At 39.7% G+C, this 72,089-nt stretch overlaps 6 protein-coding genes across 7 annotated transcripts; all 6 read left to right on the forward strand.

Moving 5' to 3' along the window:
- Positions 1 to 5,897: 5,897 nt before the first annotated feature.
- On the forward strand, positions 5,898 to 6,836 carry LOC311171127 (olfactory receptor 5B3-like; the record flags this gene model as incomplete). Its single annotated transcript, XM_084233758.1, has 1 exon — positions 5,898 to 6,836. The coding sequence occupies one exon, from the start codon at positions 5,898 to 5,900 to the stop codon at positions 6,834 to 6,836; it is 939 nt and encodes a 312-aa protein (XP_084089884.1).
- An 11,726-nt stretch (positions 6,837 to 18,562) lies between these two features.
- On the forward strand, positions 18,563 to 19,501 carry LOC311171107 (olfactory receptor 5B3-like; the record flags this gene model as incomplete). The annotated part of the gene is made up of 1 exon (XM_084233716.1): positions 18,563 to 19,501. The coding sequence occupies one exon, from the start codon at positions 18,563 to 18,565 to the stop codon at positions 19,499 to 19,501; it is 939 nt and encodes a 312-aa protein (XP_084089842.1).
- A 15,821-nt stretch (positions 19,502 to 35,322) lies between these two features.
- Positions 35,323 to 37,110, forward strand: LOC311171558 (olfactory receptor 5B3-like; the record flags this gene model as incomplete). Of its 2 annotated transcripts, none has more annotated exons than XM_084234520.1 (2): positions 35,323 to 35,537; positions 36,341 to 37,110. In XM_084234520.1, 2 exons carry the CDS (start codon positions 35,369 to 35,371, stop codon positions 37,108 to 37,110), a joined length of 939 nt encoding a protein of 312 aa, XP_084090646.1. The 2 variants fall into 2 exon arrangements, with proteins under 2 accessions (XP_084090646.1, XP_084090645.1); XM_084234519.1 differs by having other exon boundaries at positions 35,369 to 35,443; positions 36,247 to 37,110.
- An 8,969-nt stretch (positions 37,111 to 46,079) lies between these two features.
- LOC311171298 (olfactory receptor 5B3-like) lies at positions 46,080 to 47,012 on the forward strand (the record flags this gene model as incomplete). The annotated part of the gene is made up of 1 exon (XM_084234027.1): positions 46,080 to 47,012. One exon carries the CDS (start codon positions 46,080 to 46,082, stop codon positions 47,010 to 47,012), a length of 933 nt encoding a protein of 310 aa, XP_084090153.1.
- Positions 47,013 to 59,021: 12,009 nt separating this feature from the next.
- LOC311171098 (olfactory receptor 5B3-like) lies at positions 59,022 to 59,965 on the forward strand (the record flags this gene model as incomplete). Its single annotated transcript, XM_084233704.1, has 1 exon — positions 59,022 to 59,965. Exon 1 carries the CDS (start codon positions 59,027 to 59,029, stop codon positions 59,963 to 59,965), a length of 939 nt encoding a protein of 312 aa, XP_084089830.1. The 5' UTR covers positions 59,022 to 59,026.
- A 9,015-nt stretch (positions 59,966 to 68,980) lies between these two features.
- Positions 68,981 to 69,919, forward strand: LOC311170995 (olfactory receptor 5B3-like; the record flags this gene model as incomplete). Its single annotated transcript, XM_084233530.1, has 1 exon — positions 68,981 to 69,919. One exon carries the CDS (start codon positions 68,981 to 68,983, stop codon positions 69,917 to 69,919), a length of 939 nt encoding a protein of 312 aa, XP_084089656.1.
- Between the last annotated feature and the right edge of the window lie 2,170 nt (positions 69,920 to 72,089).

The following is a 72,089-nucleotide window of genomic DNA, read 5'->3' on the forward strand; positions in this document are numbered from 1 at the left end:
AAGGAGAGGAATAGAGAGCATTCAGAACAGCAGAGGAAGAGGGGTAAAAACAAGGAATGGTGGTGATGGTTCATGAGTAATATGGTGGTTTGAGAACTATGGTGACTACAATGACGTAAGGAAAAAGTTTTCATTAACAGTTATTTTTTTAAATAAAGAACCTAGTGCTGCAAAGATGTGAAGGTTTAAATTAGAATATGTTTGCTGTTGGGAATGTAAAGTTTAGAGACAGAGTTATAAATTTAGGTATATTTACCACAGTTTCAAAAACGACTCCCTGATGTTAAACCAAATGAAATAAAAACTTATGTTTGCAAGAAAATTTTAGCCAGGCTTTTATATCAGCTTTGTTTATAATCACAAGACTAGAAACAACATAAAAGGTTCTCAACAGAGGTAAGAAGAAAATATAAACATAACATTCACAATAAGGACTACTACTTTGCAATTTAAAATTCCACTATAATCAGTCCATTATCATCAGTGTTTTGTACAAAAATTTTCTTCCAGTGGGGTATCTCTTTGTTTTGGTTATTGTTTCTTTGCTGTGTAGAAGCTCTTTAATTTGATGTAGTCCCAGCTGTTTATCTTTGCCTTCACTATCACTGCTTTGGGTGATGTGTCTATAAAGATGTCTTTGATGTGCATGTCATGTAGTGTTTCACCTATATTTTCTTCTATGTATTTTATGGTTTCAGGTCTATGTCTAGTTCACTAATCTATTTTGAGTTGGTTTTAGTGCATGGTGTGAGGTAGTGGTCAAGTTTCATTCTTTTGCATGTAGCGACCCAGTTTTCCCAGCACCATTCACTGAACAAACTTTCTTTGCTCCAGTGCATATTCTTAGCTCCTTTGTCAAACATTACTTGAACATAAATCTGTGGGTTTATTTCTGGGTTTTCTTTTCGGTTCCATTGGTCTGTGTGTCTGGTCTGGTTCCAATGCCTACGAAGAGTTGACGAGACTCAACAGAAACAAAGAAAATAATCCAGTCCAAAAATACGCAGAAGAGCTAAAAAGAAACTTCTCCAAAGCGGAAATACAAATGGCCACCAGGCATATGAAGAAACATTCAACATCACTTGCAATCAGGGAAATGCCAATCAAAACTACAATGAGATACCATCTCACACCAGTGAAAGTGGCACATATTAAAAACACTAGCAACAACAAATGTTGGCGAGGATGTAGTGAAAAAGGAACTCTCTTGCACTGCTGATTGCAGTGCAACCTGGTCCAACCACTATGGAAAGCTGTGTGGAGATTCCTCAATCTAATGATGATAGAGCTTCCATATGATCCAGCTACTCAACTCCTAGGTATTTACCCAAAGGACACAGAAACATTAATTCCAAAGAGCACCTGAACCCCTATTTTTATAGCAGCCCTATTTACAATAGCTAAGCTTTGGAAACAACCCAAATGCCCAAAAATAGATGACTGGATCAAGAAGATGTGGTACATATACACCATGGAATATTACTCAGCGTTCAAAAAAGATAAACACATGCAATTTGCAGCAACATGGATGGAGCTGGAAGGGATCATGCTCAGCAAAATAAGCCAGAAAGAAAAAGAAAAATACCAGATGGTCTTACTTATAGCAGGAATCAAGAAAACCTAAATAAGGGATGAGGAAAAAGGAATAACTACAAGAAAGAAAAAATTAAAATCAACAAACAACTATGAACCAGACACACATATCGGGGGACAGGGAAAGGAGGGGTTCAGTTCAAAATAAGAGGGTTGCAATTGTATAGGGAATATAAAAATAAAATTAAAATAAAATAAAATAAAATTCCACTATAGATACAGGTGACAATGTGCATGGACTTAAGCTGAATTGTGTTTATGTGAAAAATGCCAGATTCATGTGCTATGGATTCTAAGACTCTAATGAAGGACATTCTTACAAAGGCAAAATTATATGAAATAAGTAGGTCAGTAATTATGGCAGCACTGACTCCAAAGAAGCTGAGGACCAAAACCTTTGGAAATACATTAAGACATGAGCATACTAATCTCTGCAACTGATTAATTAAAAAAGAAAATAATCTGAAAGAACAATGCAAACAGGTCTTTACAACATAAAATTATGTGATGTGGTTACCACAGGCAGTTTAATTATTGCATCATTTGGAAAGTAGAGTGAGGAGCCTCAGGTGCCCACATAGGGGACGTCCCCTGAGAACTTCATGTCTTTATAATCCACTCTGAGTCCCCAACCACAGACCTGCAGTGACTTTGGTAGCCTTGTTTACGATGGCCAGACTTTGGTCCAGCCCCTTTGAACATCATGTGTTCATCTGAATGCTGATGGTTTGCACATGCAGACCTTCCTCGGAACTCTGGATTTCCTACGAACTTGCAGCCATGGCCAAGGAAACACGACAAGGTAAAAATGATCCTGAATAATTGAAATGAAAACCCCTAAATGTTTAAGTTGTTTTACATACATTGGTTTGTGATTTGCAATTACATTCCCGTGGCCTGCAGGAAAGAGGTAATATTATTATGGCTATTTTATCAATAAGAGGAAAACAAGTGACCCGTCCAAAACCACAAGAGAACACATGGTAGATTCAGGACTTGAACCCATGTTAATGATTTTTTTCTCCATCCTTCCCTGCTCTAGAGACCTTGGAACCTGCGCCACTACTGCACAGAGCTTCTCCAACACAGTCTGTGCGTTATTCCCTGGCTGGATTTTTATTACACTCTCCGGGATTGAGTGTCCTTTGCTTTCCAGCGGAAGGTAAGCTTCTATATTCAATATGCTTTTAATGAAAGCTATAATTAAGCAAAAGTCATGGGGAAACTACTGTGATTTGTTGCACACACATATAGATATTTACAACAATTTCATTGAAATCTGAGGTGAAACTGGGGAGTGTCAAAACTTCCACTAACACAAACTTAGATGATGCTAGGGGACCCCACTGCTCCCTACAAAGGATGAGTAGAGTGGGGGGAATGTGATGCTGTGATTAGACAAAATTTCATCTAATCCACTACAAATCAGCATTGGCAATAAAAATAAAAAAAAACAGGATTGTGAAATGACTTGTTGAGGCTGCAAAAGGAACCAAAGTGAAATAGCAAAATTCAAATTTATTTCAACATTTTCTGCAGAATGGCATCCTTACTGTTTCTGTCTTATCCGCACATGTTGACAGTGTGTAATGAAACATTCAACTTTTGATTTGGTCAAAATAACTCTGACTTGAATCTTCTGCTACCTGTGTGATTGTAGACATGACAAAGTTAAACAAATTCTCAGTCTTTGATGGTGAAACCAAAATAAGAACGTCATCCATGACACCCAGACTTACAGGCACATATACATGCAAAGCTCTTTGCATTGTTTATTGCACATGTATGTGTTAACAGGGCTTGTGTATTTTTGCAAAGGCAAAGTGCTTTGGGCTAGACATCTGAAGTGAAGTCGCTGTGGCAGAGGATAAGGAATCACAGACAGCATCTGAGGCTGCCCTTTCAAAGGCAGCTGAGTCAAATTAGATAAACTAAAATACACGCCCTACAATAAAATATTTAACAACATAATATTTAGCTTAAAAGAAAATATGTAGGTTGGGGCCTCCCCTGTGGCGCAGTGGTTGAGTGCTGGGTTGCGAAGCTGCCAACAGCTGGTTCTGTTCCCGGCTGCTCCTCAGCCACTGGAGGAAAGTCCTACATGGCATGCAGACCTCCCCTGCCGCCCACTTCTCCCCTCAGCAGTGAACTTCGGTCCTTCTGCCTGCTCTGCCCCCCGCCCTCCCGCGCGTCTCACTTTACCCAGTGCTTGTATAAATAAAAAAAAAAATCTTTAAAAAAAATAGGTAAGTGAAAGGCAAGCTACAAACTACACTTTCATCCTCCATCTCAGTGATTCAAATATGGGAGACAGTGATGAAAACAGAATGAGTGTAAGAAAGGAGACTCCAAGGCATGGAAACTGACCATAGATCTCAGCATCTGGAAGTGATGGAGGAATTCAAGGGGAGAGATGGAGGTGGAGCACAATGGACTATGGTGGAGGATCATGATCATCCCGTGGTTCCAGAACCACCGGGACCACAACTGAGCAGGGATGCGCTATTGTGGGGGAAAAAAATGAACAAGGATGTAAAATAATGCAGTTCAGTTAAGAAAAACAAGGAGACTTAGAACTGATTAAAATATGGATTCCAAGGAGTAAGTTAAGAAAGGAGTACTATATAAAAGGGAAAACACCAGTGGTGCAGGGGACAAGAGTTCAGGAAGGTGTTGAACATCTGGTGCCCCTGGAGTGTGAGAAGAGGCAGATTAAAGAGGGAGGCTGCAGAACTTCAAAGCTCACACATGCCTGATGCCCCCTGTGTTTCCCGAAGCAACACAGAGGCCATCCTTCAGGTTAATAATACTTTCTGGCTCTACCCTTTGGCTACACACTCGATATGTTACTCATGTTTACACATCATCTCATTTAATACTCACAGTAGTGCCTTGAGTTAGGTCTCCTTTCTATCTTCTTTTTGTAGACAGATAAAACTAGGATGGAGGGCTTAGGATAGTGTAATTGTTCCAGGCAGTAAATGGGGGAGCTGATAAGCAGCTGTTCCATGAACACAAGTTCCAGCCCAGCGCTGAGTCCTCCCTCAGAAGCTCTCCACTGCAGACACACACATGCCCTCCCTACACCAGGCAGCCCACCACGTCCTGTGCACAGAAGCCTTAGTTACTTCACTGTGGATCCCCAAACACTAAGTTTTGCACAGTGGACATGATGAGTAATCGTAAAAGAGTTTTGTCTAATTTAATTGAAATGTAGGAAAGAGGATGAGACTTGGGAAACAATTAACTCTCAAGTCTCATTTTAAACATATTAAAGAATTAAACAGGTGAAGTGATCCACAGCGATTCCTTATTCACCAGCCTGGAATTCTAGAAAATTTATACATGAAATTCTGTATTGAAGTTCACATATTAGGTTCGGAAAGTTTGAGATACACACCCTTGCTATAATGAAACAAATAATGAGGTATATTAATATTAGATTTCCTAAATGTATCCACAGTTAACTCTCTATTCCTTTATTTGTTCTTGCTTTAGGACATCTGATTTCTGAACAACCCCCATGGTGAACACCACAGAAGTGACCGAGTTCATCCTCCTAGGACTGACCAAAGTCACAAATCTCAGAGTCCCACTTGTAATGGTCTTCACTCTTACATATGTCATAAATGTCATCGGGTAACTGTGGATGATCCTGTTGATTCTTTTGGACTCTCATCTCCAAACGCCCATGTACTTCTACTCAGTAACCTGTCTCTGATGAAGTTCTGTCACTCTACAGCTGTCATCCCTACAGTCATGCTTGGGTTGTTCATAGGAATTTAATCTAATTAATTCAAATTTAGGAAAGAGCACCAGACTTGGGATACACTCTACCCAGGAACAAAATTTGGCTTCCCAATGACTATATGTGGAACCATGAATAAATGACTCATTCTCTTGTGCCTGGCTATGTAAGGAAAATAATGACTACCCAGCCTGAGAAAAGGTTGAGAGGAACCAGTGAACACAGCTATAGAGTCCAAAGTTTGTCTAAGCAAAGCTGAGATCTCATTGTAAATTCCAGAATTCACAGTGAGACTTTTTCACTAAAATTCAATGTCTCAGTTTAAGAATGAAAAACTGGTGAGGTGATCCATGGCAAATCCTTCTTCATCAAGTTAGAATACTAGATATTTATACATGAAATTATGCATTGATGGTCATGTTTTAGGTACAGAGAGTCTGGAGACACATACTCTTGCTATTATGATATAATGACCTGGCATGTAAGCATTTAAGTTTCATTGCAATTTTGACAACTTACTCTCTGTTCCTTTATATCTGATTTCTAAACAGCTTCCATGGAGAACACCACAGAAGTGACCCAGTTCATCCTCCTAGGACTGACTGAATCCACAAAACTACGCATTCCACTTGTAATGATCTTCATTCTTATATATTCTGTAAATGCCATCGGGAACCTGGGGATGATCCTGTTGATTTTGTTGGACTCTCGCCTCCACAAGCCCATGTACTTCTTCCTCAGTAACCTGTCTCTGATGGACTTCTGTTACTCTACAGCTGTCACTCCAACGGTCATAGCTGGGTTGTTCATAGGAGACGTGGTCATCTCCTACAATGCATGTGCTGCTCAGATGTTCATTTTTGCAGCCTTTGCCTCTGGGGAACTTTTCCTCTTGGCTGCAATGGCCTATGACCGCTATGCAGCTGTGTGCAAACCCCTGCATTACACCACCATCATGCCCACTAGTGTGTGTGTAGCTCTTGCTACATTCTGCTTCGCTAGTGGTTTCCTGAATGCCTGCATCCATGTTGGGGAAACATTCAGTCTCACGTTCTGCAGCAACAATAAGGTCCATCACTTCTTCTGTGATATTCCACCAGTCATGTCTCTCTCTTGCTCTGATAAGCATGTTGCTGAGATGGTTCTTGTTTATGTAGACATTTTCGTTGTATGTTCTCCTCTTTTAGTTATCTTTGTATCCTACATGTTCATTTTTATCGCAATCTATAGGATGCCCTCTACTGCAGGCTATCAGAAGGCTCTGTCCACCTGTGCTTCTCACCTCACTGCTATCACCATCTTCTTTGGGCCGATCATCTTTATGTACTTACAGCCCAGCTCCAGCCATTCCATGGACAAAGACAAAATGTCGTCTGTGTTTTATACCATGGTAATCCCCATGCTGAACCCCATAGTCTACAGCCTGAGGAACAAGGAGGTCAAGAATGCATTCAAGAAGTTGGGTGAGAAGACAAAATTGTCTCTTGGATTTTGACTTTAACATTGTGTGGGGCATAATTAGCTTTCATGCCTCTCCATCATCTTCATGTACTGACTTATAATTTACAATACACCTAAGTCCTGAAGTGACACCCTCACCATTTCTAAAGGCTTTTGTCTAGAATGAGGAAAATTGACAACAATGCACGTCTAACAGAATGGCACAAACTAAGGGGAAGCACAAAATGTGTGTTTCTACACTTGAAAAATACATATTGAGGATATTTGCCTTATTCCCTTGTTCTGCATGTATTTTCTCTGCCATGGGCACTACAACCAAAAGGGCACATCAAATTAGCAGGAGATAAATGAGAGTATTATTTTTAACAGAACTGATTGAACTATTGAATTGGGATATTGATATATAAATTATATCACTTGTGTTTAATTGAAAAATAATCTGGGACTCCTAATTTAGGTAGAAAGGGATACACTCATTGTACTCTGTGTTAATTTCATTGGCATAATTTACTGAGAGACTATAGACTTAATATCATGCATGAATCACAAATTCTGATTTCTTGAGTCATTTTGTGAGCTTATATTTTCTCATTATACCTTTCAAAAGGAAAGTAGCCACAACAAATACAAGGAAGAAAAGTACAAGTATTTTCAATTTCTTCCTAGATGACTCCTAATTTGCACACATTGAAAAAATGCAGTGAAACACTAACAATATGTTTAAAGTCTACAAGTGCTTCGATGGTTAACCTTGCTTATAAAACTTAATTTAGTAAAGTTTCATTGTATCTTTTCACTCCTCCTGTTTGTTACACAGTTCATTCACAATGATTTTTTTCAAAATTTCCTCACAACTCCAAGCATGATTAAGTCCTTGCGATTTTGTCCTTGCTGGCTCCTCAATGGGGACTGTGAAGGTGCTGCTTCAATGACATTCTATCCCAGATGTTGTCTGCAAGAGCCGTCTTCATGGATTGATATTTGTAAGAAAGTGAGAAAATCATGAGGTTTTTCGCCTTCCACAATACAGACAGCCCATAACTGAAATGCTCAGGTGCACTGTCCTGGGCCATTTTAGTGCCCCTCATTGCCCTGTATCAACAGCCCCTAGTGGGATGTCAGGTGAATGATGTATCACCAGGTAGCCAGGTTGGGTGAAGTTGAGAGCCAACACTCCGGAAAGGAATACAGGTAACTATTAAGCAACCAAAAAGGGTCTCAAAAAAGACAAGCAAGCCTCTTAAGGTCAGTAAGGTCTTAAAGTTACCCATCCAAATGTGAGTGGATCTACTGAGAGCCGGTGTAGGTCATGCCAAGATACATATATGACCCAATGCATACTTGTTAGAGTTATGGATACAAGTATAGGAGGACCAGCAGCTCACTCCATAAGGAGACAGGCTACAGTGAAGTGAAAAGCTGGGGACTTCAGGACCCAGGCACATGACCTGTGCCTGGAGGATTATTTGCTGCCAACCCCAGCCTGGAGGAGGCCCTGTGTGCTTTGGATAGGATAAGGGCCAAGGGACACACCACAGTGTTGGGTGGGGACCGGAGGCCACATGAGGAGCTTGCTGTCCACTGGTTCCCAACCAATATGCAAACGGTTTTGGACTTAGTAGATATGGGGGTGAGTGTACTCTGTTATACAGGAACCCAGAGAAGTTTCAGACATCTGCTTGTTACACCTGATGGCTATGGAGGCCGGAGTGTCAAGGTGACAGCAGTGAGGTGATTCCTGGGGATTGGGTGATTATCCCCAAAGGAGTTTAAAGTGTATGTGTTGCCAATCTCGGACATGCTGTGGGAGGATGTATTATACGGCTTGTGACTGGAAACCACAGCTGGAGAATTTTGCCTTGGGATACGTGGGCAGAAGGAACTGTTGCACATGCATGCGAGTGTCCACCCACACAACTGCCAGTCCAGAGGTGAGTGACCAATACTAAACAGTATCGGTTGCCAGGTGGCCACAGAGAGATTACAGGCAAAATGACAGAGTTGGAGAAAGGGGCATTGTGTGTGCTGCCCACAACCTCGATAATTCAACTGAGTGGCTGGTGAAGAGACCTGACAGCTCTTGGCATATAACGGTACATTACCAAGGAGAAGAAAGTGGTGCTACCCTTGCATGTGGCAATGTCTTCAATGGCTGAATTGATGGGCTGTCTGAGTCACGAGCTGGGCACATAACACTTTGTAGTTTCTCTAGCTAATGATATCTTTTCCATTACTCCAGCACCAGAGAGTCTAGGCCACTTTGCCTTCACTTGGGAAGTCCACAGTGGACATTCACTGAGATTCCTTGGGATCACCTGAAAAGTCCTACACTGTGCCACGGGATGGTGGCAGCTGACTTGGCCCGGTGGGAGAGGCCATCCTTGATGTGCTTGTTCCATCATGTTGATGACACCTCATTGACCAGAGACTGTCTTGCAGATTTGGAAAAAGCTGTACCTCTCCCGTGGACACACCTGAAAACGTGTGGCCTGGGCTGAGCAGCATCTATTACAGTTGGTATTTCTTCTGCAGGTTATGAGTACTGGGTCCTCCGCTCCTCGTCAAGAGACTTGCAGAATGACACAATATTGTATGGTGAAAAAAACTTGATGAGGTGGAATTTAAGGAAAATGAATAAATCAGGCCATTTTTCACCTTCCACACAACACACATCCCTGGAATGCTCTGTCTCTCACCATTCAGATATCCAGCAAACAACCAAGAACCGTACATTGACAACAATGTCTTGGTGTGTGACTGTGGGCACCTAGCGTGTAAAAGGGGCTAGTGAATGGAGCTGTTGTTCTGCCTCTCTTAGTGCTGAAGTCTCTTCCTTGATCTGTCTGACTGACTGTGTGTATGGTCTCCTGTCTCATGATGAAAGCTCTGCAAACTACCCAAGGCTCCAAATTTTCTTCTCCTCTACATGAACTGACAATAAAACTAGCCTGGCCTAAAATGGCTGCGAGACACATGGCCTAACTCTGTAATTGCTCCCTCTGCACTAGACTCTACATTCCCAGATGTCTATCAGTGACATGGTGTTCATTATAACATGATCCTTGGACTAAAATATGTGTGTTGAAGAGTAGATTCTCAGTAAAATTTGACAACTGATGCATGAAATAAAGGTTGGAGTCTAATGGTGCCATGTGCTGATTCTTTGAACGACTGATTATAGTGTTTCCCCTATAACTTAGATCTGTCAGACTTCAATAGCACTCCCAGCTATTGAACAGGATGGCTTCTTAGAAATCCAGCTCAAGAGTGTCATCTCTAACCACTTCATGAGCAGAATCTCATTTCAATTTTTGAACTCTTCTATGAGGGTACACAATATTATTACCCCTCCACTTATAGGTGGTATAGTGAAGTGTAGAGAGATTAAACTACTTGGCTACGATTGTCCTGTAAACCTTGACAGAACTAGCACTGAAAGATAGTTCTCCACAACAACACAGCTCACAATTGTGACAACCACACTTGAATACCTTCATAAAAGGGATAAGTCTGCCTAGGGTGTTGTTAGTGCATGTGCTGTGCTAACATACATGTAAAGAGGTATGAACCTATCCCCCTAAATCTTATAGTGTAGTAAACCTCAACACAGTGTTATATGTCACAGCAAAAAATAATAGTAATATTAAACATTCATCTAGAAAATTAAAGATGCTGAAATGATTTTAAAAAAGAGCTAAATAGATACTCTAAAAACATACAAGGAGAAACCCACAAGGTGCAACAAACCTCTCCTGCCTCGCCCAATGCTCCCCTCAGCAGTGTTCAGTCCATCTGCCTGTACTGCTCCCTGCTCTGTTTCTGGTGAATTCTCCCACCCTCCTGTGCCTCTGATCTGTACTCCAGTTCTTGTATAAATAAATAAATAAAATCTTTAAAAATAAATAAATAAAAATATGCATGGCCAAGCAGTGCATTAAAAAGTGCTCATCATATCTTACCATTAGGGAAGCACAGACCAAAACTTCCTTGAGACATCAGCTCACCCCTGTGAGAATGGTCCATCTCATAAAGTCCTGCAACATGTGATGATGAAGGTTTGGAAGAAAAGGGACCTCATGCACTCTTGGTGGGAATGAGTCATCCACAGTGTTGTGAAACATTGTTACCTCAATAAGAAATACGACTATCCTGAAGAATTTAGTGAAGTTACAGGGACAAGATCGGCATGCAAAATTCAGATGTTCTATTCTCAAGCAATGAACACTGACAAAGAAATTCAGGAAGCAACTGCATTCACAATAAATCTAAAGAGTAAATAAACCATTGAGAGATAAAATTAACCAAAGATATGACTGAATTGTACTCTGAAATTTTTGAATAACGTTGAAAAGAATCTTAATAGATCTAAATAAATTTAAAGTACCCTATGTTTAAGATAGTTTTTCTTAGTCTTGTTGTGAGCTGTAGCACTTTGCTTCATAAGTTTTCTAGAAAAAAGACTTTGTTGTAAGATGAAGTCTCTGAATCTCCAATTTTATCTGTGATCCTGAGTAGTGTGACAGGTATTTCTCTGAACTCCACAATTGCCTCACCATGTTCTTCACTCAACATTCACTCATAAGCCTTTGAAGTATTTTCCAGAGTTCTAGCAAATTTCTTTCATAGGGTATTTGCTTGATGTTTCAGAGATCTATAAAGAGATGGACCCTTGAAACATACTAATTGCTTTTTGATGCCTTTCTTTTTAAAGGACACTGATTATTACATCTGGGCTCACCAAATACTCCAGGTAAATACCTCATTGTAGTACTCTTACTCTAATTACATATGCAAAGTACAAATTGATTTCTACCAAAAAATGTACAAAGTAGGTTCTGACTCATGCAATATTTACAGAATCCAGGAACTGACCTGACATGTGTGAGAAAGTTTATTCAGCCCCTGCTGATTCCTTTTCACAGACTCTTCCCCGTGCCCATCACCCTGGAGACTGGCCAAGAGCACCCTCTGGGTGCTCATCCAAGGCTATGAGGCTTCCCATCGACAGCTGCACTGTCAACACATGAAGCCTCTTCAATCCCTGTAGTGGGGGAGGGATAATGGACAGTAATGGGTCTGCTTCATCGCACCCAGAATGACACATGCCAATTCTTTCTAAGTTCATGCTCTACAACTGAAACATGACACATTGTACCCAAAAAGGGCAGGCACATGTAGGGAAGCAGATGTAATATTTAAACACCACTATTTTATAACCCAAACTGCAATAATGTTTACTAAAAGTACTATTGAACATTTCAGAACACCTGATGTATGTTAGATACTTTCTCTGGTCTGTCTGTATGGGACCTGCAAATCTTATCCTAGGAGGATGTCTAGGAGGATCCCTATGCAATTATCCTAGGAGAATGCCTGATGCAATTATCTCCCTCTCACACATGAGATGCTGAAGTTAGATGAATGCATTATTTAAACAATTGATGCCAAGGCAACTTTTACATAGAGCAAACTAGTAACCACCGCACATGCCTGCAGGTGGAAGCTGTGATTCTTCAGTTTGGGAGTATAAGTTTAGAGACCACTCAGGGGAAAGATTGGATCTATGGGTTTTTGTGAAAAGGAAAACATTTTCTAACCATGATTATAGTGGTAATGCAAATTGAATGATAAAACACATTTTTAAAGGTACTCAATAAGACATCTTCCACAAAGATTAGAAATGAAAATAAAGTATAAATGAAATTAAATTTTAACATGGAAAGTATCTCATGTTGTACTATTTACTGCAACCAACATATAAAAGAAACCCAAATGCCTCAAAAAGATAAATGCAACTAAAAGCTGTGAAGTATTTACACAATAGAATATTACTCAGCAATCAAAAAAGAAAAACTGATGCCATCTGTGGCAACATGAATGGAGCTGGAAGGGATTATGCTAGCTGAAATAAGTCAGAAGGACAAAGATAAATATCAGATGATATTACTTATATGTGGTATACCGAGAAATCAAAAAAAGTCAAGAAAAAGTCAAAATTAGCAAGCTGACCATAGATGAGGCATACAACAAAGGAGAGGAAAAGAGAGCATTCAGAACAGCAGAGGAGAGGGGTAAAAACAAGGAATGGTGGTGATGGTTCATGAGTAATATGGTGGTGGGAGAACTATGGTGACTACAATGACGTAAGAAAAAAGTTTTCATTAACAGTTATTTTTTTTAAATAAAGAACCTAGTGCTGCAAAGATGTGAGGTTTACATTAGAATATGTTTGCTGTTGGGAATGTAATGTTTTGAGACACGGTTTTGAATTTAGGTTTATTTACCACAGTTTCAAAAACAACTCCCTGATATTAACCCAAATGAAATAAAAACCTTTGTTTGCACAAAAATTTTAGCCAGGCTTTTATATTAGCTTTGTTTATAATCACCAGACTAGAAACAATATGAAAGGTTCTCAACAGAGGTAAGAAGAAAATGTAAACATAACATTCACAACAAGGACTACTACTTTACAATTTAAAATTCCACTATAATCAGTCCTTTATCATTAGCATTGTGTACAAAAATTTTTCCAATCAGTGGGGTTTCTCTTTGTTTTGGTTGCTGTCACTTTTGCTGTGCAGAAGCTCTTTAATTTGACGTAGTCCCAGCTGTTTATCTTTGCCTTCACTATCACTGCTTTGGGTGGTGTGTCTGTAAAGATGTCTTTGAGGTGCATGTCATGTAGTATTTCGCCTGTATTTCCTTCTACGTATTTTATGGTTTCAGGTCTTATGTCTACCTCTCTAATCCAATTTGAGTTGGTTTTTGTGCATGGTGTGAGGTAGTAGTCACGTTTCATTCTTTTGCATGTAGTGACCCAGTTTTCCCAGCACTATTCATTGAACAAACATTCTTTGCTCCAGCGCATATTCCTTGCTCCTTTGTCAAACATTAGTTGACCATAAACCTGTGGGTTTATTTCTGGGTTTTCTTTTCGGTTCCATTGGTCTGTGTGTATGTTCTGGTTCCAATACCTACAAACAGCTGACGAGACCCAACAGAAACAAAGAAAATAATCCAGTCAAAAAAAAGGGCAGAAGAGCTAAAAAGAAACTTCTCCAAAGAAGAAATACAAATGGCCACCAGACATATGAAAAAAAGTTCAATATCACTTGCAGTCAGGGAAATGCAAATCAAAACTACAATGAGATACCATCTCACACCAGTGAGAATGGTACATATTAAAAAAACTAGCAACAATAAATATTGGTGAGGTTGTGGAGAAAAAGGAACTCTCCTAGATTGCTGGTAGGAGTGCAAACTGGTCCAACCACTATGGAAAGCTGTGTGAAGAACCTCAACCTACTAAAGATAGAGCTTTCATATGATCCAGCAATTCCCCTCCTAGGTATTTACCCAAAGGACACAGAAACATTAATTCCAAAGAACACCTGCACCCCTATGTTAATAGCAGCCCTATATACAATAGCTAAGCTTTTGAAACAACCAAATGCCCAAAAATAGATGACTGGATCAAGAAGATGTGGTCCATATACACCATGGAATATTACTCAGCATTCAAAAAAAAAATAAACACATGCAATTTGCAGCAACATGGATGGCGCTAGAAGGGATCATGCTCAGCGAAATTAGCCAGAAAGAAAAATAAAAATACCGGACGGTCTCACTCATAGCAGAAATCTAGAAAACTTAAATAAGGGACCAGGAAAAGAATAACTATAAAAGAAAAAATCAAAATACACAAACAGTTATGAACCAGAGACACACTATGGGGGTGGGGGGTGGGAAAAGGAGCGATTGGGGTCAAAATAAGGGGGGTTGCAATTGTATGGGGAATATAAAAATAAAATTTAAAAAAATAAAATAAAATTCCACTATAGATACAGGTGACAATGTGCATGGACTTAAGCTGAATTATCTTTAAGTGAAAAATGCCAGATTCATATGCCTGGGATTCTAAGACTCTAGTGAAGGACATTCTTACAAAGGCAAAATTATATGAAATAAGCAGGTCAGTAATTATGGCAGCACTGACTCCAAAGAAGCTGAGGGACCATAACCATTGGAAATATATTAAGACATGAGAATACTAATCTCTGCAACTGATTAACTAAAAAAAGAAAATAATCTGGAAGAACAATGCAAACACATCTGTACACCATAAAAATATGTGATGTGGTTTCCACAGGCAGCTTGATTATTGCATCATTATGAAAGTACAGTGAGGAGTCTGAAATGCCCACATAGGGGACATCCCCTGAGAACTTCATGTCTTTATAATCCACTCTAAGTCCCAGTCCACAGACCCGCGGTGACTCTGGTAGCCTTGTTTACAATGGCCAAACTTTGGTCCAGCCCCTTTGGATATCATGTGTTCATCTGAATGCTGATGGTTTGCACATGCAGACCTTCCTCGGATCTCTGGATTTCCTATGAACTTGAAGCCATGGCCAAGGAAACACGACAAGGTAAAAATGATAGTGAAGACATGAAATGAAAACCCCTAAATGTTTAAGGTGTTTTAAGGAGATTGGTTTGTGACTTGCAAATACATTCCTGTGGCCTGCAGGAAAGAGGCAATGCTATGACGGCTATTTTATCAATAAGGGGAGGCAGAGACCCTTCCAAAACCACAAGAGAACACATGGTAAATTCAGGACTTGAACCCATGTTAATGATTTTTCCTCCATCCTTCCCTGCTCTAGAGACCTTAGAACCTGTGCCACTACTGCACAGAGCTTCTCCAACACAGTCTGTGTGTTATTCCCTGGCTGGATTATTATTACACTCTTCAGGATTGACTGTCCTTTGCTTTCCAGCGAAAGGTAAGATTCTATATTCAATATGCCTTTAACGAAAGCTGTAATTCATGCAAATGTTGTGGGGCAGCTACTGTGATTTGTTGCACACACACATAGATATTTTCAACAATATCCTTGAAATCTGAGGTCAAACTGGAGAATGTCAAAATGGCTCAGAGGTTGAGCCTGGGTTGCGAGGCTGCCCACATTAAAAAAAAAAGAATAGAAAACAAAACTTCCACTAACACAAAGTTATATGATGCTATGGACCACACTGCTCCCTACAAAGGGTGAGTTGAGTGGGGGGAATGTGATGCTGTGATTAGACAAAATTTCATCTAATCCATACAAATCAGCATTGGTGATAAAAAGAAATAAAACCTGGATAGTAAAATGACTTGTTGAGGCTGCAAAAGGAATCAAAGTGAAATAGCAAAATCCAAATTTATTTCAACATTTTCTGCAGAATGGCATCCTTACTGTTTCTGTCTTATCCAAACATGTTGACAGTGATGTAATGAAACATTGAACTTTTGATTTGGTCAAAATAACTCTGAAACTTGAATCTTCTTCAAGCTGTGTGATTGTAGACACGACAAAGTTAAACAAATTTTCAGTCTCTGATGGTGGAACTAAAATGAGAACGTGATCCATAACACCCAGACTACACACACTTATATGTACAAAGCTCTTTGCATTGCCTATTGCACATGTATGTGTTAACAGGGCTTGTGTAATTTTGCAAAGGCAACACACTTTGGGCAAGGCATCTGATGTGAAGTCGCCAGGGCAGAGGCTAGGGAATCGCAGACAGCATCTGAGCTGCCCTTTCAAAGGCAGCTGAGTCAAATTAGATAAATTAAAATACTGGCCCTACAATAAAATATTCAACAACATAGTATTTTGCTTAAAAAACTGTGTAAGGCTAAAGGCAAGCCACAAACTGCACTTTCATCCTCCATCTCTGAGATTCAAATATGGGAGACAGTGATGAAAACAGAATGAGTGTAAGAAAGGAGACTCCAAGGCATGGAAACTGACCATAGATCTCAGCATCCGGGAGTGATGGAGGAATTCAAGGGGAGAGATGGGGGTGAAGCACAATGGACTATGGTGGAGGATCATGATCATCCTGTGGTTCCAGAACCACCGGGACCACACCTGAGCAGGGATGCTCTATTGTGGGAAAAAAATGAACAAGGATGTAAAATAATGGCAGTTCAGTTAAGAAAAAAAAGGGGACTTAGATATGATTAAAACATGGATTTCAAGGAATAAATTAAGAAAAGAACTACATAACAGGGAAAAGCACCAGTGGTGCAGGGGACAGAGAGTTCTGGAAGGTGTTGAACATCTGGAACCCCTGGAGTGTGAGAGGAGGCAGATTAAAGAGGGAGGCTGCAGGACTTCAAAGCTCACTCATGCCTGACGCCCAATGTGTTTCCCGAAGCAACACAGAGGCCATCCTTCAGGTTAATAATACTTTCTGGCTCAACCCTTAGGCTACACACTCGATATTTTAGTCATGTTTACACATCATCTCACTTAATACTCACAGTAGTACCCTGAGTTAGGTCTCATTTCTATCTTCTTTTCATAGACAGATAAAACTATGTTGGAGGGCTTAGGCTAGTGTCATTATTCCAGGTAGTAAATGGGGGGCTGATAAGCAACTGTTTCATGAACACAAGTTCCAGCCCAGTGCTGAGTCCTCCCTCAGAGGCTCTCCACTGCTGACACGCACATGCCCTCCCTACACCAGGCAGCACACCATGTCCTGTGCATAGAAGTCTTAGTTACTTCACTGTGGATCCCCAAACACAGAGTTTTGAGCAGTGGACATGATGAGTAATTGTAAAAGAGTTTTGTCTAATTTAATTGAAATGCAGGAAAGAGGATCAGACTTAGGAAATAATGAACTCTCAAGTCTCAATTTAAACATATTATAGAATTAAACAGGTGAAGTGATCCACAGTGATTCCCTATTCGCCAGTTTAGAATTCTAGAAAATTTATACATGAAATTTTGTATTGAAGTTCACATATTAGCTTCGGAAAGTTTGAGATACACACCCTTGCTGTAATGAAACAATGACCGAGGTATATAAACATTAGGTTTCCTAAATGTATCCACAGTTAACTCTCTATTTCTTTATTTGTTCTTCCTTTAGGACATCTGATTTCTAAACAACCCCCATGGTGAACACCACAGAAGTGACCGAGTTCATCCTCCTAGGACTGACCAAAGTCACAAACCTCAGAGTCCCACTTGTAATGGTCTTCACTCTTACATATGCCATAAATGTCATTGGGTAACTGCGGATGATCCTGTTGATTCTTTTGGACTCTCATCTCCCAACGCCCATGTACTTCTACTCAGTAACCTGTCTCTGATGGAATTCTGTCACGCTACAGCTGTCACCCCTATAGTCATGGCTGGGTTGTTCATACGAGTTTAATCTAATTAATTAAAATGTAGGAAAGAGTGTGAGACTTCGGAAACACTCCACCCAGGAACAAAATTTGGCTTCCCAATGACTATATGTGGAACCATGAATAAATGACTCATTCTCTTGTGCCTGGCTATGTAAGAAAAATAATGACTACCCAACTTCATAAATTGTTGAGAGAATCAGTGAACACAGCTGTAGTGTCTGAAGCTTGTCTAAGGGAAGCTGAGCTCTCATTGTAAATTCCAGAATTGCACAGTGAGATATTTTCGCTAAAATTTCAAGTCTCAGTTTAAGAATGAAACACTGGGGAGGTAACCCATGATGATTCCTTATTCATCAAGTTAGATTTCTAGATATTTATACATGAAATTATGCACTGATGGTCACATTTTAGGTTCAGAGAGTCTGGAGACACATACTCTTGCTGTTATGAAATAATAATCCTGGCATGTAAGCATTTATGCTTCGTTGTAATTTTGGCATCTAACTGTCTGTTCCTTTATATCTTATTGCTGTAAGTTATCTGATTTCTAAACATCCTCGATGGAGAACACCACAGAAGTGACACAGTTCATCCTCTTAGGACTGACCAAATCCACAAAACTACACATCCCACTTGTAATGGTCTTCACTCTTATATATTCTGTAAATGTCTTTGGGAATCTGGGGATGATCCTGTTGATTCTGTTGGACTCCCGTCTCCACAAGCCCATGTACTTCTTCCTCAGTAACCTGTCTCTGATAGACCTCTGTTACTCTACAGCTGTCACCCCTACGGTCATAGCTGGGTTGTTCATAGGAGACCTGGTCATCTCCTACAACACATGTGCTGCTCAGATGTTCATTTTTGCAGCCTTTACCACTGGGGAACTTTTCCTCTTGGCTGCAATGGCCTATGACCGCTATGCAGCTGTGTGCAAACCCCTGCATTACACCACCATCATGCCCACAAGTGTGTGTGTAGGTCTTGCTATAGTCTGCTACGCTGGTGGTTTCCTCAATGGCATCATCCATGTTGGGGAAATATTCAGTCTCACATTCTGCAGCAAAAATAAGGTCCATCACTTTTTCTGTGATGTTCCAGCAGTCATGTCTCTCTCTTGCTCTGATAAGCATGTTGCTGAAATGGTTCTTGTTTATGTAGACATCTTCGTTGTATGTTGCCCTCTTTCAATTATCTTTGTATCCTACATGTTCATTTTTATCGCAATCTATGGGATGCGCACAACTGCAGGCTATCAGAAGGCTCTGTCCACCTGCGCTTCTCACCTCACTGCCATCACCATCTTCTTTGGGCCAATCATCTTTATGTACTTACAGCCCAGCTCCAGCCATTCCATGGACAAAGACAAAATGGCGTCTGTGTTTTATACTATGGTCATCCCCATGTTGAACCCCATAGTCTACAGCCTGAGGAACAAGGAGGTAAAGAATGCATTCAAGAAGTTGAGTGAGAAGACAAAATTGTCTCTTGGATTGTGACTTTAACATTTTGTGGGTCATAATTGGCTTTCATGCCTCTCGATAGTCTTCATATACTGACTTATACTTTACAATACACCTAAGTCCTGAAGTGATGCCCTCACCATTTCTAAAGGCTATTGTCTAGAATGAGGAAAGCTGACAACAATGCACATCTAACAAAATGACACAAACTAAGGGGAAGCACAAAATGTGTGCTTCTACATTTGAAAAATACATATTGAGGATATTTGCCTTATTCCCTTGCTCTGCATGTATTTTCATTGCCGTGGGCACTACAACCAAATGGGCACATCAAATAAACAAGAGGTAAATTAGAGTATTATTTTTAACAAAACTAATTGAAACATTGAATTGGGATATTGATATATAAATTATATCAGTGTGTTTAAAAATAATCTACAACTCATAATTTAGGGGGAAAGGGAAACACTCATAGTACTCTGTTTTATTTCATTGGCATAATTTATTGAGAGACTATAGACTTAACATCATACATGAATCACAAATTCTGATTTCTTGAGTCATTTTGTGAGCTTGTATTTTCTCATTATACCTTTCAAAAGGAAAATAGCCATAACAAATACAAGGAGCTACAAGAGCAGGTTTAGGTCATGCCAAGATACATACATGACCCAATGCATACTTGTTAGAGTTATGGATACATGTGTGAGAGGGCCAGCAGTTCACTGCCATAAGGAGACAGGCTACAGTGAAGGGAAAAGCTGGGGACTCCAGAGCCCGGGCACATGCCCTGTGTTTGGAGGATTATTTGCTGCCAACCCCAGCCTGGGAGGACGCCCCGTGTGCTTTTGATAGGATAATGGTCAAGTGACACACCCATATGTTTGGGTGGGAACCAGAGGCCACATATGGAGCTTGCTGTTCACTGGTCCCCAACCAATATGCAAAGACATGGGGGCATGTATACTCTTGTTATGTGGGAACCCAGAGAAGTTTCAGACATCTGCTTGTTACACCTGATGGCTATGGAGGCGGGTGTGTCAAGGTGAATCAGTGAGGTGATTCCTGGGTATTGGGCTATTATCCCCAAAGGAGTATAAAGTGTATGTGTTGCCAATCTCGGAGACATGCTGTGGGTGGATGTACTGTACGTCTTGTGGCTGGAAACCACAGCTGGAGAATTTTGCCTTAGGATACATGGGCAGAAGGCAGTGTTGCACCAGCATGCTAGTGTCACCCACACAACTGCCAGCCCCGAGGTAGTAACCAACCTAAACAGTATCGGTTGCCAGGTGGCCACCGAGAGATTACAGGCACAATGGCAGAGTTGGAGATAGGGGCATTGTGTGTGCTGCCCACAGACTCTATAATTCGCCTGAGTGGCTAGTGAAGAAGCCTGATGGCTCTTTGCGTATACCAACATTCCTGAGTTGAAGAAAGTGGTTCCACCCTTGCTTGCGACGATGTCTTCAATGGCTGAATTGATGGGCTGTCTGAATCTTGAGCTGGGCACATAGCACTTCGTAGATCCTCTAGCTAATTTCTTTTCCATTGTCCCAGCACCAGAGAGTCTAGGCCAGTGGACATTCACTGAGTTTCCTTGGGGTCACCTGCACAGCCCTACTCTGTGCCACAGGTTGGTGGCAGCTGACTTGGTCCGGTGGGAGAGGCCATCCTTGGTGCACTTGTTCCATCATGTTGATGACACATTATTGACCAGTGATTGTCTTGCAAATTTGGAAAAAGCTGTACTTTTCCTGTGGACACACCTGAAAACATGTGGCCTGGGCTGAGCTGCACTCTGTTACAGTTCCTATTTCTTTTGCAGGTTATGAGTACAGTGTCCTCCACTCCTCATCAAGGGAACTGACAGAAGAATGACATATATTGTACAGTGGAAAAATCCTGATGAGGTGGAATTTAAGGAAAATGAGTGAATCAGGCTATTTTTCACCTTTCACACAACTCACATCCCATATCTGAAATGCTCTGTTTCTCACCATTCAGACATCTAGCAAATAACCAAGGGCTGTACATTGGCAACAATGTCTTGGTGTGTGACTGTGGGCACCTAGTGTGTAAAAGGGGCTAGTGAGTGGAGTTGCTGTTCTGCCTCTCTTAGTGCTGAAGTCTCTCCCTTGATCTGTCTGCCTGACTGTGTGTATGGTCCCCTGTCTCATCATGAAAGCTCTGCAAACTCTACCAAAGACTCCAAATTTTCTTCTCCTCTACAAGAACTGACAGTAAAACTGGCCTGGCCTAAAATGGCTGCGAGACACATGGCCTAACTCTGTAAGAGTTCCCTCTACACTGGACTCTAAATTCCCAGACATCAGTGACATGGAATTCATAATAACATGATACTTGGACTTAAATATGTGTGTTTAAGAGTAGATTCTCTGTAAAATTTGATAACTGATGTGTGAAATAAAGGTTGGAGTCTAAGTGTCCCATGAGTTGATTCTTTGAACAACTGATTATAGTGCTTCCCCAATAACGTAGATCTTCCAGACTTCAGCAGTACTCCAAGCTATTGAACAGGATTGCTTCTTAGAAATCCAGCTCTAGAGTGTCATCTCAAACCACTTCATGAGCTGAACCTCATTTCATCTTTTGAACTCTACTATGTGGGTACCCAATATTATTACCCCTCCACTTATAGATGGTATACTGAAGTGTAGAGAGATTAAACTACTTGGCCAAGATCGTCCTGTAAACCTTGACAGAACTAGCACTTAAAGATAGTTCTGCAGCCCACGCCAAGCCCCTTCTGGCCTACAGTCCGAGCCCAGAGGAGAATGGCACCCACCGCCAGGGCAGACCGGGTGCACAGGGGAGTGCGTCCCCACATCGGCATTTTAGAACAGGGACCTTCTTCAGTAAATACTGCTTGAAACTGGCAAAAGCCTCCCGGAGGAGCCAGAGGTGAGTTGGGAAGTTTGCCCAAGATGCCGGCCAGTACCAGCAACACAGTGTCCCAAGGAATACGGCAAATTAGAAAACAGGCAGTAGGGAGTAGAAAAACCACATGCAACCCAGAAACTCCTCAGAAAGAAGCACACCACAAAAAGAAAACCACCTACCAGATTGCAACGACAGTAACTTGGAAGAACTTCTGAACCCTCCAGAATGAGAATTTAAAATTGCCTTGATTAAAAAACTGACAGAAGTCATAAAGGAAAACAATGATAAGGAAAAAATAATTAACAATCAGAAAAATGAAATTGAGTCCCTAAAGAGGGATGTAAAAGAAATGCAGGAGATCAAAGAATTATTGGAGGTGCTAAAGAACTCTGGGAAAAGCAATGAAAGCAGAATAGATGAAATGGAAGAATGAACAAGTACTCTTGAAGACACAGAAATAAAAAGAACTAAAACAGAAAAGGAAAGAGAAGTATGAAGGAAAAAGACCGAAGAAAGACTTCGGGAACTATCTGACTCCATGAGGAAAGGAAATATAAGAGTTACAGGAGTCCCAGAAGGAGCGGAGAAAGATGTAGGAACAGAGAAAATATTCAAGGAAAAAAATGGAAGAGAACTTCCGAAATGTGAAGAAGGAGCTGAAAATTGATATACAAGAAGCAAGAAGAGCACCAAACTTCCATGATGAAAGGAAAAATACAGCAAGACACATAATAGTAAAGCTCCCAAGAATCCAAGACAAGGGAAAAATAATGAAGCTGACAAGAGGGAAGAAATAGATAACATTCAAAGGAAAACCAATCAGACTGACATCAGACTTCTCCGAAGAAACACTACAGGCAAGGGGAATATGGAGGGACATAGTCAACAGACTCCAAGAAAACAGATGCCAACCAAGAATATTCTATCTCCAAAGCTCTCCTTCCCCTATGAAGAAAGAAAAAGGACCTTCCCAGACAAACAGAAACTCTGGAATTTCATTACAACTAAAACCCCACTCCAAAAAAATACTACAAGGAGTCCTAAAGCCAGAACCTCAGAGGGATGAATAACAACAAAAGAAGGCCAAAAAAAAGTTATTAAAATAGTAAATAAATGAAATCAAAGGAAAGACAAACACAATGGCAAATACAGATGCTAACATATCAACATTAACTCTAAATGTGAATGGAGGGCCTCCCCGGTGGCGCAGCGGTTGAGCGCTGGGTTGCGAAACTGCGCGCGGCCTCTGCGGCGCCGGTTCGATCCGCGGCTGCTCCCCGGCCACCAGAGGAGGGTCCCACATGGCGTGCAGACCTCTCCTGCCACCCGCTGCTCCCCTCAGCAGTGTACTTCGGTCCTTCTGCCTGCTCTGCTCCCCGCTCTGGCTCTGGTGAATTCTCTCACCCTCCCGCGCTTCTGACTGTACACAGTGCATGTATAAACAAAACAAACAAACAAACCAGCAAACAAATAAATAAAGCATGCCTCTATAAAAAAAAAAAAAAAAAAAAAATTAAAAAAAAAAAAAAAAATAAATGTGAATGGACTAAACTCTTCAATAAAAAGACACAGAGTCGCAGGCTGGATTAAGAAACAAAACCCAACCTTTTGCTATCTCCAGGAAACACATTTAGCTACAAAAGATAAAAATAGACTCAAAGTTAAAGGATGGAAAGCAATCCTACAAGCAAATGGACCAAAAAAGAAAGCAGGAACAGCTATACTTATCAGACAAAACAGATTTCAAACTCAAAAAGATAAAAAGAGACCCCAACAGTCACTACATTATGATCAAGGGGACAATACTTCAAGAAGAAATAACACTCATTAACATATACTCACCAAACGAAGAAGCACCAAAATATATCAGACAACTATTGTCATCTTTGAAAACAGACATCAGAGAAAACACATACATAGTGGGAGACTTCAACACACCACCATCAACAATGGATAGATCAACGAGACAAAAAAATAAGTAAAGACACTAAGGCTCTAAATAAGGATCTAGAGAGCTTGGGCTTAACAGACATCTATAGAACACTAAACCCAAAAAAATGTGAGTACACATTTTTCTCAAGCGCACACGGATCATTCTCCAGGATCGATCACATACTGGGACACAAGACAAACATCAACAGATACACCAAAATTGAAATCATACCAACCATCTTTTCTGAACATGAAGGCATCAAACTAGAAATAAACCATAAAAAGAAGGCAAGGTACTCTCCTACCTCATGGAGATTGAAACCCAAACTTCTGGAAGACCACTGGACTAACAAAGAGATCAAAGAAAAAATTAAAAAATACTTTGAATTGAATGACAAGGAGGACACCATTTCCTAAATGTATGGGATGCAGCAAAAGAAGTAATAAGAGGAAAATATATAGCAATAGAAGCTCACATCAAAAAACAAGAAAGAACTCAAAGAAACAACCTAATCTCGAAGCTCAAAGATCTAGAAAAAGAACAACAAAAAAACCCCAAAACCAGTAGAAGAAAAGAAATAATAAAAACCAAAGCAGAAATAAATGAAATTGAAACTAAAAAAACAATCCAAAAGATCAATGAAACCAAGAGCTGGTTCTTTGAAAAAATAAATAAAATAGACAAACCCCTAGCCAGGCTCACAAAGGAAAAAAGGGAGAAAGCACAAATACACAGGATCATAAATGAAAGAGGAGAAATCACAACGGACACAGCAGAAATCAAAAGGATAATCAGTGACTACTATGAACAGTTATATGGAAACAAGTTCAACAATCTAGAGGAGATGGACAAATTCCTACAACTCTACAATCACCCAAAGCTAGATAAAGAAGAAATAGAACACCTAAACAGACCAATTATAAGCAGCGAAATTGAAATGGTAATCAAAAACCTCCCCAAAAACAAAAGCCCAGGACCTGATGGATTTACAAATGAATTCTACCAAACATTCAGAGACGAATTAGTGCCTATCCTTCACAAACTCTTCCAAAAAATTGAGAAGGAAGGGATAATACCAAACACGTTCTATGAAGCCAATATTACACTAATACCAAAACCGAATAAGGACAACACAAAAAAGGAAAACTATAGGCCAATCTCCCTAATGAACACTGATGCAAAAATCCTCAATAAAATTTTAGCTTCAGAATCCAACAATGTATCCATAAGATAATTCACCACGACCAAGTTGGATTCATTCCAGGGGCACAAGGATGGTTTAACATCCGAAAATCAATCAACGTTATCCAACACATCAACAAAAAGAAATATAAAAACCATATGATAATATCAATAGATGCTGAGAAAGCTTTCGACAAAGTGCAACACACATTCATGATAAAAGCCCTTGAAATTCTTGGGATACAAGGAACGTACCTCAACATCATAAAGGCCATCTATGACAAGCCAACAGCCAGTATCATTCTCAATGGTGAAAAGCTGAAAGCAATTCCATTAAGATCTGGAACAAGACAAGGATGTCCACTCTCACCACTGCTTTTCAATATAATACTGGAAGTCCTAGCCAGAGCAATAAGACAAGAGAAAGACATCCAAGGAATCCAAATAGGAAAAGAAGAAGTCAAACTATCACTATTTGCAGATGATATGATAATATACATAGAGAACCCCAAAATCTCCACAGAAAAACTAATTCAACTCATCAATCAATTCAGTAAAGTGGCAGGATACAAAATCAACACGCAAAAGTCAGTAGCCTTCCTAGACACAAACAATAAATCTGAAGAAGAAGAAAGCAAAAAAACTATCCCTTTTGTTATTGAAACAAAAAAAATCAAATATTTGGGAATAAATCTAACAAAAGAGGTAAAGGACCTATACAAAGAAAACTATAAAACACCGTTAAAAGAAATAGAAGAAGACACAAAGAAATGGAGAGACATCCCCTGCTCATGGATTGGAAGAATAAACATTATTAAAATGGCCATCCTTCCAAAAGCAATATACAGATTCAATGCTATTCCAATCAAAATCTCAATGGCATTCTTCAAAGAAATAGAACAATTATTGATGAAATTCATATGGAATCACCAAAAACCCCGAATAGCCAAAGCTCTCCGGAAAAAAAAAAGAAGGAAATGGAGGCATCACACTCCCAGACTTCAAACTATACTACAAAGCCATAATCATCAAAACTGCATGGTATCGGAACAAGAACAGACATACAGACCAATGGAATCAAATAGAAAATCCAGAAATAAACCCACAGATTTATGGTCAACTAATCTTTGACAAAGGAGCAAAGAATATGCATTGGAGCAAAGAAAGTTTGTTCAATAAATGGTGCTGGGAAAACTGGGTCGCTACATGCAAAAGAATGAAGCTTGACCACTACCTCACACCATACACAAAAATCAACTCAAAATGGATTAAAGAACTCGACATAAGACCTGAAACCATAAAATATATAGAAGGAAATATAGGCGAAACACTACGGGATTTGCACATCAAAGACATCTTTACAGACACATCACCCAAAGCAGTGATAGTGAAGACAAAGATAAACAGCTGGGACTACATCAAATTACTTTTTTTTTTTTTTGACAATAGACATGAAATTTATTTAAAAGTCATACAATCTTTCACAGGCCTAACTCAGTGATAATACCAGAAGATGAGAGGATTTAAATAGCATAATTTTGGGGTATTACTTTCTTTTTTTTTTTTATTAATTTTATTGTTATATTCCCCATACAATTGCAGCCACCCCATTCTGACCCCAATCCCTCCCCTCCCGCCCCCGCCCCCCTAAAAGTGACTCTGGTTCATAGTTTTTTGTTGATTTTGATTTTCACTTTCTTATATTCATTTTCCTGGTCCCTTATTTAAGTTTTCTAGATTCCTGCTATGAGTGAGACCATCCGGTATTTTTCTTTTTCTTTTTGGCTTATTTCGCTGAGCATGATCCCTTCCAGCGCCATCCATGTTGCTGCAAATTGCATGTGTTTATCTTTTTTGAATGCTGAGTAATATTCCATGGTATATATGTACCACATCTTCTTGATCCAGTCATCTATTTTTGGGCATTTGGGTTGTTTCCAAAGCTTAGCTATTGTAAACAGTGCTGCTATAAACATAGGGGTGCAGGTGTTCTTTGGAATTGATGTTTCTGTGTCCTTTGGGTAAATACCTAGGATTATTTTCTTTGTTCTTTGTTGTTGTTGAGTCTTATCAGCACTTTGCAGATTTTTGTGATCAGTCCTTTATCATTAGTGTTGGGTGCAAAAATGTTCTCCCAGTTGGTGGGGTTTCTCTTTGTTTTTGTTATTGTCTCTTTTGCTGTGCAAAAGCTCTTTAATTTGATGTAGTCCCAGCTGTTTAGCTTTGCCTTCACTATCACTGCTTTGGGTGATGTGTCTGTAAAGATGTCTTTGATGTGCAAATCACGTAGTGTTTCGCCTATATTTCCTTCTATATATTTTATGGTTTCAGGTCTTATGTCTAGTTCTTTAATCCATTTTGAGTTGATTTTTGTGTATGGTGTGAGGTAGTGGTCAGGCTTCATTCTTTTGCATGTAGCGACCCAGTTTTCCCAGCACCATTTATTGAACAAACTTTCTTTGTTCCAATGCATATTCTTTGCTCCTTTGTCAAAGATTAGTTGACCATAAATCTGTGGGTTTATTTCTGGATTTTCTATTTGATTCCATTGGTCTGTATGTCTGTTCTTGTTCCAATACCATGCAGTTTTGATGATTATGGCTTTGTAGTAGAGTTTGAAGTCTGGGAGTGTGATGCCTTCATTCCCTTCTTTTTTTTTCAGGAGAGCTTTGGCTATTCGGGGTTTTTTGTGATTCCATATGAATTTCATCAATAATTGTTCTATTTCTTTGAAGAATGACATTGAGATTTTGATTGGAATAGCATTGAATCTGTATATTGCTTTTGGAAGGATGGCCATTTTAATAATGTTTATTCTCCCAATCCATGAGCAGGGGATGTCTCTCCATTTCTTTGTGTCTTCTTCTATTTCTTTTAACGGTGTTTTATAGTTTTCTTTGTATAGGTCCTTTACCTCTTTTGTTAGATTTATTCCCAAATATTTGATTTTTTTTGTTTCAATAACAAACGGGATGGTTTTTTTGATTTCTTCTTCTTCAGATTTATTGTTTGTGTATAGGAAGGCTACTGACTTTTGCGTGTTGATTTTGTATCCTGCCACTTTACTGAACTGATTGATGAGTTGAATTAGTTTTTCTGTGGAGTTTTTGGGGTTCTCTATGTATAATATCATATCGTCTGCAAATAGTGATAGTTTGACTTCTTCTTTTCCTATTTGGATTCCTTGGATGTCTTTCTCTTGTCTTATTGCCCTGGCTAGGACTTCCAGTATTATATTGAAAAGCAGTGGTGAGAGTGGACATCCTTGTCTTGTTCCAGATCTTAATGGAATTGCTTTCAGCTTTTCACCATTGAGAATGATACTGGCTGTTGGCTTGTCATAGATGGCCTTTATGATGTTGAGGTATGTTCCTTGTATCCCAAGAATTTCAAGGGCTTTTATCATGAATGGGTGTTGCACTTTGTCGAAAGCTTTCTCAGCATCTATTGATAATATCATATGGTTTTTATATTTCTTTTTGTTGATGTGTTGGATAACGTTGATTGATTTTCGGATGTTAAACCATCCTTGTGTCCCTGGAATGAATCCTACTTGGTCGTGGTGAATTATCTTATGGATACATTGTTGGATTCTGATAGCTAAAATTTTATTGAGGACTTTTGCATCAGTGTTCATTAAGGAGATTGGCCTGTAGTTTTCCTTTTTTGTGTTGTCCTTGTTCAGTTTTGGTATTAGTGTAATGTTGGCTTCATAAAACGTGTTTGGTATTGTCCCTTCCTTCTCAATTTTTTGGAAGAGTTTGTGAAGGATAGGCACTAATTCGTCTCTGAATGTTTGGTAGAATTCATTTGTAAATCCATCAGGTCCTGGGCTTTTGTTTTTGGGGAGGTTTTTTATTACCATTTCAATTTCGCTAATTGTAATTGGTCTGTTTAGGTGTTCTATTTCTTCTTTATCTAGCTTTGGGTGATTGTAGAGTTGTAGGAATTTGTCCATCTCCTCTAGATTGTTGAACTTGTTTCCATATAACTGTTCATAGTAGTCACTGATTATCCTTTTGATTTCTGCTGTGTCCGTTGTGATTTCTCCTCTTTCATTTATGATCCTGTGTATTTGTGCTTTCTCCCTTTTTTCCTTTGTGAGCCTGGCTAGGGGTTTGTCTATTTTATTTATTTTTTCAAAGAACCAGCTCTTGGTTTCATTGATCTTTTGGATTGTTTTTTAGTTTCAATTTCATTTATTTCTGCTTTGGTTTTTATTATTTCTTTTCTTCTACTGGTTTTGGGTTTTTTTTGTTGTTCTTTTTCTAGATCTTTGAGCTTCGAGATTAGGTTGTTTCTTTGCGTTCTTTCTTGTTTCTTGATGTGAGCTTCTATTGCTATATATTTTCCTCTTATTACTGCTTTTGCTGCATCCCATACATTTAGGATATTGGTGTCCTCCTTGTCGTTCAATTCAAAAAATTTTTTAATTTCTTCTTTGATCTCCTCATTAGTCCAATGGTCTTCCAGTAGTGTGGTTTTTAATCTCCATGAGGTGGGAAAGTTCCTTGCCTTCTTTTTATGGTTTATTTCTAGTTTGATGCCTTCATGGTCAGAAAAGATGGTTGATATGATTTCAATCTTGGTGTATCTGTTGATGTTTGTCTTGTGCCCCAGTATGTGATCGATCCTGGAGAATGATCCGTGTGCGCTTGAGAAAAATGTGTACTCCGTTTTTTTGGGGTTTAGTGTTCTATAGATGTCTGTTAAGCCCAATTGCTCTAGGTCCTTATTTAGAGCTTTGGTTTCTTTACTTATTTTTTGTCTTGTTGATCTATCCATTGTTGATAGTGGTGTGTTGAAGTCTCCCACTACGTATGTGTTTTCTCTGATGTCTGTTTTCAGAGAGGACAACAGTTGTCTGATATATTTTGGTGCTCCTTCGTTTGGTGAGTATATGTTAATGAGTGTTATTTCTTCTTGAAGTATTGTCCCCTTGATCATAATGTAGTGACCATTGGGGTCTCTTTTTATCTTTTTGAGTTTGAAATCTGTTTTATCTGATATAAGTATAGCTGTTCCTGCTTTCTTTTTTGGTCCATTTGCTTGTAGGATTGTTTTCCATCCTTTAACTTTGAGCCTATTTTTATCTTTTGTAGCTAAATGTGTTTCCTGGAGACAGCAAAAGGTTGGGTTTTGTTTCTTAATCCAGGCTGCAACTCTGTGTCTTTTTATTGAAGAGTTTAGTCCATTTACATTTAGAGTTAATATTGGTATGTTAACATCTGTATTTGCCATTGTGTTTGTCTTTCCTTTGATTTTATTTATTTATTCTTTTAATAACTTTTTTTTGGCCTTCTTTCATTGTTATTCGAGGGACTACATCAAATTAAAGAGCTTCTGCACAGCAAAAGAGACAATAACAAAAACAAAGCGAAACCCCACCAACTGGGAGAACATTTTTGCACCCAACACTAATGATAAAGACTGATCACAAAAATCTGCAAAGAGCTGATGAGACTCAGCAACAACAAAGAAAATTATCCAGTCAAAAAATGGGCAGAAGAGCTAAAAAGAAACTTCTCTGAAGAGGAAATGCAAATGGCCAACAGACATATGAAAAAATGTTCAACATCACTTGTCATCAGGGAAATGCAAATCAAAAGTACCATGAGATACCATCTCACACCAGTGAGAATGGCACATATTAAAAAAACTAGCAACAACAAATGTTGGCGAGGGTGTGGAGAAAAAGGAACTCTTCTGCTTTTGCTGCATCCCATGCATTTAGGATATTGGTGTCCTCCTTGAGATGACTACATTATTTAAACAAACTACATTATTTAAACAATTGATGCCAAGTCACATTTTACGTGGAGCAAACCAGTAACCACCCCACACGCCTGCATGAGGAAGCTGTGATACTTCAGTTTGGGAGTGTAATTTAGAGACCACTCAAGGAAAGATTGGATCTATGGGCTTTTGTGAAAAGGAAAACATTTTCTAACCATGATTATAGTGGTAATGCAAATTGAATGATAAAACAAATTGTTAAAGGTACTCAATAAGACATCTTCCACAAAGATCAGAAATGAAAATAAAGTATAAGTGAAATTAAATTTTAACATGGAGAGTACCTTGTGCTGTACTATTTATAGTAACCAAGATATACAAGAAACCCAATGCCTCAAAACAGACAAATGCATCAAAAAGCTGTGAAATATTTACACAATGGAATATTACTCAGCAATCAAAAAATAAAAACTGATGCCATCTGTGGCAACATGAATGGAGCTGGAAGGGTTTATGTTAGCTGAAATACATAAGAAGGAAAAAGATAAATATCAGGTGATCTTACTTATATGTGGAATTCAGAGAAATCAAAAAAAGTCAATAAAAAGTGAAAGCTAACAAACTGACCATAAATGAGGCATACAACAAAGGAGAGGAGTAGAGAACAGTCAAAACAGAGGAGCAAGAGGGGTAAAAACAAGGAATGGTCATGGTCATGATGGTTCATGAGTAATATGGTGACTACAATGATGTAAGAAAAAAGTTTTCATTAATAAATTTTTCTTAAATAAAGGACCTAATGCTGCAAAGATATGAAGGTTTAAATTAGAATATGTTTGCTATTGGGATTGCAAAGTTTGGAGACACAGTTTTACAATTTAAGTGTATTTACCAGAGTTTCAAAAGCAACTCCCTGACATTAACCCAAATGAAATAAAAACTTATGTTTGCACAAAAATTTTAGCCAGGCTTTTATATCAGCTTTATTTATAATCACCAGACTAGAAACAATATAAAAGGTTCTCAACAGAGGTAAGAAGAAAAAAATAAACATAAGGTTCACAACAAGGAATACTGCTTTGCAATTTAAAATGCCACTATAGATACAGGTGAAAATGTACATGGACTTAAGCTGAATTAATGTTAAGTAAAAAATGCCAGATTCAAAGACTACGGATTCTGAGGCTCTAGTGCAGGACATTCTTACAAAGGCAAAATTATATGAAATAAGCAGGTCAGTAATTATGACAGCGCTGACTCCAAAAAGCTGAAGGGCCAAAATCTTTGGAAATACATTAAGACATGAGCATACTACTCTCTGCAACTGGTTAATTTTAAAAAAGAAAATAATCTGAAAGAACAATGCAAACACATACGTACACCCTAAAAATATGTGATGTGGTTACTCAGGCAGCTTGAGTATTGCATCATTTGGAAAGTAGAGTGAGGAGCCTGAGGTGCCCACATAGGGGACGTCCCCTGAGAACTTCATGTCTTTATAATCCACTCTCAGCCCCAGTCCACAGACCCGCGGTGACTCTGGTAGCCTTGTTTACGATGGCCAGACTTTGGTCCAGCCCCTTTGAACATCATGTGTTCATCTGAATGCTGATGGTTTGCACATGCAGACCTTCCTCGGATCTCTGGATTTCCTACGAACTTGCAGCCATGGCCAAGAAAACACGACAAGGTAAAAATGATCCTGAATAACTGAAATGAAAACCCCTAAATATTTAAGTTGTTTTATAGACATAGGTTTGTAACTTGCAAATACATTCCCATGGCCTGCAGGAAAGAGGTAATGTTATTATGGCTGTTTTATCAATAAGAGGAAAACAAGTGACCCGTCCAAAACCACAAGAGAACACATGGTAGATTCAGGACTTGAACCCATGTTAATGATTTTTCCTCCATCCTTCCCTGAAGTAGAGACCTTGGAACCTGCGCCACTACTGCACAGAGCATCTCCAACACAGACTGTGCATTATTCCCTGGCTGGATTTTTTTTACACTCTCCGGGATTGACTGTCCTTTGCTTTCAGTTGAAAGGTAAGCTTCTATATTCAATATGCTTTTAATGAAAGCTGTAATTCATGCAAAAGTCATGGGGCAGCTACTGTGATTTTTTGCACACAGACATAGATATTTTCAACAATTTCCTTGAAATCTGAGATGAAACTGGGGAGTGTCAAAATTCCACTACACAAACTTAGATGATGCTAGGGGACCACACTGCTCCCTACAAAGGATGAGTAGAGTGGGGGGAATGTGATGCTGTGATTAGACAAAATTTCATCTAATCCACTACAAATCAGCATTGGTGATAAAAAGAAATGAAACCCGGAGTGTGAAATGACTTGTTGAGGCTGCAACAGGAACCAAAGTGAAATAGCAAAATCCAAATTTATTTCAACATTTTCTGCAGAATGGCATCCTTACTATTTCTCTCTCATCCACACATGTTGACAGTGATGTAATGAAACATTGAACTTTTGATTTGGTCAAAACTGAATCTTGAATCTTCTTCAAGCTGTGTGATTGTAGATGTGACAAAGTTAAAGAAATTCTCAGTTTCTGATGGTGAAATTAAAATAAGAACATGATCCAGACTTACACACACTTATATGTACAAAGCTCTTTGCATTGCTTATTGCACATGTATGTGTTAACAGGGTTTGTGTATCTTTGCAAAGGCAACACGCTTTGGGCTACGCATCTGAAGTTCAGTCCCCAGGGCAGAAGGAAGGGAATCACAGACAGCATCTTAGGCTGCCCTTCCAAAGGCAGCTGAGTCAAACAAAATGAATTGAAATACTGGCCCTACAATAAAATATTCAACAACATAATATTTGCTTAAACATAAATGTGCAGGTTAAAGGCAAGCCACAAACTGCACTTTCATCCTCCATCTCTGTGATTCAAATATGGGAGACAGTGATGAAAACAGAATGAGTGTAAGAAAGGAGACTCCAAGGCATGGAAACTGACCATAGATCTCAGCATCCGGGAGTGATGGAGGAATTCAAGGGGAGAGATGGGGGTGGAGCACAATGGACTATGGTGGAGGACCATGATCATCCCGTGGTTCCAGAACCACCAGGACCACACCTGAGCAGGGATGCTCTATTGTGGGGGAGAAAAATGAACAAGGATGTAAAATAATGCAGTTCAGTTAAGAAAAAAAAAAAGGGAGACAGAACTGATTATAATATGGATTCCAGAAGTAAGTTAAGAAAGGAGTACAATATAAAAGGGAAAGTGGCCAGTGGCGCAGGGGACAGAGAGTTCTGGAAGGTGTTGAACATCTGGTGCCCCTGGAGTGTGAGAGGAGACAGATTAAAGAGGGAGGCTGCAGGACTTCAAAGCTCACTCATGCCTGACGCCCCGAGTGTTTCCCGAAGCAACACAGAGGCCATCCCTCCGGTTAATAATACTTTCTGCCTCAACCTTTAGGCTGCACACTCGATATTTTAGTCCTGTTTACACATCATCACACTTAACACTCACAGTAGTACCCTGAGTTAGGTCTCATTTCTATCTTATTTTCGTAGACAGATAAAACTAGATTAGAGGGCTTAGGATAGTGTAATTATTCCTGGTAGTATATGGGGGGCTGATAAGCAGCTGTTCCATGAACACAAGTTCCAGCACAGCGCCAAGCCCTCCCTCAGAGACTCTCCACTGCTGACACGCACATGCCCCCCTACTCCAGGCAGCGCACCATGTCCTGTGCACAGAAGTCTTAGCCACTTCACTGTGGATCCCCAAACACTGAGATTTCAGCAGTGGACATGATGAGTAATTGTAAAGAGAGTTTTGTCTGATTTAATTGAAATGCAGGAAAGAGGATCAGACTTGGAAAACAATTAACTCTCAAGTCTCAGTTTAAACATATTAAAGAATTAAAACAGGTGAGGTGATCCACAGTGATTCCTTATTCACCAGTTTATAATTCTAGAAAATTTATATGTGAAATTATGTATTGAAGTTCACATACTAGGTACGCAATGTTTGAGATACACACCCTTGCTATAATGAAACAATAACTGAAGTATATAAACATTTAGGTTTCCTAAATGTATCCATAGTTAACTATCTATTCCTTTATTTCTTCTTGCTGGAGAACATCTGATTTCTAAACAACCTCCATGGAGAACACCACAGAAGTGACCCAGTTCATCCTCCTAGGACTGACCAAAGTCACAAACCTAAAAGTCCCACTTGTAATGATCTTCACTCTTATATATGCCATAAATGTCATCGGGAACCTGGGGATGATCCTGTTGATTCTTTCGGACTCTCGTCTCCACACACCATGTACTTTTTCTTCAGTAACCTGTCTCTGATGGACTTCTGTTACAGCTGTTACAGCTGCCATCCCTATGGTCGTGGCTGGCTTGTTCACAGAAGTTTAGTCTAATTTAATTGAAATGTAGGAAAGAGCACCAGACTTGGAAAACACTTAACCCAGGAACAAAATTTGGCTTGCCAATGAATTTATGTGGAACCATGAATAAATGACTCCTTCTCTTGTGCCTGGCTATGTAAAGAAAATAATGACTACCCAGCCTCAGAAATTGTTGAGTAGAATCAGTGAACACAGCTGTAGCCTCCGAAGCTCGTCTAAGCAAAGCTCAGCTCTCATTCTAAATTTCAGATTGCCCAGTCTTTTTCAGTAAACTTTCAAGTTTCGGTTTAAAGAATGAAAAACTGGTGAGGGGATCCATGAAGATTCCTTATTTATCATGTTAGAATTCTAGATAATTTATACATTAAATTAAGCATTGATGGTCATGTTTTAGGTACAGAGAGCCTGGAGACACACACTATTGCTATTATAAAATAATGACCCTGGCATATAAAAATTTATGTTTCATTGTAATTTTGACATCTAACTCTCTGTTCCTTTATATCTTATTGCTGTAAGTCATCTGATTTCCAAACAACCTCCATGGAGAACACCACAGAAGCGACAGAATTCATAATCCTAGGACTGACCAAAGCCACAAACCTACGAATTCCACTTATAATGATCTTCACTTTTATATATACAATAAATGCCATCGGGAATCTGGGGATGATCCTGTTGATTCTGTCGGACTCTCGTCTCCACATGCCCATGTACTTCTTCCTCAGTAACCTGTCTCTGATGGACTTCTGTTACTCTACAGCTGTCACCCCTACACTCATAGCTGGGTTGTTCGTAGGAGACCTAGTCATCTCTTACAATGCATGTGCTGCTCAGATGTTCGTTTTTGCAACCTTTACCACTGGGGAAGTTTTCATCTTGGCTGCAATGGCCTTTGACCGCTTTGCAGCCGTGTGCAAACCCTTGCATTACACCACCATCATGACCACAGGTGTGTGCGTGGTTCTGGCTATACTCTGCCATACTGGTGGCTTCATCAATGGCATGATCCATGTTGGGGAAGCATTCAGTCAGAATTTCTGCAGCTCCAATAAGGTCCATCACTTTTTCTGTGATGTTCCAGCAGTCATGTCTCTCTCTTGCTCTGATAAGCATATTTCTGAGATGGTTCCTGTTTATGTAGACACCTTAATTGTATTTTTTTGTCTTTCGGTTATCTTTGTATCCTACGTGTTCATTTTTATCACCATCTATAGGATGCGCAAAACTGCAGGCTATCATAAGGCTCTGTCCACCTGCGCTTCTCACATCACTGCCATCACCATCTTCTTTGGGCCGATCATCTTTATGTACTTACAGCCCAGCTCCAGCCATTCCATGGACACAGACAAAACAGCATCTGTGTTTTATACAATGGTCATCCCCATGCTGAACCCTATAGTCTACAGCCTGAGGAACAAGGAGGTCAAGAATGCATTCAAGAAGCTGGGTGAGAAGATAAAATTGTCTCTTGGATTGTGACTTTAACATTGTGTGGGGCATAATTACCTTTCATGCCTCTCGATCTTCTTCATGTACTGACCTATATTTGCAATACAACTAAGTCCTGAAGTGACGCCCTCACCTTTACTAAAGTCTATTGTCTAGAATGAGGAAAGCTGACAACAATGGAAGCCTAACTAAGAATGGCTAAGGAGAAACACAAAATGTGTGTTTCTATGTTTCAAAAATACATATAAATCATATTTGACTTATTCACTTGTTCTGCATGTATTTTCTCTGCCATGGCATGACAAACACTTGGGTGCATCAAATTACCAAAAGGCAAATGAGAGTATTGTTCTTAACAAAACTAATTGAAATATTGAATTGGGATATTGATATATAAAATATGTCACAGTGTGTTTACTTGAAAAATAATCTAAGACTTCTAATTTGGGGGGAAAGGGATAAACTCATAGCACTCTGTGTTTATTTCATTAGCATATTTTATTGACAGAATATAGACAACATCATACACGAATCAAAAATTCTGCCCTGCTTGAGTCATTTTGTGAGCTTATATTTTCTCATTATACCTTTCAAAAGGAAAATAGCCACAACAAATACAAAGAAGAAAAGTACAAGCATTTTCAATTTCTGCCTAGAGGACTCCTAATTTGCACACATTGAAAAACATGCAGTGAGACATTAACAATGTGTTTAATGTGTACAAGTGCTTCTGATGGTTACCCTTGCTTATAAAGCCAAATTTAGTTAAGTTTCATTGTATCTTTTCACTCCTCCAGTATATTCCACAGTTCATTCACAATAATGTATTTCAAAATTTCCTCACAACTCCAAACAGCGATTATGTCCTTGTGATTTTATCCTTGCTGGCTCCTCAATGGGGACTGTGAAGATTCTGCTTCAATGACATTCTATCCCAATTGTTGTCTTCAATTGTCATCTTCAATAATGTTCATCACCCACCAAATGGATTGATATTTTGTAAGGAAAGTGAGAAAATCATGCTATTTTTTGCCTTCCACACAACAGACAACCCATACCTGAAATGCTCAGGTGGTGAAGAGTAAACCATTGGGGCACAGTCCTTGGCCAGTTTAAGTGCCCCTCACTGCCCTGTATCACTAGCACCCTATCTATGTGAGATGTCAGATAAATGATGTCTTCACAAGGTACCAGATTGGGTGAAGTTGAGAGCCAACACTCTCCGAAAGGAATACAGATAACCAAATACAAGGAATACTAGCAAACAAAAAGGGTCTCAAAAAAGACAAGTAAGCCTCCTATGGTAGTCAGCCTCTTAAAGTCATCCATGTCCAAATGTGGGTGAATCCACTGAGAGCACATGGAGGTCATGCCGAGACACATGCATGGCCCAGTGCATACTTGTTAGAGTTGTGGAGACAAGTGGGAGAGGACAAGCAGTACACTCCCATAAAGAGACAGGCTACAGAGAAGGGAAAAGCTGGCGACTCCAGACCCCAGGCACATGCCCTGTGCCTGGAGGATTATTTGCTGCCAACCCCAGTCTGGGAGGAGGCCCTGTTTGCTTTGATAGGATAAGGGCCAAGGGACACATTCACAGAGGTTGGGATGGGACGAGAGGCCATATGAGGAGCTTGCTGTCCACTGGTTCCCAACCAATATGCAAAGGGTTTTGGACTTAGTAGATACGGGGGCAAGTGTACTCTGATATATGGAAATGCATAGACGTTTCAGACATCTTCTTTTATACCTGACAGCTATGGAGACCTGAGTGTAGGTGACAACAGTGACATGACCCCTGGGAATTGGGAGATTATCCTCAAAGGATTATTAGTTGTATGTGTTGCTAATCTTGGAGTACATCCTGAATGTGGATGTACAATATTGTTTGTTTAGAAGCCACAGCTGAAGAATTTTGCCTTAGGATACATTAGCGGAAGGCCGTGTTGCACATACACGGTCAGTGTCCACCCACACAACTGCCAGTCCCGAGATGAGTGACCAGTACTAAACATATCGGTTGTCATGTGGCCACAGAGAGATTACGGGTACAATGGCAGAGTTGGAGAGAGGGGCAATGTGTGTGCTTCCCTCATCCTCTATAATTTGCCTGAGCGGCTGTTGAAGAAGCCTCATGGCTCTTGGCGTATAACAGCACATTCCCAAGTTGAAGAAAGTGATTCCACCCTTGCATGCAGCAATGTTTTCAGTGGCTGAATTGATGTGCTCTCTGAGTAATGACCTGGGCACATAGCACTTCAAAGCTGCTTTAGCTAATGCTTACTTTTCCATTGCTCCAGCACCAGAGAGTCTAGACCACTTTGCCTTCACATGGGAAGGCCGCAGTGGACATTCACTGAGTTTCCTTGGGGTCACCTGCACAGCCCTACTCTGTGCCACAGGCTGGTGGCAGCTGACTTGGCCCAGTGGGAGAGACCATCCTTGGTGCACTTGTCCATCATGTCGATGACACCTTAATGAGCAGTGACTGTCTTGCAGATTTGAAAAAGCTGTACCTCTCCTGTGGACACACCTAAAAACATGTGGCCTGGGCTGAGCAGCTTCCATTACTGTTGGTATTTCTTCTGCAGGTTATGAGTACTGGGTCCTCCACTCCTCGTCAAGGGAACTGGCAGAAGAATGACACATAGACTGTATTGTGAAAAAACCCTGATGAGGTGGAAATTAAGGAAAATGAATAAATCAGGCTATTTTTCACATTCCACACAACACACATCCCATACCTGAAATGTTCTGTTTCTCATCATTTGGACATCTAGCAAACTACCATGGGCTGTACAATGGCAGCAATGTCTTTGTTGCGTGACTGTGGGCACCTAGTGTGTCAAAGGGGCTAATGAGTGGAGTTGCTGTTCTGCCCCATTTAGTGCTGAAGTCTCTCCCTTGATCTGTCTGCCTGACTGCGTGTATGGTCCCCTGTCTCACCATGAAAGCTCTGAAAAATCTACTGAAGTCTCCAAAGTTTCTTCTCGTCTACAAGAACTGACAATGAAACTTCCCTGGCCTGCAATGGCTGTGAGACACATGGCCTAACTCTGTAATAACTCCCTCTACAACTGGACTCTGAATTCCCAGACATCGGTGACATGGCTTTCATTATAACATGATGCTTGGACATAATATGCGTGTTGCACAGTAGATTCTAGTAACTATTTGTCAATTGAATGCATGAAATAAAGGTTGGAGTCTAATTGTCCCATGTGTTGACTCTTTGAACAACTGATTATAGTGCTTCCCCTGTAACTGAGATCTGCCAGACTTCAATAGTACTCCAAGCTATTGAACAGGATTGTTTCTTAGAAATCCAGCTCAAGAGTGTCATCTCAAACCACTCCATGAGCAGAACCTCATTTCATCTTTAGAACTCTTCTATGAGGGTACCCAATACTATTGCCCCTCCACTTGTAGGTGGTATACTGAAGTGTAGAGAGATTAAACTACTTGGCCAAGATCGTCCTATAAACCTTGACAGAGCCAGCACTTAAAGATAGTTCTCCACGACAGCGCAGCTCACACTTGAGACAACCACACTCAAATACCGTCATAAAAGAGATAATTCTGCCTGGGGTGTTGTTAGTGTGTGTGTGTGCTGTGCTAACATACATTTAAAGAGGTATGAACCTATCCCGATAAATCATATAGTGTTGTCAACTTCAACACAGTGTTATATATCACAGCAAAAAATTAATAGTAATAATAAACATTCATCTAAAATACTAAAGATGCTGAAATGATTTTTAAAAAGAACGAAATAGACACTTTAAAACATACATGGCAAAACCCACATGGCCCAGCAGTGTCTGGTCCATCTACCTGTTCTGCTCCCTGCTCTGTTTCTGGTGAAATCTCTCACCCTCCCGTGCCTCTGATATTTACCCCAGTTCTTGTATAAATAAATAAAATCTTTAAAAATAAATAAATAAAAATATGCATGGCCAAGTAGTGCATTAAAAAGCGCTCATCATCACTTACCATCAGGGAAGTGCAGATCAAAACATCCATGAGACACCAGCTCTCCCCTGTGAGAATGGCCCATCTCAAAAAGACCCGAAACAAGGGATGATGAGGGTTTGGAAGAAAAGGGACCACATGCACTCTTGGTGGGAATGAGTCATCTACAGTGTGTAAAACATTGTTACCTCAGTAAGAAATACAAATTTCAAAAAGAATTTAGTGGAGTTACGGGGACAAGATCAGCACGCAAATTCAGATATTCTATTCTCAAGCAGTGAACAGTGACAGTGAAATTAAGGAAGCAAATGCATTCACAATAAATCTGAAAGAGTAAATAAACCATCAAGAGATAAAATTAACCAAAGATATGACTGAATTGTACTCTGAAATTTTTGAATAATATTGAAAAGAATTTTAATAGACCTAAATAAATTTAAAATACCCCATGTTTGTGGTAGTTGTTCTTATTCTTGTTGTGAGATGTAGAATTTTGTTTCATAAGTTTTCTAGAATAAAGACTATTCTTTGTAAGGTGTAATCTCGAAGTCTGCAATTTTACCTGTGATCCTGAGTAGTGTGTCAGGTATTTCTCTGAACTCCACAATTGCCTCACCATGTTCTTCACTCAACATTCACTCATAAGCCTTTGAAGTATTTTCCAGAGTTCTAACAAATTTCATTCACAGGGTATTTGTTTGATGTTTCAGAGATCTATAAAGAGATGGACCCTTGCTTTTTTATGCCTTTCTTTTTTAAGGACACTGATTATTACATTTGGGTTCACCAAATAATCCAGGTAAATACCTCATTGTAGTTCTCTTACTCTAATAACATATGCAAAGTACAAATTAATTTCTACCAAAAAATATTCAAAGTAGGTTCTGACTCATGCAATATTTACAGAATCCAGGAACTGACCTGATATGTGTGAGAACATTTATTCAGGCCTTGCTGATTCCTTCTCACCGACTCTTCCCCTTGCCCAACTCCCAGGGGCCTGGCCAAGTGCAGGGCTCCCTCTGGGTGCTCATCCAAGGCTATGAGGCTTCCACATCCGCAGCTGCTCTGTCCACACATGAAGCCTCTTCAATCCCTGTAGCGGGAGAGGGATAATGGACAGTAATGGGTCTGCTTCACGGCACCCAGAATGACACATGCCAATTCTTTCTAAGTCCATGCTCTACAACTGACACCTGACACATTGTACCAAAAATGGACAGGCACATGTAGGGAAGCAGACGTAATGTTTAAACACCACTATTTTGTGACCCACACTGCAGTAATGGTTACCTACAGTAATACTGAACATTTCAGAACACCTGAAGTGTGTTAGATACTTTGTCTGGTTTGTCTGTATGGGACCTGCAAATCTTGACAATCCTAGGAGGATGCCTGATGCAATAATCTCCCTCTCACACATGAGAAGCTGAAGTTAGATGATTAAATTATTTAAACAATTGATGCCACGTCACCTTTTATGTGGAGCAAACCAGTAACCACCCCACATGCCTGCATGAGGAAGCTGTGATACTTCAGCTTGGGAGCATGAGCTTAGAGACCACTCAGAGGAAAGATTGGATCTATGGGCTTTTGTGAAAAGGAAAACATTTTCTAACCATGATTATAGTGGTAATGAAAATTGAATGATAAAACAAATTGTTAAATGTATTCAATAAGACATCTTCCACAAAGATCAGAAATGAAAATAAAGTATAAGTGAAATCAAATTTTAACAAGTAAAGTAACTCATGCTGTACTATTTACAGCAACCAAGATACAGAAGCAACCCAAATGCCTCAACACAGACAAAGGCATCGAAAAGCTGTGGAATATTTTCACAATGGAATATTACTCGGCAATCAAAAAGAAAACTGATGCCATCTGTGGCAACATGAATGGAGCTGGAAGGGATTATGCCAGCTGAAATAAGTCAGAAGGAAAAAGATAAATATCAGATGATCTTACTTATATGTGAAATACAGAGAAATAAAAAAGTCAAAACTAGCAAGCTGACCACAGATGAGGCATGCAGCAGAGGAGAGGAATAGGAATAGAGGGCAGTCAATACAGAGGAGGAAGAGGGATATAAACAAGGAAATGTTGTGATGGTGCATGAGTAATATAGTGGTGGGAGAATGATGGTGTCTACAATGATAAAAGAAAAAAGTTTTAATTAATATTTTTTTTTAAATACAGAACCTAGTGAATGTTTAATTTACAATATGTTTCCTTTTGGGAATGTAAAGTTTTCAGATTCATCATACAGTTTTACAATTCCTAGTTAATGAAGTATATTTGCCAGAATTTCAAAAACAACTCCCTGATATTAACACAAAAGAAATAAAAATTTATTTTTGCACAAAGATTTCAGCCAGGCTTTTATATCAGTTTTATTTATAATCACCGGACTAGGAACAATATAAAAGGTTCTCAACAGAGGTAAGAAGGAAAAAGAAAAAAGGTTCAAAACAAGGAATGCTGATTTGCAATTTAAAATTCCACTATAGATACAGGTGACAATGTGCGTGGACTTAAGCTGAATTATGTTAAGTGAAAATTGCCAGATTCAAAGACTATGGATTCTGAGGCTCTAGTTAAAGATATTGTTCAAAGGAAAATGTATGTGAAATAAGCAGGTCAGTAATTATGACAGCGCTGACTCCAAAGAAGCTCAGGAGCCAATATCTTGGAAATACATTAAGACATGAGCATAATACTCTCTGCAACTGGTTAATAAAAAAAATGTGAAATAACAATGAAAACATGTATGTACATCCTAAAAATATGTGATGTGGTTACCATAGGCAGCTTGATTATTGCATCATTTGGAAAGTGGAATGATACTCAAGGTGTCCACATGGGGGACGTCCCCTGAGAATTTCATGTCTTATAACCCACTCTCAGACCCATCCACAACCCACAGTGAACTTTGGTAGCCTTGTTTTACAATGGCCAGACTTTGGTCCCAGACCTCTGAATATCATGTGTTCATCTGAATCTGATGGTTTGCATGTGAAGATCTTCCTCTGTTCTCTGGATTTTCTCGAACTTGCAGCCATGGCCAAGGAAACACGACAAGGTAAAAATGATACTGAATAACTGAAATGAAAACCCCTAAATGTTTGTTTTATACACATTGGTTTGTGACTTGCAAACTCACGTCCGTGGCCTGCAGGAAAGAGTTAATGTTATTATGGCTATTTTATCAATAAGGGGAAAACAAGTGTCCCTTCCAAAACCACAAGAGAACACATGGTAGATTCAGGACTTGAGTCCATGTTAATGATTTTTCCTCCATCCTTCCATGACCTAGAGACCTTGAAAACTGCACCAACTACTGCACAGAGCTTCTCCAACAGAGTCTGTGCATTTTTCCCTGGCTTGATTCTTTTTACACTCTTCAGGATTCACTGTCCTTTGCTTTCAAGCAGAAGGTAAGCTTCTATATTCAATATGCTTTTAATGAAAGCTGTAATTCATGCCAAACTCGCGGGGCAGCCACTGTGATGTGTTGACACAGACATAGAAATTTTCAACATTTTCCTTGAAATCTGAGGTGAAAAAGGGGGAGTGTCAAAACATCCACTAACACAAATTTAGATGATGCTAGGGGACCCCACTGCTCCCTACAAAGGATGCGTGGAGTGGGGGGAATGTGATGTTGTGATTAGACTAAATTTCATATAATCCACTACAAATCAGCATTGGCCATAAGCAGCTGTTCCATGAGCCCAAGTTCCAGCCCAGCGCTGAACCTTCCCTCAGAGTCTCTCCACTGGTGACACGCACATGCCCCCCTAATCCGGGCAGTCCACCACATCCTGTGAACAGGAGTCTTAGTTACTTCACTGTGAAACATTAAAACACTGAGTTTTGCGCAGTGGAGATGATAAGTAATATAAAGAGAGTTTTGTCTAATTTAATTGAAAAGTAGGAAAGAGGATCAGACTTGGGAGACATTTAAATTTCAAGTCTCAGTTTAAACATTTTAAAGAATTAAACAGGTGAAGTGATCCACAGTGATTCCTTAGAATTCTAGAAAATTTATACGTTAAATTATGTATTGAAGTTCACATATTACTTTTGGAAAGTTTGAGATATGCACCCTTGCTATAATGAATCAATGATCAAGGTATATAAACATTAGGTTTCCTAAATGTATCCACAGTTAACACTCTATTCCTTTATTTCTTCTTGCTTTAGGACATCTGATTTCTAAATAACCTCCATGGAGAACACCACACACATGACCTAGTACATCTTCCTAGGACCGACCAAAGTCACAAACCTAAGAGTCCCTCTTGAATATTCACTCTTACATATGCCATAAATGTCATTGGAAACCTGGGGATGATCTTGTTGATTCTTTTGGACTCTCGTCTCCACACACACATACTTCTACTCAATAAACTTTCTCTGATGAACTTCTGTCACTCTACAACTGTCATCCCTACAGTCATGGCTGGGTTGTTCATAGGAGTTTAATCTAATTAATTAAAATGTAGAAAAGAGCATGAGACTTGGGGAACACTTCACCCAGGAAAAAAATTTGGCTTCCCAATGACTATATGTGGAACCATGAATAAATGACTCATTCTCTTGGGCCTGGCTATGTCAGGAAAATAATGACTACCCAGCCTGAGAAATTGGTGAGAAGAATCAGTGAACACAGCTGTAGAGTCCAAAGTTTGTCTAAGCAAAGCTGAGCTCTCATTGTAAATTCCAGAATTGCACAGTGAGACTTTTTCACTAAATTTTCAAGTCTCGGTTTAAGAATGAAAAACTGGTGAGGGGATGCATGACAATTCCTCATTCATCAAGTTAGAATTCTAGATAATTTGTGCACTAAATTATACATTGATGGTCATGTTTTAGGTACAGAGATGCTTGAGACACATACCCTTGCTATAATGAAATAATGAACATGGCATATAAGCATTTATGTTTCATTGTAATTTTGACATCCAACTCTCTGTTCCTTTATATCTTATTGCTGTAAGTCATCTGATTTCTAAACAGCCTCCATGGAGAACACCACAGAAGCAACACAGTTCATCCTCCTAGGACTGACCAAAGAGACAAAACTACGCATCCCATTTGTAATGATCTTCACTCTTATATATGCAATAAATGCCATCGGAAACCTGGAGATGATCCTGTTGATTCTGTTGGACTCTCGTCTCCACACGCCCATGTACTTCTTCCTCAGTAACCTGTCTCTGATAGACTTCTGTTACTCTACATCTGTCAGCCCTACAGTCATAGCTGGGTTGCTTGTGGGTGACCTGGTCATCTCCTACAGTGCATGTGCTGCTCAGATGTTCATTTTTGCAACCTTTACCACTGGGGAAGTATTCCTCTTGGCTGCAATGGCCTATGACCGCTATGCAGCTGTGTGTAAACCCCTGCATTACACCACCATCATGACCACAGGTGTGTGCGTGGTTCTGGCTATACTCTGCCATACTGGTGGCTTCATCAATGCCTGCATCCATGTTGGGGAAGCATTCAGTCAGACTTTCTGCAGCTCCAATAAGATCCATCACTTTTTCTGTGATGTTCCAGCAGTCATGTCTCTCTCTTGTTCTGATAAGCATATTTCTGAGATGGTTCCTGTTTATGTAGACACCTTAATTGTATTTTTTTGTCTTTCGGTTATCTTTGTATCCTACATGTTCATTTTTATCACCATCTATAGGATGCGCAAAACTGCAGGCTATCAGAAGGCTCTGTCCACCTGCACTTCTCACATCACTGCCATCACCATCTTCTTTGGGCCGATCATCTTTATGTACTTACAGCCCAGCTCCAGCCATTCCATGGACACAGACAAAACAGCATCTGTGTTTTATACAATGATCATCCCCATGCTGAACCCCATAGTCTACAGCCTGAGGAACAAGGAGGTCAAAAATGCATTCAAGAAGCTGGGTGAGAAGATAAAATTGTCTCTGTGATTATGATTTTAACATTGTGTGGGGCATAATTACCTTTCATGCCTCTCGATGTTCTTCATGTATTGACCTGTGTTTGCAATACACCTAAGTCCTGAAGTGACGCCCTTACCATTACTAAAGTCTATTGTCTAGAATGAGGAAAGCTGACAACAATGGAAGCCTAACTAAGAATGGCTAAGGAGAAACACAAAATGTCTGTTTCTATGTTTCAAAAATACATATAAAGGATATTTGACTTATTCACTTGTTCTGCAGGTATTTTCTCTGCTGTGGCATGACAACCACATGGGTGCATCAAATTACCAAGAGGCAAATGAGAGTATTGTTCTTTATTTTTTCTTTTTTTTTTAAATAATAAATTTTATTTTTATATTCCCGATACAATGGCAACCCCCCCATTCTGACCCCAATCCCTCCCCTCCTGCCCCCCACCCCCCAAAGAGTGTCTTGATTCATAGTTTTTGTTGATTTTGATTTTCACTTTCTTATAGTTATTCATTTTCCTGGTCCCTTATTTAAGTTTTCTAGATTCCTGCTATGAGTGAGACCATCAGGTATTTTTCTTATTCTTTCTGGCTTATTTCGCTGAGCATGATCCCTTCCAGCGCCATCCATGTTGCTGCAAATTGCATGTGTTTATCTTTTTTGAATGCTGAGTAATATTCCATGGTATATATGTACCACATCTTCTTGATCCATTCATCTATTTTTGGGCATTTGGGTTGTTTCCAAAGCTTAGCTATTGTAAATAGTGCTGCTATAAACATAGGGGTGCAGGAGTTCTTTGGAATTGATTTCTCTGTGTCCTTTGGGTAAAGACCTAGGAGTGGAATTGCTGGATCATATGGAAGCTCTATGTTTAATAGGTCCAGAAATCTCCACACAGCTCTCCATAGTGGTTGGACCAGTTTGCACTCCCACCAACAGTGCAGAAGAGTTCCTTTTTCTCCACACCCTCGCCAACATTTGTTGTTGCTAGTTTTTTTAATATGTGCCATTCTCACTGGTGTAAGAGAGCATTGTTCTTAACAAAACTAATTGAAATATTGAATTGGGATATTGATATATAAAATATGACACAGTGTGTTTACTTGAAAAATAATCTAAGACTCCTAATTTGGGGGGAAAGGGATAAACACTCTGTGTTTATTCCATTAGCATATTTTATTGACAATATATAGACAACATAATACATGAATCAAAAATTCTGCCTTGCTTGAGTCATTTTGTGAGCTTATATTTTCACATTATACCTTTCAAAAGGAAAATAGCCACAACAAATACAAGGAAGAAAAGTACAAGCATTTTCAATTTCTGCCTAGAGGACTCCTAATTTGCACACATTGAAAAACATGCAGTGAGACATTAACAATGTGTTTAATGTGTACAAGTGCTTCTGATGGTTACCCTTGCTTATAAAGCTGAATTTAGTTAAGTTTCATTGTATCTTTTCACTCCTCCAGTATATTCCACAGTTCATTCACAATAATGTATTTCAAAATTTCCTCACAACTCCAAACAGCGATTATGTCCTTGTGATTTTATCCTTGCTGGCTCCTCAATGGGGACTGTGAAGATTCTGCTTCAATGACATTCTATCCCAATTGTTGTCTTCAATTGCCATCTTCAATAATGTTCATCACCCACCAAATGGATTGATATTTTGTAAGGAAAGTGAGAAAATCATGCTATTTTTTGCCTTCCACACAACAGACAACCCATACCTGAATTGCTCAGGTGGTGAAGAGTAAACCATTGGGGCACAGTCCTTGGCCAGTTTAAGTGCCCCTCACTGCCCTGTATCACTAGCACCCTATGTGGGATGTCAGATAAATGATGTCTTCACAAGGTAGCCAGGTTGGGTAAAGTTGAGAGCCAACACTCTCAGAAAGGAATACAGGTAACCAAATACAAGGAACACTAGCAACCAAAAAGGGTCTCAAAAAAGACAAGTAAGCCTCCTATGGTAGTCAGCCTCTTAAAGTCACCCATGTCCAAATGTGGGTGAATCCATTGAGAGCACGTGGAGGTCATGCCGAGTTACATGCATGGCCCAGTGCATACTTGTTAGAGTTATGGAGACAAGTGCGAGAGGACAAGCAGTACACTCGCATAAAGAGACAGGCTACAGAGAAGGGAAAAGCTGGCGACTCCAGACCCCAGGCACATGCCCTGTGCCTGGAGGATTATTTGCTGCCAACCCCAGTCTGGGAGGAGGCCCTGTTTGCTTTGGATAGGATAAGGGCCAAGGGACACATCCACAGAGGTTGAATTGGGACCAGAGGCCATTAGAGGAGCTGCTATCCACTGGTTCCCAACCAATATGCAAAGGGTTTTGGACTTAGTATATACGGGGGCAAGTGTACTCCGTTATATGGGAAGGCGTAGACGTTTCAGACATCTTCTTTTATACCTGACAGCTATGGAGACCTGAGTGTAGGTGACAGGAGTGACATGATCCCTGGGAATTGCGAGATTATCCTCCAAGGAATATAAGGTCTATGTGTTGCTAATCTCGGAGTACATCCTGAATGTGGATGTACAATGTTGTTTGTGTCTGGAAGCCACAGCTGAAGAATTTTGCCTTAGGATACATTAGGGGAAGGCCGTGTTGCACGTACATGCTAAGTGTCCACCCACACAACAGCCAGTCCTGAGATGAGTGACCAGAACTAAACATATCGGTTGTCATGTGGCCACAGAGAGATTACGGGTACAATGGCAGAGTTGGAGAGAGGGGCAATGTGTGTGCTTCCCTCATCCTCTATAATTTGCCTGAGCGGCTGTTGAAGAAGCCTCACGGCTCTTGGCGTATAACAGCACATTCCCAAGTTGAAGAAAGTGATTCCACCCTTGCATGCAGCAATGTTTTCAGTGGCTGAATTGATGTGCTCTCTGAGTAATGACCTGGGCACATAGCACTTCAAAGCTGCTTTAGCTAATGCTTACTTTTCCATTGCTCCAGCACCAGAGAGTCTAGACCACTTTGCCTTCACATGGGAAGGCCGCAGTGGACATTCACTGAGTTTCCTTGGGGTCACCTGCACAGCCCTACTCTGTGCCACGGGCTGGTGGTAGCTGACTTGGCCCGGTGGGAGAGGCCATCCTTGGTGCACTTGTCCATCATGTCGATGACACCTTAATGAGCAGTGACTGTCTTGCAGATTTGAAAAAGCTGTACCTCTCCTGTGGACACACCTTAAAACATGTGGCCTGGGCTGAGCAGCTTCTATTACTGTTGGTATTTCTTCTGCAGGTTATGAGTACTGGGTCCTCCACTCCTCGTCAAGGGAACTGGCAGAAGAATGACACATAGATTGTATTGTGAAAAAACCCTGATGGGATGGAATTTAAGGAAAATGAATAAATCAGGCTATTTTTCACATTCCACACAACACACATCCCATACCTGAAATGTTCTGTTTCTCATCATTTGGACATCTAGCAAACTACCATGGGCTGTACATTGGCAGCAATGTCTTTGTTGCGTGACTGTGGGCACCTAGTGTGTAAAAGGGGCTAGTGAGTGGAGTTGCTGTTCTGCCTCTCTTAGTGCTGAAGTCTCTCCCTTGATCTGTCTGCCTGACTGCGTGTATGGTCCCCTGTCTCACCATGAAAGCTCTGAAAATCTACTGAAGTCTCCAAAGTTTCTTCTCGTCTACAAGAACTGACAATGAAACTTCCCTGGCCTGCAATGGCTGTGAGACACATGGCCTAACTCTGTAATAACTCCCTCTACAACTGGACTCTGAATTCCCAGACATCGGTGACATGGCTTTCATTATAACATGATACTTGGACATAATATGCGTGTTGCACAGTAGATTCTAGTAACTATTTGTCAATTGAATGCATGAAATAAAGGTTGGAGTCTAATTGTCCCATGTGTTGACTCTTTGAACAACTGATTATCGTGCTTCCCCTATAACTGAGATCTGCCAGACTTCAATAGTACTCCAAGCTATTGAACAGGATTGCTTCTTAGAAATCCAGCTCAAGAGTGTCATCTCAGACCACTACATGAGCAGAACCTCATTTCATCTTTAGAACTCTTCTATGAGGGTACCCAATACTATTGCCCCTCCACTTGTAGGTGGTATACTGGAGTGTAGAGAGATTAAACTACTTGGCCAAGATCGTCCTGTAAACCTTGACAGAAATAGCACTTAAAGATAGTTCTCCATGACAGCACAGCTCACACTTGAGACAACCACACTCAAATGCCTTCATAAAAGAGATAATTCTGCCTGGGGTGTTGTTAGTGTGTGTGTGCTGTGCTAACATACATTTAGAGAGGTATGAACCTATCCCGATAAATCATATAGTGTTGTCAACTTCAACACAGTGTTATATGTCACAGCAAAAAATTAATAGTAATAATAATCATTCATCTAAAATACTAAAGATGCTGAAATGATTTTTAAAAAGAACTAAATAGATGCTTTAAAAACATACATGGTAAAACCCACATGACGCAGCAGTGTCTTTGGTCCATCTACCTGTTCTGCTCCCTGCTCTGTTTCTGGTGAATTCTCTCACTCTCCCATGCCTCTGATCTGTACCCCAGTTCTTGTATAAATAAATAAAATCTTTAAAAATAAATAATTAAAAATATGCATGGCCAGGAAGTGCATTAAAAAGTGCTCATCATCCCTTACTCTCAGAGAGGTGCGGGTCAAAACTTCCATGAGACACCAGCTCACTCCTGTGAGAATGGCCCATCTCAAAAAGACCCGAAACAAGGGATGATGACGGTTTGGAAGAAAAGGGACCACATGCAATCTTTGTGTGAATGAGTCATCGACAGTGTGTAAAACATTGTTACCTCAGTAAGAAATACAAATTTCAAGAAGAATTCAGTGATGTTATAGGGACAAGATCAGCATTCAAATTCAGATGTTCTAATCTCAAGGAGTGAACACTGACAATGAAATTAAGGAAGCAACTGCATTCACAATAAATCTGAAAGAGTAAATAAATCATCAAGAGATAAAATTAACCAAAGATATGACTGAATTGTACTCTTAAAAATTTGAATAATGTTGAAAACAATTTTAATAGACCTCAATAAATTAAAAGTACCTCATGTTTGTGGTAGTTTTTCTTATACTTGTTGTGAGATGTAGAATTTTGTCTCATAAGTTTTCTTAATAAAGACTATTCTTTGTAAGGTGTAGTCTCTGAGGTCTGCAATTTTACCTGTGGTCCAGAGTAGTGTGTCAGGTATTTCTCTGAACTCCACAATTGCCTCACCATGTTCTTCACTCAACATTCACTCATAAGCCTTTGAAGTGTTTTCCAGAGTTCCAACAAATTTCATTCACAGGGTATTTGCTTGATGTTTCAGAGATCTATAAAGAGATGGACCCTTGAAACATACTAATTGCTTTTTTATGCCTTTCTTTTTAAAAGACGCTGATTATTACATTTGGGCTCACCAAATAATCCAGGTAAATACCTCATTGTAGTACTCTTACTCTAGTAACATATGCAATGTACAAATTAATTTCTACCAAAAAATGTTCAAAGTAGGTTCTGACTCATGCAATAGTTACAGAATCCAGGAACTGACCTGATATGTGTGAGAGCTTTATTCAGGCCCTGCTGATTCCTTTTCACAGACTCTTCTCCATACCCATCACCCAGGGGCATGTCTAAGTGCAGGGCTCCCTCTGGGTGCACATCCAAGGATATGAGGTTTCCCCATCCACTGCTTCACTGTCCACACATGAAGCCTCTTCAATCCCTGTAGCGGGAGAGGGATAATAAACAGTAATGGGCCTGTTTCACGGCACCCAGAATGACACAGGCCATTTCTTTCGAAGTCCATGCTCTACAACTGACACCTGACACATTGTACCAAAAATGGACAGGCACATGTAGGGAAGCAGACGTAATGTTTAAACACCACTATTTTGTGACCCACACTGCAGTAATGTTTACTAACAATAATATTGAACATTTTAGAACACCTGAAATGTGTAGATACTTTCTCTGGTTTGTCTGTATGGGACCTGCAAATCTTAGCAATCCTAGGAGGATGCCTGATGCAATAATCTCCCTCTCACACATGAGAAGCTGAAGTTAGATGATTCAATTATTTAAACAATTGATGCCAAGTCACCTTTTACATGGAGCAAACCATTAACCATACCCACACTCCTGCATGAGAAAGCTGTGATACTTCAGCTTGGGAGTATGAGCTTAGAGACCACTCAGAGGAGAGATTGGATCTATGGGCTTTTGTGAAAAGGAAAACATTTTCTAACCATCATTATAGTGGAAATGCAAATTGAAAGATAAAACAAATTGTTAAAGGTATTCAATAAGACATCTTCCACAAAGATCAGAAATGAAAATAAAGTGTAAGTGAAATCAAATTTTAACACGGAAAGTAACTCGTGCTGTACTATTTACAGCAACCAAGATACAGAAACAACCCAAATGCCTCAACACAGACAAATGCATGGAAATGCTGTGGAATATTTACACAATGGAATATTACTCAGCAATCAAAAAGAAAAATGATGCCATCTGTGGCAACATGAATGGAGCTGGAAGGGATTATGCTAGCTGAAATAAGTCAGAAGGAAAAAGATAAATATCACATGATCTTATTTATATGTGAAATACAGAGAAATAAAAAAGTCAAGAAAAAGTCAAAACTAGCAAGCTGACCACAGATGAGGCATACAACAGAGGAGAGGAATAAGAATAGAGGGCAGTCAATACAGAGGAGGAAGAGGGATATGAACAAGGAAACGCTGGTGACGGTGCAAGTGTAATATAGTGGTGGGAGAACTATGGTGACTACAATGATATGAGAAAAACATTTTAATTAATAATGTTTTTAAATACAGGACCTAGTGAATGTTTAATTTAGAATATGTTTCCTTTTGGGAATGTAAAGCTTTAGATTCATCATACAGTTTTACAATTCCTAGTTAATGAAGTATATTTACCAGAGTTTCAAAAACAAGTCCCTGATATTAACCCAAATGAAAGAAAAATTTATTTTTAGACAAAGATTTCAGCCAGGCTTTTATATCAGCTTTGTTTATAATCACCAGACTAGAAACAATATAAAAGGTTCTCAACAGAGGTAAGAAGGGGAAAAAAAAAAGATTCACAACAAGGAATACTACTTTGCAATTTAAAATTGCCCTATGCAGGATACAAAATCAACACGCAAAAGTCAGTAGCCTTCCTATACACAAACAATAAATCTGAAGAAGAAGAAATCAAAAAAACCATCCCTTTTGTTATTGAAACAAAAAAAATCAAATATTTGGGAATAAATCTAACAAAAGAGGTAAAGGACCTATACAAAGAAAACTATAAAACACTGTTAAAAGAAATAGAAGAAGACACAAAGAAATGGAGAGACATCCCCTGCTCATGGATTGGAAGAATAAACATTATTAAAATGGCCATCCTTCCAAAAGCAATATACAGATTCAATGCAATTGCAATCAAAATTTCAATGTCATTCTTCAAAGAAATAGAACAATTATTGATGAAATTCATATGGAATCACAAAAAACCCCGAATAGCCAAAGCTCTCCTGAAAAAAAAAGAAGGGAATGGAGGCATTACACTCCCAGACTTCAAACTATACTACAAAGCCATAATCATCAAAACTGCATGGTATTGGAACAAGAACAGACATACAGACCAATGGAATCGAATAGAAAATCCAGAAATAAACCCGCAGATTTATGGTCAACTAATCTTTGACAAAGGAGCAAAGACTATGCATTGGAGCAAAGAAAGTTTGTTCAATAAATGGTGCTGGGAAAACTGGGTCGCTACATGCAAAAGAATGAAGCTTGACCACTACCTCACACCATACACAAAAATCAACTCAAAATGGATTAAAGAACTAGACATAAGACCTGAAACCATAAAATATATAGAAGGAAATATAGGCGAAACACTACGTGATTTGCACATCAAAGACATCTTTACAGACACATCACCCAAAGCAGTGATAGTGAAGGCAAAGATAAACAGCTGGGACTACATCAAATTAAAGAGCTTCTGCACAGCAAAAGAGACAATAACAAAATCAAAGAGAAACCCCACCGACTGGGAGAACATTTTTGCACCCAACACTAATGATAAAGGACTGATCACAAAAATCTGCAAAGAGCTGATGAGACTCAACAACAACAAAGAAAAGAATCCAGTCAAAAAATGGGCAGAAGAGCTAAAAAGAAACTTCTCTGAAGAGGAAATGCAAATGGCCAACAGGCATATGAAAAAATGTTCAACATCACTTGCCATCAGGGAAATGCAAATCAAAACTACCATGAGATACCATCTTACACCAGTGAGAATGGCACATATTAAAAAAACTAGCAACAACAAATGCTGGCGAGGGTGTGGAGAAAAAGGAACTCTTCTGCACTGTTGGTGGGAGTGCAAACTGGTCCAACCACTGTGGAAAGCTGTGTGGAGATTTCTGGACCTACTAAACATAGAGCTTCCATATGATCCAGCAATTCCACTCCTAGGTATTTACCCAAAGGACACAGAAACATCAATTCCAAAGAACACCTGCACCCCTATGTTTATAGCAGCACTGTTTACAATAGCTAAGCTTTGGAAACAACCCAAATGCCCAAAAATAGATGACTGGATCAAGAAGATGTGGTACATATACACCATGGAATATTACTCAGCATTCAAAAAAGATAAACACATGCAATTTGCAGCAACATGGATGGCGCTGGAAGGGATCATGCTCAGCGAAATAAGCCAAAAAGAAAAAGAAAAATACCGGATGGTCTCACTCATAGCAGGAATCTAGAAAATTTAAATAAGGGACCAGGAAAATGAATAACTATAAGAAAGTGAAAATCAAAATCAACAAAAAACTATGAAGCAGAGACAATTTTAGGGGGGCGGGGGCGGGAGGGGAGGGATTGGGGTCAGAATGGGGGGACTGCAATTGTATGGGGAATATAACAATAAAATTTAAAAAAAAAAAGAAAGTAAAGAGATTAAAACAGAAAAAAAAATAAAATAAAATAAAAATTTATTCCATTATTTAATTGAATATATAGATATTTTGATTTGTGTTCACAGGCAAGTCTAATATTAGAAGAAAATGTCACATCAAAAAATAATATGCCAAATTAAGATATCAACTATAATAAAAAAGAACCACAAACAAAATTATTAACATATATCTTCTTCACAAAGTTATAATGAGGATTATAGGAACTAATCTATGTAAATAAAGTGACCAATGACAGCAGGTCTACAGTAAGCATTAGCCTCCTTCTAGCTTCATTCCGTAGAAGGAAACAACTTAGAGTGACCTGAAAATAAAAGTATTAATTTGTATGATTATTCTAAGACTCGCAAGGTACATTGCTGTGGATATGAACAGAGGTTATCTAATTTTGGTGAGATCTTAGTTTGTAGTCATAAAAAAAAATAAAATAAAATAAAATAAAATTGCCCTATGGATACAGGTGACAATGTGCATGGACTTAAGCTGAATTATGTTAAGTGAAAATTGCCAGATTCAAAGACTATGGATTCTGAGGCTCTAGTTAAGGATATTGTTCAAAGGAAAAATTATGTGAAATAAGCAGGTCAGTAATTATGACAGCGCTGACTCCAAAGAAGCTCAGGGACCAATATCTTGGAAATACATTAAGACATGAGCATACTACTCTCTGCAACTGGTTAATAATAAAATGTGAAATAACAATGCATACATGTATGTACACCCTAAAAATATATGATGTGGTTACCATAGGCAGCTTGATTATTGCATCATTTGGAAAGTGGAATGCTGCCCAAGGTGTCAACATGGGGGACATCCCCTGAGAACTTCATGTCTTTATAATCCACTCTCAGACCCATCTACAGACCCGCAGTGAACTTTGGTAGCCTTGTTTACAATGGCCAGACTTTGGTCCCAGACCTCTGAATATCATGTGTTCATCTGAATCTTATTCACCAGCTTAGATGGTTTGCACACGAAGATCTTCCTCTGTTCTCTGGATTTTCTATGAACTTGCAGCCATGGCCACGGAAACTTGACAAGGTAAAAAGGATACTGAATAACTGAAATGAAAACCCCTAAATGTTTGTTTTACAGACTGGTTTGTGACCTGCAAACTCACGTCCGTGGGCTGCAAGAAAGAGGTAATGTTATTATGCCTATTTTATCAATAAGGGGAAAGCAAGTGACCCGTTCAAAACCACAAGAGAACACATGGTAGATTCAGGACTTGAGTCCATGTTAATGATTTTTCCTCCATCCTTCCATGACCTAGAGACCTTGGAACCGGCGCCCACTGCTGCACAGAGCTTCTTCAAGAGTGTGTGTTTTCCCCTGGCTGGATTATGTTTACACTCTTCAGGATTGACTGTCCTTTGCTTTCAAGCAGAAGGTAAGCTTCTATATTCAATATGCTTTTAATGAAAGCTGTAATTCATGCCAAACTCGCGGGGCAGCCACTGTGATGTGTTGACACAGACATAGAAATTTTCAACATTTTCCTTGAAATCTGAGGTGAAAAAGGGGAGTATCAACATCCACTAACACAAATTTAGATGATGCTAGGGCACCCCACTGCTCCCCACAAGATGAGTGGAGTGGGGGGAATGTGATGTTGTGATTAGACTAAATTTCATATAATCCACTACAAATCAGCATTGGCCATAAGCAGCTGTTCCATGAGCCCAAGTTCCAGCCCAGCGCTGAACCTTCCCACAGAGTCTCTCCACTGGTGACACGCACATGCCCCCCTAATCCGGGCAGTCCACCACATCCTGTGAACAGGAGTCTTAGTTACTTCACTGTGAAACATTAAAACACTGAGTTTTGCCTAGTGGAGATGATAAGTAATATAAAGAGAGTTTTGTCTAATTTAATTGAAATGTAGGAAAGAGGATCAGACTTGGGAGACATTTAAATTTCAAGTCTCAGTTTAAAAATTTTAAAGAATTAAACAGGTGAAGTGATCCACAGTGATTCCTTATTCACCAGCTTAGAATTCTAGAAAATTTATACGTTAAATTATGTATTGAAGTTCACATATTACTTTCCGAAAGTTTGAGATATGCACCCTTGCTATAATGAATCAATGACCAAGGTATATAAACATTAGGTTTCCTAAATGTATCCACAGTTAACTCTCTATTCCTTTATTTCTTCTTGCTTTAGGACATCTGATTTCTAAACAACCATGGAGAACACCATGGAGAACACCACAGACGTGACCCAGTACATCCTCCTAGGACTGACCAAAGTCACAAACCTAAGAGTCCCTCTTGTATATTCACTCTTACATATGCCATAAATGTCACTGGGAACCTGGGGATGATCCTGTTGATTCTTTTGGACTCTCGTCTCCACACGCACACAGACTTCTACTCAGTAACCTGTCTCTGATGGACTTCTGTCACTCTACAGCTCTCATCCCTACAGTCATGGCTGGGTTGTTCATAGGAGTTTAATCTAATTAGTTAAAATGTAGGAAAGAGCATGAGACCTAGGAAACACTTCACCCAGGAATAAAATTTGGCTTCCCAATGACTATATGTGGAACCATGAATAAATGACTCATTCTCTTGTGCCTGGCTATGTAAGGAAAATAATGACTACCCAGCCTGAGAAATTGGTGAGAAGAATCAGTGAACACAGCTGTAGAGTCCAAAGTTTGTCTAAGAAAAGCTGAGCTCCCATTGTAAATTCCAGAATTGCACAGTGAGACTTTTTCACTAAATTTTCAACTTTAAGAATGAAAAACTGATGAGGTGATGCATTACAATTCCTCATTCATCAAGTTGGAATTCTAGATAATTTATGCATTAAATTATACATTGAAGGTCATGTTTTAGGTACAGAGATGCTTGAGACACATACCCTTGCTATAATGAAATAATGAACATGGCATATAAGCATTTATGTTTCATTGTAATTTTGACATCTAACTCTCTATTCCTTTATATCTTATTGCTGTAAGTCTTCTGATTTCTAAACAGCCTCCATGGAGAACACCACAGAAGCAACACAGTTCATCCTCTTAGGATTGACCAAAGAGACAAAACTACGCATCCCATTTGTAATGATCTTCACTCTTGTATATGCAATAAATGCCATCGGGAACCTGGGGATGATCCTGTTGATTCTGTTGGACTCTCGTCTCCACACGCCCATGTACTTCTTCCTCAGTAACCTGTCTCTGATAGACTTCTGTTACTCTACATCTGTCAGCCCTACAGTCATAGCTGGGTTGCTTGTGGGTGACCTGGTCATCTCCTACAGTGCATGTGCTGCTCAGATGTTCATTTTTGCAGCCTTTACCACTGGGGAAGTTTTCCTCTTGGCTGCAATGGCCTATGACCGCTATGCAGCTGTGTGCAAACCCCTGCATTACACCACCATCATGCCCACAAGTGTGTGTGTGGGTCTGGCTATACTCTGTCATACTGGTGGCTTCATCAATGCCTGCATCCATGTTGGGGAAGCATTCAATCAGAATTTCTGCAGCTCCAATAAGGTCCATCACTTTTTCTGTGATGTTCCAGCAGTCATGTCTCTCTCTTGCTCTGATAAGCATGTTGCTGAGATGGTTCTTGTTTATGTAGACATCTTCGTTGTAGGTTGTCCTCTTTCAATTATCTTTGTGTCCTACATGTTCATTTTTATCGCAATCTATAGGATGCGCTCAACTGCAGGCTATCAGAAGGCTCTGTCCACCTGCGCATCTCACCTCACTGCTATCACCATCTTCTTTGGGCCGATCATCTTTATGTACTTACAGCCCAGCTCCAGCCATTCCATGGACACGGACAAAACAGCATCTGTGTTTTATACAATGGTCATCCCCATGCTGAACCCCATAGTCTACAGCCTGAGGAACAAGGAGGTCAAGAATGCATTCAAGAAGCTGGGTGAGAAGATAAAATTGTCTCTGGGATTATGATTTTAACATTGTGTGGGGCATAATTACCTTTCATGCCTCTCAATCTTCTTCATGTACTGACCTATATTTGCAATACACCTAAGTCCTGAAGTGACGCCCTCACCTTTTCTAAAGTCTATTGTCTAGAATGAGGAAAGCTGACAACAATGGAAGCCTAACTAAGAATGGCTAAGGAGAAGCACAAAATGTGTGTTTCCATGTTTCAAAAATACATTTAAGTCATATTTGACTTATTCACTTGTTCTGCATGTATTTTCTCTGCCGTGTCATGACAACCACATGGGTGCATCAAATTACCAAGAAGGAAATGAGAGTAATGTTCTTAACAAAACTAATTGAAATATTGAATTGGGATATTGATATATAAAATATGTCACAGTGTGTTTACTTGAAAAATAATCTAAGACTCCTAATTTGGGGGGAAAGGGATACACCATAGGACTCCGTGTTTATTTCACTAGCATATTTTATTGACAGAATATAGACAACATCATACATGAATCAAAAATTCTACCTTGCTTGAGTCATTTTGTGAGCTTATATTTTCTCATTATACCTTTCAAAAGGAAAATAGCCACAACAAATACAAGGAAGAAAAATACAAGCATTTTCAATTTCTGCCTAGAGGACTCCTAATTTGCACACATTGAAAAACATGCAGTGAGACATTAACAATGTGTTTAATGTGTACAAGTGCTTCTGATGGTTACCCTTGCTTATAAAGCCAAATTTAGTTAAGTTTCATTGTATCTTTTCACTCCTCCAGTATATTCCACAGTTCATTCACAATAATGTATTTCAAAATTTCCTCACAACTCCAAACAGCGATTATGTCCTTGTGATTTTATCCTTGCTGGCTCCTCAATGGGGACTGTGAAGGTTCTGCCTCAATGACATTCTATCCCAATTGTTGTCTTCAATTGTCATCTTCAATAATGTTCATCACCCACCAAATGGATTGATATTTTGTAAGGAAAGTGAGAAAATCAGGCTGTTTTTTGCATTCCACACAACAGACAACCCATACCTGAAATGCTCAGGTGGTGAAGAGTAAACCATTGGGGCACAGTCCTTGGCCAGTTTAAGTGCCCCTCACTGCCCTGTATCACTAGCACCCTATGTGGGATGTCAGATAAATGATGTCTTCACATGGTAGCCAGGTTGGGTGAAGTTGAGAGCCAACACTCTCAGAAAGGAATACGGGTAACCAAATACAAGGAATACTAACAACCAAAAAGGGTCTCAAAAAAAGACAAGTAAGCCTCCTATGGTAGTCAGCCTCTTAAAGTCACCCATGTCCAAATGTGGGTGAATCCATTGAGAGCACGTGGAGGTCATGCCGAGATACATGCATGGCCCAGTGCATACTTGTTAGAGTTATGGAGACAAGTGCGAGAGGACAAGCAGTACACTCCCATAAGGAGACAGGCTACAGTGAATGGAAAAGCTGGCGACTCCAGACCCCAGGCACATGCCCTGTGCCTGGAGGATTATTTGCTGCCAACCCCAGTCTGGGAGGAGGCGCTGTTTGCTTTGGATAGGATAAGGGCCAAGGGACACATCCACAGAGGTTGAGTTGGGACCAGAGGCCATATGAAGAGCTTGCTGTCAACTGGTTCCCAACCAATATGCAAAGGGTTTTGGACTTAGTAGATACGGGGGCAAGTGTACTCTGTTATATGGGAATGCATACACGTTTCAGACATCTTCTTTTATACCTGACAGCTATGACGACCTGAGTGTAGGTGACATCAGTGATATGACACCTGGGAATTGGGAGATTATCCTCCAAGGAATATAAGGTGTATGTGTTGCTAATCTCAGAGTACATCCTGAATGTGGATGTACAATGTTGTTTGTGTCTGGAAGCCGCAGCTGAAGAATTTTGCCTTAGGATACATTAGCGGAAGGCCGTGTTGCACGTACTTGCTAAGTGTCCACCCACACAACTGCCAGTCCCGAGATTACTGACCAGTACTAAACATATTGGTTTCCATGTGGCCACAGAGAGATTACCCATACAATGGCAGAGTTGGAGAGAGGGGCAATGTGTGTGCTTCCCTCATCCTCTATAATTTGCCTGAGCGGCTGTTGAAGAAGCCTCACGGCTCTTGGCGTATAACAGCACATTCCCAAGTTGAAGAAAGTGATTCCACCCTTGCATGCAGCAATGTTTTCAGTGGCTGAATTGATGTGCTCTCTGAGTAATGACCTGGGCACATAGCACTTCAAAGCTGCTTTAGCTAATGCTTACTTTTCCATTGCTCCAGCACTAGAGAGTCTAGACCACTTTGCCTTCACATGGGAAGGCCGCAGTGGACATTCACTGAGTTTCCTTGGGGTCACCTGCACAGCCCTACTCTGTGCCACGGGCTGGTGGTAGCTGACTTGGCCCGGTGGGAGAGGCCATCCTTGGTGCACTTGTCCATCATGTAGATGACACCTTAATGAGCAGTGACTGTCTTGCAGATTTGAAAAAGCTGTACCTCTCCTGTGGACACACCTAAAAACATGTGGCCTGGGCTGAGCAGCTTCTATTACTGTTGGTATTTCTTCTGCAGGTTATGAGTACTGGGTCCTCCACTCCTCGTCAAGGGAACTGGCAGAAGAATGACACATAGATTGTATTGTGAAAAAACCCTGATGGGATGGAATTTAAGGAAAATGAATAAATCAGGCTATTTTTCACATTCCACACAACACACATCCCATACCTGAAATGTTCTGTTTCTCATCATTTGGACATCTAGCAAACTACCATGGGCTGTACATTGGCAGCAATGTCTTTGTTGCGTGACTGTGGACACCTAGTGTGTAAAAGGGGCTAGTGAGTGGAGTTGCTGTTCTGCCTCTCTTAGTGCTGAAGTCTCTCCCTTGATCTGTCTGCCTGACTGCGTGTATGGTCCCCTGTCTCACCATGAAAGCTCTGAAAATCTACTGAAGTCTCCAAAGTTTCTTCTCGTCTACAAGAACTGACAATGAAACTTCCCTGGCCTGAAATGGCTGTGAGACACATGGCCTAACTCTGTAATAACTCCCTCTACAACTGGACTCTGAATTCCCAGACATCGGTGACATGGCTTTCATTATAACATGATGCTTGGACATAATATGTGTGTTGCACAGTAGATTCTAGTAACTATTTGTCAATTGAATGCATGAAATAAAGGTTGGAGTCTAATTGTCCCAGGTGTTGATTTTGAACAACTGATTATCGTGCTTCCCCTATAACTGAGATCTGCCAGACTTCAATAGTACTCCAAGCTATTGAACAGGATTGCTTCTTAGAAATCCAGCTCAAGAGTGTCATCTCAGACCACTACATGAGCAGAACCTCATTTCATCTTTAGAACTCTTCTATGAGGGTACCCAATACTATTGCCCCTCCACTTGTAGGTGGTATACTGGAGTGTAGAGAGATTAAACTACTTGGCCAAGATCGTCCTGTAAACCTTGACAGAAATAGCACTTAAAGATAGTTCTCCATGACAGCACAGCTCACACTTGAGACAACCACACTCAAATGCCTTCATAAAAGAGATAATTCTGCCTGGGGTGTTGTTAGTGTGTGTGTGCTGTGCTAACATACATTTAAAGGGGTATGAACCTATCCCGATAAATCATATAGTGTTGTCAACTTCAACACAGTGTTATATGTCACAGCAAAAAATTAATAGTAATAATAAACATTCATCTAAAATACTAAAGATGCTGAATTGATTTTTAAAAATAATGAAATAGATGCTTTACATGGTGAAACCCACATGGCGCAGCAGTGTCTTTGGTCCATCTACCTGTTCTGCTCCTTGCTCTGTTTCTGGTGAATTCTCTCACTCTCCCGTGCCTCTGATCTGTACCCCAGTTCTTGTATAAATAAATAAAATTTTTAAAAATAAATAATTAAAAATATGCATGGCCAGGAAGTGCATTAAAAAGTGCTCATCATCCCTTACCCTCAGAGAGGTGCGGGTCAAAACTTCCATGAGACACCAGCTCACTCCTGTGAGAATGGCCCATCTCAAAAAGACCCGAAACAAGGGATGATGACGGTTTGGAAGAAAAGGGACCACATGCAATCTTCGTGTGAATGAGTCATTGACAGTGTGTAAAACATTGTTACCTCAGTAAGAAATACAAATTTCAAGAAGAATTCAGTGAAGTTATAGGGACAAGATCAGCATTCAAATACAGATGTTCTATTCTCAAGGAGTGAACACTGACAATGAAATTAAGGAAGCAACTGCATTCACAATAAATCTGAAAGAGTAAATAAATCATCAAGAGATAAAATTAACCAAAGATATGACTGAATTGTACTCTTAAAAATTTGAATAATGTTGAAAACAATTTTAATAGACCTAAATAAATTAAAAGTACCTCATGTTTGTGGTAGTTTTTCTTATTCTTGTTGTGAGATGTAGAATTTTGTCTCATAAGTTTTCTAGAATAAAGACTATTCTTTGTAAGGTGTAGTCTCTGAGGTCTGCAATTTTACCTGTGATCCTGAGTAGTGTGTCAGGTATTTCTCTGAACTCCACAATTGCCTCACCATGTTCTTCACTCAACATTCACTGATAAGCCTTTGAAGTGTTTTCCAGAGTTCCAACAAATTTCATTTTCAGGGTATTTGCTTGTTGTTTCAGAGATCTGTAAAGAGATGGACCCTTGAAACATACTAATTGTTTTTTATGCCTTTCTTTTTAAAAGACACTGATTATTACATTTGGGCTCACCAAATAATCCAGGTAAATACCTCATTGTAGTACTCTTACTCTAATTACATATGCAAAGAACAAATTGATTTGTACCAAAAAATATTCAAAGTAGGTTCTGACTCACGCAATATTTTCAGAATCCAGGAACTGACCTGATATGTGTGAGAACATTTATTCAGGCCCTGCTGATTCCTTCTCACTGACTCTTTCCCTTGCCCATCTCCCAGGGGCCTGGCCAAGTGCAGGGCTCCCTCTGGGTGCTCATCCAAGGCTATGAGGCTTCCACATCCACAGCTTCTCTGACCACACCTGAAGCCTCTTCAATCCCTGTAGCGGGAGAGGGATAATGGACAGTAATGGGTCTGCTTCACAGCACCCAGAATGACACATGCCAATTCTTTCTAAGTCCATGCTCTACAACTGACACCAGACACATTGTACCCAAAATGGACAGGCACATGTAGGGAAGCAGACGTAATGTTTAAACACCACTATTTTGTGACCCACACTGCAGTAATGTTTACTAACAGTAATATTGAACATTTCAGAACACCTGAAGTGTGTTAGGTACTTTCTCTGGTTTGTCTGTATGGGACCTGCAAATCTTGACAATCCTAGGAGGATGCCTCATGCAGTTATCTCCCTCTCACACATGAGAAGCTGAAGTTAGATGATTAAATTATTTAAACATTTGAAGCCAAGTCACCTTTTATGTGGAGCAACCCGGTAACCACCCCACACGCCTGCATGAGATAGCTGTGATACTTCAGCTTGGGACTATGAGCTTAGAGACCACTCAGAGGAAAGATTGGATCTATGGGCTTTTGTGAAAAGGGAAGCATTTTCAAACCATGATTATAGTGGTAATGTAGATTGAATGATAAAACAAATTGTTAAATGTATTCAATAAGACATCTTCCACAAAGATCAGAAATGAAAATAAAGTATAAGTGAAATCAAATTTTAACAAGGAAAGAAACTCGTGCTGTACTATTTACAGCAACCAAGATACAGAAGCAACCCAAATGCCTCAACACAGAAAAATGCATCAAAAAGCTGTGGAATATTTACACCGTGGAATATTACTCGGCAGTCAAAAAGAAAACTGATGCCATCTGTGGCAACATGAATGGAGCTGGAAGGGATTTTGCTAGCTGAAATAAGTCAGAAGGAAGAAGATAAATATCAGATGATCTTACTTATATGTGAAATACAGAGAAATAAAAAAGTCAAAACTAGCAAGCTGACCACAGATGAGGCATGCAGCAGAGGAGAGGAATAGGAATAGAGGGCAGTCAATACAGAGGAGGAAGAGGGATATAAACAAGGAAATGTTGTGATGGTGCATGAGTAATATAGTGGTGGGAGAATGATGGTGTCTACAATGATAAAAGAAAAAAGTTTTAATTAATAATGTTTTTAAATACAGGACCTAGTGAATGTTTAATTTAGAATATGTTTCCTTTTGGGAATGTAAAGTTTTCAGATTCATCATACAGTTTTACAATTCCTAGTTAATGAAGTATATTTACCAGAATTTCAAAAATAACTCCCTGATATTAACCCAAATGAAATAAAAATTTATTTTTGCACAAAGATTTCAGCCTGGCTTTTATATCAGCTTTGTTTATAATCACTAGACTAGAAACAATATAAAAGGTTCTCAACAGAGGTAAGAAGAAAAAAAAAATAGGTTCATCACAAGGAATACTGCTTTGCAATTTAAAATTGCACTATAGATACAGGTGACAATGTACATGGATTTAAGCTGAATTATGTTAAGTGAAAATTGCCAGATTCAAAGACTATGGATTCTGAGGCTCTAGTTAAAGATATTGTTCAAGGGAAAATTTATGTGAAATAAGCAGGTCAGTAATTATGACAGCGCTGACTCCAAAGAAGCTCAGGGACCGATATCTTGGAAATACATTAAGACATGAGCATACTACTCTCTGCAACTGGTTAATAAAAAAAAAATGTGAAATAACAATGCAAACATGTTTGTACACCCTAAAAATATATGATGTGGTTACCATAGGCAGCTTGATTATTGCATCATTTGGAAAGTGGAATGCTGCCCAAGGTGTCCACATGGGGGACGTCCCCTGAGAACTTCATGTCTTTATAATCCACTCTCAGACCCATCCACAGACCCACAGTGAACTTTGGTAGCCTTGTTTTACAATGGCCAGACTTTGGTCCCAGACCTCTGAATATCATGTGTTCATCTGAATCTGATGGTTTGCATGTGAAGATCTTCCTCTGTTCTCTGGATTTTCTATGAACAAGCAGCCATGGCCAAGGAAACACGACAAGGTAAAAATGATACTGAATAACTGAAATGAAAACCCCTAAATGTTTGTTTTATACACATTGGTTTGTGACTTGCAAACTCACGTCCGTGGCCTGCAGGAAAGAGGCAATGTTATTATGGCTATTTTATCAATAAGGGGAAAACAAGTGTCCCTTCCAAAACCACAAGAGAACACATGGTAGATTCAGGACTTGAGTCCATGTTAATGATTTTTCCTCCATCCTTCCCTGCACTAGAGACCTTGGAACCTGCGCCCACTACTGCACAGAGCTTCTCCAACACAGTCTGGGCGTTATTCCCTGGCTGGATTCTTTTTACATTCTTCAGGGTTGACTGTCCTTTGCTTTCAAGTAGAAGGTAAGCTTCTATATTCAATATGCTTTTAATGAAAGTTGTAATTCATGCCAAAGTCATGGGGCAGCTACTGTGATGTGTTGACACAGACATAGAAATTTTCAACATTTTCCCTGAAATCTGAGGTGAAACTGGGGAGTATCAAAACATCCACTAACACAAATTTAGATGATGCTAGGGGACCACACTGCTCCCTACAAAGGATGAGTGGAGTGGGGGGAATGTGATGTTGTGATTAGACTAAATTTCATATAATCCACTACAAATCAGCATTGGCCATAAGCAACTTTTCCATGAGCCCAAGTTCCAGCCCAGCGCTGAACCTTCCCACAGAGTCTCTCCACTGGTGACACGCACATGCCCCCCTAATCCGGGCAGTCCACCACATCCTGTGAAAAGGAGTCTTAGCTACTTCACTGTGAAACATAAAAACACTGAGTTTTGCGCAGTGCAGTTGATAAGTAATATAAAGAGAGTTTTGTCTAATTTAATTGAAATGTAGGAAAGAGGATCACACTGTGGAGACATACCAGCAAAAAATAAATAAATAAATAAATTTCAAGTCTTAGTTTAAACATTTTAAAGAATTAAACAAATGAAGTGATCCACAGTGATTCCTTATTCACCAGCTTAGAATTCTAGAAAATTTATACGTTAAATTCTGTGTTGAAGTTCACATATTAGTTTCAGAAAGTTTGAGATACACACCCTTGCTATAATGAATCAATGACCGAGGTATATAAACATTAGGTTTACTAAATGTATCCACAGTTAACTCTCTATTCCTTTATTTGTTCTTGCTTTAGGACATCTGATTTCTAAAAAACCCCCATGGAGAACACCACAGACGTGACCCAGTACATCCTCCTAGGACTGACCAAAGTCACAAACCTAAGAGCCCCTCTTATATATTCACTCTTACATATGCCATAAATGTCACTGGGAACCTGGGGGTGATCCTGTTGATTCTTTTGGACTCTCGTCTCCACACGCACACATACTTCTACTCAGTAAACTTTCTCTGATGGACTTCTGTCACTCTACAGCTGTCATCCCTACAATCATAGCAGGGTTGCTCATAGGAGTTTAATCAAATTAATTAAAATGTAGGAAAGAGCATGAAACTTGGGAAACACTTCACCCAGGAACAAAATTTGGCTTCCCAATGACTATATGTGGAACCATGAATAAATGACTCATTCTCTTGGGCCTGGCTATGTAAGGAAAATAATGACTACCCAGCCTGAGAAGTTGTTGAGAAGAATCAGTGAACACAGCTGTAGAGTCCAAAGTTTGTCTAAGCAAAGCTGAGATCTCATTGTAAATTCCAGAATTGCACAGTGAGACTTTTTCACTAAATTTTCAAGTCTCGGTTTACAAATGAAAAACTGGTGAGGTGATGCATAATTCCTCATTCATCAAGTTAGAATTCTAGATAATTTATGCATTGTATAAATAATGTATAATTTATACATTGATGGTCATGTTTTAGGTACAGAGATGCTTGAGACACATACTCTTGCTATAATGAAATGGAATATAAGCATTTATGTTTCATTGTAATTTTGACATCAAACTTTCTGTTCCTTTATATCTTATTGCTGTAAGTCATCTGATTTCTAAACAGCCTCCATGGAGAACACCACAGAAGCAACACAGTTCATCCTCCTAGGACTGACCAAAGACACAAAACTACGCATCCCATTTGTAATGATCTTCACTCTTGTATATGCAATAAATGCCATCGGGAACCTGGGGATGATCCTGTTGATTCTGTTGGACTCTCGTCTCCACACACCCATGTACTTCTTCCTCAGTAACCTGTCTCTGATAGACTTCTGTTACTCTACATCTGTCAGCCCTACAGTCATAGCTGGGTTGCTCATGGGTGACCTGGTCATCTCCTACAGTGCATGTGCTGCTCAGATGTTCATTTTTGCAGCCTTTACCACTGGGGAAGTTTTCATCTTGGCTGCAATGGCCTATGACCGCTATGCAGCCGTGTGCAAACCCCTGCATTACACCACCATCATGCCCACAGGTGTGTACGTGGGTCTGGCTATAGTCTGCCATACTGGTGGTTTCATCAATGCCTGCATCCATGTTGGGGAAACATTCAGTCTCACTTTCTGCAGCTCCAATATGGTCCATCACTTCTTCTGCGATATTCCAGCAGTCATGTCTCTCTCTTGTTCTGATAAGCATGTTGCTGAGATGGTTATTGTTTATGTAGACACCTTCGTTGTATTTTCTTCACTTTCAGTTATCTTTGTATCCTACATGTTCATTTTTATCACCATCTATAGGATGCGCAAAACTGCAGGCTATCATAAGGCTCTGTCCACCTGCGCTTCTCACATCACTGCCATCACCATCTTCTTTGGGCCGATCATCTTTATGTACTTGCAGCCCAGCTCTAGCCATTCCATGGACACGGACAAAACAGCATCTGTGTTTTATACAATGGTCATCCCCATGCTGAACCCCATAGTCTACAGCCTGAGGAACAAGGAGGTCAAGAATGCATTCAAGAAGTTGGGTGAGAAGACAAAATTGTCTCTGGGATTGTGACTTTAACATTGTGCGTGGTATAATTACCTTTCATGCCTCTCAATCTTCTTCATGTATTGACCTATAATTAGCAATATACTTAAGTCCTGAAGTGACGCCCTCACCTTTTCTAAAGTCTATTGTCTAGAATGAGGAGAGCTGACAACAATGGAAGTCTAACTAAGAATAGCTAAAGAGAAGCACAAAATGTGCATTTCTATGTTTCAAAAATACTTATTAAGGATATTTGGCTTATTCACTTGTTCTGCATGTATTTTCTCTGCCATGGACACTACAACCACATGGGTGCATCAAATAGCAAGAGGAAAATGAGAGTATTTTTTTTAACAAAACTAATTGAAATATTGAATTGGAATATTGATATATAAAATATGTCACAGTGTGTTTACTTGAAAAATAATCTAAGACTCCTAATTTGGGGGGAAAGGGATACGCTCATAATACTTTGTGTTTATTTCATTGGCATATTTTATTGACAGAATATAGACTTAACATCATACATGAATCACAAATTCTGATTGCTTGAGTCATTTTGTGAGCTTATATTTTTTCATTATACCTTTCAAAAGGAAAATATCCACAACAAATTCAAGGAAGAAAAGTACAAGCATTTTCAATTTCTGCCTAGATAACTCCTAATTTGCACACATTGAAAAACATGCAGTGAGACATTAACATGTATTCAATATCTACAAGTGTTTCTGATGGTTACCCTTGCTTATTAATCCTTAATTTATCAAAGTTAAGTTTCATTGTATCTTTTCACTCCTCCAGTTTGTTGCACAGTTCATTCACAATGATTGTTTTCAAAATTTCCTCCGAACTCCAAGCAGCAATTATGTGCTTGCGATTTTGTCTCCCTGCCACCTCAATGGGGACTGTGAAGGTTCTGCTTCAATGATATTCTATCCCAGATGTGGTGTTCAATAGCCATCTTCAATAATGTTCATCACCTACCCCACTGATTAATATTTTGTAAGGAAAGTGAGAAAATCAGACTATTTTTCGCCTTCCACACCACAGACAGCCCATTCCTGAAATGCTCAGTGATGACCAGTAAACTATTGGGACACAGTCCTTGGCCAGTTTAAGTGCCCCTCACTGCCCTGTATCACTAGCACCCTATGTGGGATGTCAGATAAATGATGTCATCACAATGGTAGCCATGTTGGGTGGAGTTGAGAACCAACACTCTCAGAAAGGAATACAGGTAATTATTAAGCAACCAAAAAGGGTCTCAAAAAAGACAAGTAAGCCTCTTAAAGTCAGTAAACCTCTTAAAATCACCCATGTCCAAATGTGAGTGGATCTACTGAGAGCCAGTGTAGGTCATGCCAAGATATGTATTACACAGCCCAAAGCATACTTGCTAGAGTTATGGATACAAGTGTGAGAGGACCACAGTTCACTGCCATAAGGAGACAGGCCACAATGAAGGGAAAATGTGGGGACTCCTGGGCCCAGGCACATACACACTGCCTGGAGGATTATTTGCTGCCAACCCCAGCCTGTGAGGAGGCCCTGTTTGCTTTGGATAGGATAAGGGCCAAGGGATACATCCACAGGGGTTAGGTGGGGACCAGAGGCCATATGTGGAGCTTTCTGTCCACTGGTCCTCAACCAATATGCAAAGGGTTTTGGACTTAGTAGAAGCGGGGGTGGAGTGTACTCTGTTATATGGGACCCAGAGAAGTTTTAGACATCTGCTTATTACACCTGATGGCTATGGAGGCCGGAGTGTCAAGGTGACAGCAGTGAGGTGACTACTGGGGATTGGGCGATTATCCCCAAAGGAGTATAAAGTGTATGTGTTGCCAATCTTGCAGTACTTTCTGGCAGTGGATGTACTATATGGCTTGTGGCTGGAAATCACAGCTGGAGAATTTTGCCTTAGGATACGTGGGCGGAAGTCACTTTTGCAGGTACATGCGGGTGTCCACCAACACAACTGCCAGTCCGAGGAGAGTGACCAATACTAAATAGTATTGGTTGCAAGGTGGCTACAGAGAGATTACGGGCACAATGGCAGAGTTGGAGAAAGGGGCATAGTGTGTGCTGCCCAGAGCCTCTATAATTCGCCTGATTGGCTGGTGAAGAAGCCTGACAGCTCCTGGCATATAAAATACATTCCCAAGTTGAAGAAAGTGGTTCCAACCTTTCCTGCGGCAGT

The sequence above is a fragment of the Talpa europaea genome (assembly GCF_964194135.1).
Source record: "Talpa europaea genome assembly, chromosome: 1".
Taxonomy (NCBI): Eukaryota; Metazoa; Chordata; class Mammalia; order Eulipotyphla; family Talpidae; genus Talpa; species Talpa europaea.